Source organism: Ochotona princeps, chromosome 2 (genome assembly GCF_030435755.1).
Source record: "Ochotona princeps isolate mOchPri1 chromosome 2, mOchPri1.hap1, whole genome shotgun sequence".
NCBI lineage: Eukaryota > Metazoa > Chordata > Mammalia > Lagomorpha > Ochotonidae > Ochotona > Ochotona princeps.
In genome coordinates this window covers 20,881,553-20,952,242 of record NC_080833.1, presented here as the reverse complement: position 1 = coordinate 20,952,242, position 70,690 = coordinate 20,881,553, and the positions used below count along the sequence as shown (strand labels likewise).

General features: G+C 53.3%; 1 protein-coding gene across 1 annotated transcript; it reads right to left on the bottom strand.

Moving 5' to 3' along the window:
- Positions 1-12,506: 12,506 nt before the first annotated feature.
- Positions 12,507-42,513, bottom strand: OPRD1 (opioid receptor delta 1). Its single transcript, XM_004591661.2, has 3 exons — positions 42,066-42,513; positions 15,920-16,269; positions 12,507-13,371 (listed from the first exon to the last, which is right to left on the bottom strand). The coding sequence occupies exons 1-3, from the start codon at positions 42,290-42,292 to the stop codon at positions 12,830-12,832; spliced, it is 1,119 nt and encodes a 372-aa protein (XP_004591718.2). The 5' UTR covers positions 42,293-42,513; the 3' UTR covers positions 12,507-12,829.
- Between the last annotated feature and the right edge of the window lie 28,177 nt (positions 42,514-70,690).

Genomic DNA, 70,690 nt, shown 5'->3' with positions numbered 1-70,690 from the left:
TTGTGACAGAGTGGGCTAGACCATGGCTTGGGACTCCTGCATCTTATATCAGAGTTTGGTTCGAGTCGGGGCTTCTTGCTTCGAATCCAGCTCCTTCCTTGCCAATGTCCTTGGGAAGCAGCCTGTTGTGGCTCAAGTACTCGTGTCCCTGACACCTGTGTTGGAACCAGAGGTGGACTCCTGGCTCCTGCCTTCAGTCTGACCCAGCCCCATCTGTGTCAGTACTTGGACGTGAATCCAAAAGAGGATGGAAGATGTTTCTCTCTCTCTCTCGCTCTCGCTCTCTCTTTCCCACTTTTAAACAAGCAAATCTTTAAAGGGGAAAGGTGGAGAGAGCCAGTCCCCATGTGCTGGTTCACTGTCTACACGACCAAGGCGGAGCTTCAGCCAGAAGTTGCAAACTCAACCCAGGGCTCCTGGCCCCCGGCACCTGTCGCCTGCTGCCTCCCAGGTGCCCATTAGCAGGAAACTGGGAGTTCAGCGCCAGAGCAGAGTGTCAAGCACACCTAGGCACCCTAACGTGGGGTGCTGGCATCTCAGTTACTAGGCTTAACGCCCATTCCTTCTACCAGCTAGGCAGAGAGCCAATGTTGTGGCATAGTGGGTTAAGCCGCTGCTATCCCATATGGGCACTAGTTTGAGTCCTGGCTGCTCCGCTTCCCATCCACTGCTCCCCAGTGAAGGATGGCCCAAGTGTGGAGCCCCTGCACCCGTGTGGAAGACCAGGAAGAAGCTCCTAGATCCTGGCTTGGGTCTGACATAGCCTTAGTGGTTTTAGCCATTTGAGGAGTGAGCCAGCAGGTGGAAGATCTCTCTATCTCCCTCTCTCTTCTATAACTCTGCCTTTCACATAAAATAATATTAAGGAGGAGGAGGAGATGGACTACACAGAAATGGCACAGGGCACTCCAGCAGAAGAACAGCTTGCACAAAGCCTGGTGGCAGGACCCAGGAGGCATACTTGTGGCACACAGTGAGTCACACAAGGCCTTGAATGCCAGGTCAAGGCTGAGAGAGGTGGGTATCTGTAGATGGTCAGTGCGTCTTTACTAAGCAACACAGCCCAGTTCTAGAATAGGTGTAGCCATCGTTTTAGAGGAAGGGGAGGGACAAGTGAGAATTAGTGGACAGTGGGTCAGGACCCCACCCTTGAGGATTCATATGAAGCCTGGAGCAGGTCCCCAGGATGGGAGCAGGATGGACAGGAGGCTGCAGAGACTGCCAAGGCAGACATGGGGGAAAAAAGCCACAGCAAACACCCCAGGCCAAGGAGGGACCTGTTCTGAGCACACAATGGCCATCTAAGGCTCCGGAAACCCCACCACCCAGAGTTGCTGTAGGCTTGCTGCAGTGCTGAGGTCAGGGTAGGAGGAGGGGGCCATCCTGGCAGCCCTGGGCTGAAACCACAACGGTGGCTGTGATCATTGGCTAAAGACACCTGCCGGCTGCCTTTGCTGACCTGCTAGAAGCCTCTAATTGACAGAGGAGTAAAACGAGGCAGAAAGATAGTCACCTACTGCTGCCACCCAACCAGACTGTGCTGGAAGGCAGCGTTCCGCATCCGGTGGAGGCAGGACAGGAGAAAGTGCTATTGAAGTGTTGGACACTAGAGATCCTGGCCACTTGAGACCAGGGAACAGGGAAGGAGCAAGCGCTGAGACTTGGGAACGACGGTGTCTGCTGCCACCTGGTGGTCATAGAGCCACTAGCAGGGAGTCCTGGTTGCTAGAGAGGAGCGGCTCTCACGCTGCAACCTGGGTACCCGCGAGGCTTTGAGCACAATGTGTCAGCTTGGAAGCAGGGATTGTGATGAAAAGCGGGCTTTGGGGACTCGTGCAGTTTATTGGTGCCGGGTGTTAAACCGCTGCCCGCGACACCTCCATCTCCTATGAATGTGGCTTGAGTCCCTGCTGCTTCACTTCGGATCCAGCTCCCTGCTAACGCACCTGGGAAGGCAGGTGCAGGAGGACCTGAGTCCCTGGGTCCCTGCACCTGGGTGGGAGCGAGGCTCAGAATTCCAGGCGCCTGGCTTTCACCTGGCTCAGTCCTGCCTGTTGCATCCATTTGGGGAGTGCTTTCCTGGATGGCAGCCCCAGCTCACATGACTCACCGGAAGACCCTTCTCCTGTTCTTCAGCTCCTCGCTTAGTGCCTTTGAGTGGATTAAAAGAGATCACCAATACCAGATCAAATACCAGGTGCATGGCCGAGTGGCAAAGGCACCAGGTCAGCATGCCCTTTGGGCTCCACCCCTAGGTCCAACTTCCTGCTGATGTGCACTGTGGGAGGGAGCAGTTGATGGTTCAGTAAGCTGTGTTTGTGCCAGTCTCATGCAGACCTGGCTTGAATTCTCAGCTCCTCAACTTGGCTGAGTCCAGTCCCAGCCATTGCAAGCATTTGGGGAATGAGCTAACAGATGGGAGCTCCGTCTGATGCTGCCTCTCCAACGAGAGCTGTATCATAAGAAGTCACTTTACTCCTACGAGGTTCTTTATTCTCTCCTTGACATTGGGAACTATGGGGACGGCATCGCGGCTTGGCTGGGGTGAGAAAAGGAACGCAAAATGCCGGTAGCTGCGAGTAGCGTACAATGGAAGGAGGAGGAGAAGCTGGGGCTCTGGAGGCTGACCAGACCTTCTGAGGGCCTCTGTGAGTGGGAGGCTGCCCTTGGGCTGGGACAGTCAAGTTCAAGGTTCCACACCACATACACTCAGCCATGGAAGACTGCAGACGTCTGAGGCAAGAGCGAGGCGATGGGGGAGGGGTGCATCATGGTTTCCGGGCCTGTCTCAGGGGTTTCACCCAGAGCTTCTCATCTGGAATGAAATCCAGGCTTGTGGCATCTGCTGTGTGGCCCCTGCCTGAGGGTGGGGCTGCTCAGGGGTGCTGTGCCTAAGCTCAGAGTCCATGCAACGTTCCCCAGGCAGAACCAGCACGGCGGGTGCCTGTCAGTCTGTTTCAGGCACTTGTGGTTGGCACAGGTGGACACCTCCTGCACCCCACCCCGTAATCTTATGGGGTGGGGGGCAGGAGGTGGACCGGCAAGAGGACTCAGACCCAGTCCCAGCTCTCGCCCGCTCCTATCCCAGTAGTCAGGTAAGACACAAACTGAGTGCTAACCTCCTTAGAGCTGAAAAGAACTTCTAGATCAACTCGTCCAAGTAGTCGTTAAACCCTTGCCCATAGCAGCCCATCACGGACACCAGAGAGAGACAGGCAGCAGGGCTGGGCATGGGGACATCCATTGGCTTGGCATCGCCCTGTCCAACTTTGGCTGGGTTTCTCCCAGTCCCTCCCAGGACCTACAGCTAAAAGTGCTGCTCTCTGTAAGTTCTTAATTCAGTAGGTGAGCACACCCAGGGCTGGCTGGCCAGGGCAGCAGGCCTGAGCGAGGTCACAGTGGCCAAGGCTGTGTTCAGACCATGTCTACCTGACTCCGGGCTTGAAACTTTTTTGGTGCCAGGCAGTTGGCGGGGGGGGGGGAGGGCAAGCCAGCCTGGGCCTGCTTCTGCCACTCTGTTGGGTTGCAGCCTCCTTCCAAGCAGGCTCTGCAGAAAAGGAAAGAAACTCAAGGGGAGCAAGGGCCCCCAAGCCCACCAGCAAGGACCAGCTCCCGTTGGGAGCCCCAGAATGGAATGAGGACACAGCAGCCAGGGTGGGGCCAGGCGGGAGCCAGGAGTCTGGAGCTCCACCCAGGGCACCCAGGGCTCCCAGGGGATGGCTGGCTCTCAAGGACTTGAGCCATCACTGTCACCCCCCAGGGGGGCACATGAGCAGGAAGCTAAAGTGGGAAATGGGGTCCAGGACGCACAGCCAGGCCTCCTGAGGCAGCAGCCCAAGCTGTACCTGCAGCCTGTGCCCTTTGGCTGTTTTATTCACAGCCTCTCCTCAGCCTGCGCCCACAGCCTGGCACTCTGTGAACAGACATGTTAGCTGAGGCAATTGATTAAGGGGAGTACCACGGGATAGGAGTCCTTCCCGGCTGGGGAGAACATCTCTCCAGGTGCACCTCACCGCCGCTGGGAGTACCCTCGGTCCTCTGGGGTCTCTTGTAGATCTCAGTGACATTTTCACTACCGTGGTGTAGGGGGTAAAGCCACAACCTGTGGCATCAGTATCCCTTCTAGACACTGGTTCATGTCCCAGCTGCTCCACTTCTGATCCAGTTCACACTAATGTGCCTGGGAGAGCAGCAGACGGTGGCCCAGGCGGGTGAGCCCGTGCTACTCTCATGGGAGACCCTGATGGAGTTCCAGGCTCCTGGCGTCAGCCTGGCCCCACCCTGACTGCTGTGAGCCTCTGGGCAGTGAACCAACACTGAATGGGAGATCTTCTCTGTGTTTCCTCCTTTCCCTCTGTCACTCTGCCTTCTAGATAAACAAATAATTGTTTTAAAAGGTATTTTTTTGAAAGCTGCTTCTCAGAGACAAGGGGGTCTGCAGGGGGTTTTTATAGCAAGAATTTTGGGGGGTTCCATGTTGTGAAAAAGGTACATCAGGAGGTCCCCCCCGTATCTCAGGTTGTATACACACAGCCCTGGTTCATGTGGGTCTCTGGCAGCTTTCCCTAGCTGACTGGCAGCTGCCCCTCAAGTACCTTGTGGCAAGCTAAGCTTTTCTAGAACCACCTGTAAAAAGCAAGCCCAAGCCAATGAACTCATCCAGAGCCTCTGCCATTGTCCCCGGGTCCCCCGCCTGCCTAAACCCCACACTCCGGGTTACACCATGGATGTCTAAAATCCAAGGGTACTCATGTCCTTGGAGAAAGTGGTGCGACACTCTTGTATAACCACCTACAGAGACAGAGAGTGCCCAAGGCAGTGTAGTGCATGCCACGCAAATGGCTGTTCCCCTGTGTTCTTTACAGAACGATGCAAATCTAGACGTTTTCGGTACAGATGGTAGTTGTAGGTCAGCAATAACATAACATTGCAAAAAAATGTCTCCCAACAGCAGTTGTTGAACCCCTGAGGCTGCTGGCAACCTAGCCTCGCTTTCCTGCATTTTAAATTCATTCCATTAAAATGTTTGTTAGGACTGTTGGTGTGCCAGGCAGGGCATGAAGTCCGCAGGATTGAGAACGCCAACGCGGGAACAGCTAGAGACCACAGCCACACTAAGCACGCAGTGGACAGTCAGCCAGAGACAGGTCCCACCACTCCTCTCTGGCCTCCTCTCTTCCTGGAACCAGTTCCTGTGCCAGCTTTCCCAAGATGAGGAGGGGGCCAAGCAGGTAGGTGGATACACTCTGGGGAACAGAGGGCCTAGAAAATCAGTGAGAGCGCTGATGCAAAGCCTGACCGGTAGGTGGCAGCAGCATCTGTGAAATGAGCCTGAGAGTCTTCAGGAGACGCAGTTTGGCCGCTGTGTGAACACGGGCGGTCGGGGTATAGATGTGTGTGTGGGGCAGGAGAATGGATGGGCTACAAAGGATTTGTGAGTGATGCGAGTGGAATGCCAGTGAGTGCACGGGAGAGCAGAATGTACCCTCGGTGTGGAGTGGGGCGGGGAGGGGATGAGGTTAGCAGGGTCAGGCCTCTCTGGTCCTATGAGCAGGTGACTGTGGGGTGCCCATGGGTCCTCCGGTGCCTCAGGTGTTAATTATATCCACAGAGGGTTCATGAGCCTGCACAAAGGTTTGAAGACTGCACCCCATTTTAGAGGATTCCAAAACGATGCATAGACCCATCTCAGAGAGGGCTTCCTGGAGGCAGCAGGTGGTGAAGGTGGCACGGGTATCTGCTCTGCCTCTCCACTTCCCTGACAATCACCTGCCCCGAGCTGGGCTTCAGTTCTTCCCTGAGGAGGAGTCTGTGTGCCTCCCAGGGGCACAGGGTGCCAGTGAGCAGATGGGAGTGTAGGTTCCTGCATAGCCCTCTCAGGGGCCTGAGAGGTCATCTGGATTGTGTGGGCAGCTGGGAGCTCTTGAAGGTCAAGGTCGAGCGTACCTTCTCATCAGCAACGAAACCCCGGGCACAGCTGGGGTTGCTCCAGGTCCTCGGCAGAGTCCCAGGAAGTGAGTCATAATTGTCGTCTTATTTTACAAAGGAGCAACATGAGGACCCTGGCTGGCTCCAGGACTGTTGGCGTGCCAGGCAGGGCAGCGAGCTCACGGGAGTGACACCAAGGTAAATAAAAAAACCTCGACTTGGAGGCGGTGGCTGGCCCAGTGGTTAAGCCACCTGTCTGGACACCTGTGTCCTATGTGGAGTTCTGGATTTGCGCCTCAGCCCCAGCTCCTTCTAAGGAACACCTCGGGAGGTCATGGCTCATGAGGTTAGATCCCTGCCACCCAAATGGAGTCTCAGGCTTCCAAGCCCCTGCTGCTGTGGGCATCTGTGTGAGAATCAAGACACAGGAAATGTCTTCCTCTTTCTACCTTTCAAAATAATAATCGTCTCCACTCTCAAACACGCTGAACCACCAGATGTTCTTGCACAAGCTCACACACACACTCACCTTCAGTGTGCTCCTTCCAGGCCCTAGTGGGGGCTGACCCAGGACATGAGCCCCTTGGGCCAGCAGGAAAAAAACCAACCCCCTCACCACTCAGGGCAGCCTGGTGACCCCACTCCGCTCCCGGACTGCCCTGAGCAAGCTGTGTTGGCCTGGGGCGCAGCTGCTAGGCCACTGCAGAGGGACCCATGGACGTAGACTCTCCCTGATGTCCCTCACCTTGACCCACAAAGTCCAGTGGGGAGTGGGGAGGCACCCTCAGGCTGCAACCTCTGAGAAAGCTCCGGGTGAGGAGAGGGTTCAGGCCACATAACCTGGGTCAGGAAGAGATTCCGGGTTAACCATCAAAGCCAGCAACTGCTTGAGAACACCATGTGGGAGAAGACTGTCTCCCGGCCAGGGGTCCCTGCCTTCCCGCAGCTGGGCTACCCTGAATGCGTGCAGGGAAGGTGTGTGTTTCCACCATCAAAGACAGGGTCACTGAGGGGCAGGGCAGGGGAGAGGTATGGGCCGCGCAGGGCACTGCAAGGAAATGGAGTTGAGAATGAGTAGGCGGGACACGGGGTTAGGAAGGACGGATTTGGGGGTCAGGAGGGGAGCCAAGGCCCCAGGTTGCCTTGGGACTGGCCCTGGGACATGGATACAGCTGCCCATGGGCCAGTGTCTCCCACCAGACCAGGAGTGGTAGGGTAGGGGTAGACGAGGAGGACCCTAAGAACAGTGCCACGTCTCCTTCTGAGACAACGCTGAAGGTGGGGCTGCTACCCCCCAGTGGGAGCAGGCAGGCCTCCCCTTGCACGGGGGTGGGGGTGGGGGGAGGGGTGGGGAGGAGCCAGGGAAGGAACAGCGGGAGATGCAGAGACCTAGAGTGGCACACACTTTCTTGTGGAAAATCGAAGGTTGGGTCTTCAGTAGCAAGGGGAGACCTGGGAGAGGCGAAACGCCCCGTGCCAAGCTCTGCCTCTGACATGCTGACCTGCCACCCCCAAATCCAGGCAGCTCCCCGGGACATGTTGGTGTTTGTCTAGGCTGGAGGCACAGCAGGGCGCTGTCTCATTTCTCTTAAGGAACACGGAATCCATCAACTGTTATTTCTGAGTCCTCTTTTGGGATTTCTCTCCGAGAGAAGATTCTAGACCATGAGTGCCATCAAATGAATGTGACCTGCACCAACACCCACCAAGGGATTCCGTTCCCATGGCTCAAGGTCAAGCCAAACACCCAGGCCAGCACCACCTGGGACCTTTCTCCTCCAGACTCCCCCAGTGACGGTAGAAGAGGCCAGGCAAATACAAATAACTCTTGAAGACGGTTCCTCCAAGGCACACAGCCCCTCCTAAAATTCAAGGACATGACCCAAAGAGAAAGCTGGAGGGAATGCCTCTTGACTCTTTCCCAGCACTAAAAACATGGCTGGAAAAGGGGATCTGAACACCAGGCACTTGAGGTACACCTGGCACATTGTTCAGCCATGTGGCGGGGTGACTCCTGCGCACCTGCCTGCACCTGCTGCCAACGCCTGCAGGACCCAAACGGACAAGGACCTTCCTTGCCACGCTCCTTCCAAACTTGCCAGGGAAACACCACTGTCAGGATTGGAACACAGCTCAGAAAGTGGAATGACTCAGCCGAGGTCACACGACAAACAGGAAGGCCTTCTGGGGAGAGGAGTGTGATCCCGAGGTCTCAGCAGGTGGGCACCTGGCATCAGCCGTGACTGTGAGCAGGCCTGGTTATCCCTCTGCCAGTAGGGTGGTTATCGCTCTGCCAGTTGGGATACAGAGGCAGTGGATTTGGACCTGGCTGACCCAAGGGGAGCTCCTAGCTGAGCCAATTACTGCCAACCCCTGGAGTTTGGGATTGTTGCTCCTTTCTGGGAGCCCTTCCCATTTCCTCATCTGTGAAACCGACACAGTGGTGCCAAGGTCGCCATCAGTTGTGCTGGAAGGGTTTAAAAGAGCCGCACATAGGTCCCTACTCCCCACCTCTAGTGACCTCGGGGGCTCTGGCTTACACAGAGGGTAGGAAAGGCCCTGCCCTCTGCCAGTGGCTAGGCCCCAGGTGGGGCTCACCTCTGGTGACACCACTGGGGTTGGGATCTGAGCCATACTGCTTTGTATCTCCAGGCCCTCCCCAACCCTCTTTAAGCCCCCATGGGAACAGCCATGCTGTTTGCAGCCAGCTGCCCTGGGGTCTACCCCAGACACCTGCAAGCCCACTGCAGAGGAACGGGTGACTTGTGTGGGTGCAGGGGCGCTGGCGCCACGTGGCTCCATGCAGCAGAGGCAGCCAGGAACTGGGCTGTGACCTGGCAGGTGCTTTGCTTGCACCTGCTGCTCTGCCTGGTGCTCTCGGCCGACCAGCTGCACCCCATTGCATCTGGAGGAGCATCTGTGATTCCACACCAAGCAGGCCTCTATGGAGCAGCTGCCTCCAGTCCCTGTGCAACCCTCAGGGCTGACCCTGGTCTCAGGCCTGCTGGTCTCAGGGCTACTTGGCTTGTAAATGGTCGGGTCAGCAGTTGGGGGTGAGGTGATCCTGCAAGGTGAAGTGCTTTGCCTCAGGTTGCTGCTGGCAAGAGGCCGAGAGACCAGCAGCAAAAGACCCTTCTTGGAGACGTGCCATGCCCTTAGATGCAGGAGTATGCCCAAGCGCAGAGGGGGCTGTCCCTCGCCGGGGTCACTCAGCCCATTAGCATCAAAGCCAAGAGATCTAAACCCAGCTGGGATTGCCCTCCAGGCTATGGGAGCAGACTGAACTTGAAACTGGTTCACTCCCCTCACCCTTTTGCCCTCCCCACCCCCATCCTCTCTCTGACACTTGACATCACCCATCACTCCCTCCCCCTGGGAACGCCCCCCTCCTCCAGTTTCCATGGCAACGCGGTCTCCCCCACCTTCCTCCTGCTTTTCCTGCAGCTTTTTTCCTCCTTCTTCCAGGGTAGTTGCCGAGCCCAGCGAGCAGGGCCTCCTCAGGCCGGGTCCCTAGTCTCTCTCACTTTTAGGGCTGCCCCTGGAAGTTCCTCCCCCCCACCCTTGCAGGTTCGCAGCTGGGACCTTGTACTCCTGCTCTGCTCTGAGTGACAACTACTTACCACTTCCTGTGCACCTGCAGCGTATGGTCTCCCTCAGTCCTCACATCTACCCACTCTAGGGATGAGAAAACAGGCCGGGAGCAGGAAAGCAAGATCTGACTCCCGTCTTTTTTTTTTTTTTTAGATTTATTTTATTTTTATTGGAAAGTCAAGATATACAGAGGAGGAGACAGACATGTAGATTTTCCATCCACTGATTCACTCCCCAAGAAGCCGCAACAGCTGCGCCAATCCGAAGCCAGGAGCCCCAAAGCCTCTTTCGGGTCTCCCATTGCGGGTGCAGGGTCCCAAGGCTTTTGGCCGTCCCTGACTGCTTTCCCAGGCCACAAGCAGGGAGCTGGATGGGAGGCAGGGCCGAGGGGATTAAAATCGGCATCAATATGGGATCCCAGCACGTGCAAGGCGAGGACTTTAGCCACTAGGCTACCATGCTGGGTCCCTGACTCCAGTCTTCAGCACTGCTTCCATCATGCCAGGAAGAGCTATGTGCCTGTGGGACATTTTGAAGCTAGAGGTAGAAACCTCCCTCCCACCTCCTGGAGAGAGAGAGAAAGATATGGAAATTGGGGGGAAGCCGACTGCTCTGCACTTCTGAAAACCATGTAATGATCTAGAATTACGTTGTCATTTTGGAGCTTTCAGATGCATCATGTAAGGTACATTTTGAAATGTGAAAGTTTGGAGAACTCCAAGAGGAACAAAAGTTCATGGAAAATTGCCCCCTTTCCTTCAGACTTTTCCATTTTATATTTCTAATATTTTTGTGCCGGGATCCCAGTGACCAAGGCCTTTCTACTGGAGTAATGCCCAGAATTAACCAGAAATGTGGACTGAGTGGTTGTGCAGGGACTCCTGCCATCTGTAGGCTCCGTGACCCAGGGACAAATGGCCTGACCTCCGTGAGTCTCCCCTTTCTGGTAGGACATTGGGAAGCCACTCCTGTGCTGTGGATCTGCTGGGATGAAGGCTGCCAGGTGCCCAGGAGCGGGGCTCAGGTAAGCCGCTGGCTCCACCTGCACCCCTGCTCTGCTCCGCTCACCAAACACTCACACACGCCCCATCCGCTGCACACCACTCTCTTCTTGAGGGTTAACTCCCAAGCCTCCTCCAAGGCCCCGGCTTTGTTCCACCTGCTACAGAATCACATTTCTCCACCCATGTCTATGTGATCACTGGAAAAGCCTTTTCCCATGACACGCCTTTGGCTCCCTGTCACGGCACCAGCACCTCAGAGGCAGTTAGCTGTAATCTGTCCCTGAGTCGGCCCATGTCTGACCCATCTCCGCATCCTCGTACCTGGCGTTTGCCACCTGGCAGGAACTCAGCTTCAACACAAGTTGGCATTCCCTCAAACGCACGTGCTCTGGTCCCAGCCCCTGCTGTGTGGACACGGTGACACAGAATGGGGAGCAAGCTGCCAGCTCCACTCCAGCCCTGGGACAGGTCAGTGAGCGGGCTTGTGACAGCCCTGTCGCCTCCTTCAGAAGTTTCCCCTACTTCCTCCAAAGTCCCTTTTCTTGCAACTGCCCAGAGCTTCAGCAGCAGGAGTCCCAGGTAGGTGGGTGCCCCTGCTTTGCCAGAACTCTCTCATGGTCACAAGGTCCCTCTTGGTCACACTGGCTAGATGTGGGCACTGGCCACTGCTCCAGGCCTCCGGGAGCTGCGTCCTGCAGGCCTGAGACCCCTGGGGTTGTTGCCCGGAGCAGGGGGCTGTGCCTGCCCCACCAAGGGCATCCTTTCCCCAAATATAGCCTAATCCCCACCCTCCCAAGCCAGTTCCCCCAGAGTGACAGCCTCCCAGCTTTTGTTCCCAAGAAATGGCTGTCACAGGGAAGAGAGGTATATTGTTTCTTTCTTTTTTTGTTTGAGACAAAGACGTCAATTCCTTTCCATGTGTCCCAAAAAGGGAAGAAATTAAATTTGTTTTTACAAGGATGTCAGCACACTGCTTCCTTGGGGAGTGAGGCAGTGTCTGGGAGGGGAGGAGGGGGGCAGAGGGGATGGGGCAGAGTGGGGGGGTCAGAGGGCTAGGGTAGACTATGAAACTGGGGAAGCAGAGATCAGAGAGGGCTTGAATAAACGCTGACCCCACCAGGACCCCTATGCCTGGCTCTGGGTGACCACTGTCCTCGCAGTTTGAAGCGGGCAGCTGGGCTGGGCAGGGCGGGGAGGGGGCCAGGCTGGCTCTGCAGTTCTCAAAGCCCCCTCCCCACTTCCATCACAGTCAGCCTTCTGTACTCCTTCCCAGGGTAGTTCCAGTTCCTTGGAGACACAGGGGGTGCAGCCAGACCCAGGAAGGGGACGAAGAGAAGGAAGGGAGCTGCCTCAGTTTCTCATCAGGGCCCCAAAACTAAGCAGCCTGGGACACTGGCGATTCTGACATGTGTCTCCCTTCCTGGGTGCCATTGCCCACCCACGGGGCTCTCCCCAGGTGGTCCTGTGTTTTCCAGCATCTGGGCCCCAGAAACCAGGGCCCTGGGGACCCTCAGGCAGCCACCAGCTGGCTGAAGAAGCTGCCCTCACAGTGGAAGCTGGCCATTCCGTCGTACCCCTCCCACCCGCCAACACTTGGTGCAGAGGCCCCAGGTCTGCGTTGTTAGGGGACCCCCTTGATTTAGGTCCAGGTTAGAACTGGGATCTAAGAACCCTACTCCAACTACAAGCCTGTCCCACTGCCCTAGCCTGGAGGGACTGACCCTGTTCAGCTGTCTTGGCTCCCTACCTGCAGGTGTGAGGTGGCCCTGTCTGTTCAAAGGGACAGACACCCATCCAGGAGAGAAAGGGGTGATTCGTTCTCCCGTATCCTCTTGGGCACACGGATATCAAAGTTGGGCCTAGACCCAGAAGGCTCAGGCCCTGGCTGGAACTGGGGGCTGGGTCTCCCCCCAAGGCAGCAAAGCTGAGGCCGTATCTGTATGCATGGCCCCAATCTCGCCACCAACGCCTAAGCGCAGCCACCCTGACTGTTCTGTCCTGTTCACCCCCTCTCCCTACCAATCTTTTATCCAAATTCGTCAGGCCCAAGTTCGCAGCTCCATCAAGCCACCGCCCTCGAGACCACACCCCACGTCCCCTAAGCCCCGCTCCAGACTGGAGCTCGAGGCAGTCCAGCTCTGGAGGCACGGCTCCAGTGGAGAGGTCCTTTTGGGGAGGGGGATCCCGGCTCCAGAGTCCCGCCTTCACTCACCCCAAAGTCTCCATCAGCTCAGAGCCCCTCGCCCGCAACCCCTCCATCCCCACCCCTCGCCTCCCGACACCTGCCGGGCCTCGGGGCAGTGGGCTCAGGCGGCGGCGCCCCCACCGGGGCCTTCGGATGGGGTGCAGGCTGAGACGCGCTCGCGGGCGGTGGCTTCGCGCGCGCGGCTGAAGGTGCCGGGCTCCTGGCGGCCGCAGGGTGCACGGCAGAGCTGGCGGAAGCAGCGCTTGAAGTTCTCGTCTAGGAAGGCGTAGAGCACCGGGTTGAGGCTGCTGTTGGCGTAGCCGAGTGCGATGCACAGGTGCAGCGCGGCCACCACGAACGGGTCGCGCCTGTCAATGTCCACCAGCGTCCAGACGATGACGAAGATGTGGATGGGCGCCCAGCACACCACGAAGGCTCCCACCACCACCAGCACCATGCGTGTGATGCGCCGCAGCCCGCGGTCCTTCTCCTTGGAGCCCGAGAGCAGGCGCACGCTGCGCAGCCGCAGCAGCATGAGGCCGTAGCACACCGTGATGATGAGGATGGGCAGGACGAAGGCGAAGAGGAACACGCAGATCTTGGTCACCGTGTCCCAGTACCAGCTGGGGCTGGGGAACTGCAGCATACACACCACTGCCCCGTCTGGGCCAGGAAACAAGAGAAAACGGAGCCGGGATGAGGGGGTTGGGAACCCAGGTTTCCTGCCTGCCTGCTTCCAGCCCTGGGTGAACCCCTACTCATCCTTGAAGCCCCAGCTGCCCTGACCCTCTTTTCTGTGTCCCCTCACCCGCCATCTAGGAGCCTCTAGGTCCAGGGGTGACAGGGATGAAAGTTTAGCCCCGCTCACCACCTGTCAGTTGTCTGGATAGCTCAGAGCACACACCCCGCCCCCCCGCGTCACTAGCTCCAGCGTGTACATAGGCTAGGAAGGACCCAGAGAGCAGGTGCTGAGGGAAGGGGCAGTGAGTCAGCTTAGGACACCCCCCAGCAGTACCCCATTGGAATTCCAGCTTCTCCACTTCCCAGTGCACTTCCTGCCAGTGCCCATCCTGAGAGGCAGCAGGGGCTGTCTCAAGCACTTGAGGCCTTGTCGCCCAGGTGGGAGAGACCAGGACTGAGTTCTGGGCTCCTGACCCAGCCCTGGCTGTTGTGGGCAAATGAGGAATGAAACAGCAGATGGGAGATCTCAGGTCTCAGACCCTACTAACTGTGTGGAATGCCCTTGGAGCTCCTGGAGGACAGCAGGTGTTACCATGCATGTTGTGAAGCCCCCTCCACCGGCCAGACTTGCCCGGGATGGGGTGAGAGGTGAGCTGACTACTGCCACGTGGGGGCTTAGCCTACAGGAGCACCTCGGGGAATGCTGGGGAAATCCAACCCAGGCCTGAAGATGGCCCAGATGGGGGCTCTCCCCAAATGCGAGCAAGTGGAGGATCCACTCAGGACATGAGGCTGGGAGTTACCAGAAGTTGCGTGGGATGCCACAGAACAGCTTGCTCCACAGGGCATCCTCCTGGCAGGACCCCAGGGGGATAGCCGAATCCAAGCCCTTCATTGTAGCAATGGTAAAAGCAGACCCCAGAAGGAGGGGCACTTGTTTCCAGTCAGGCAGCCAGTGGCCACAGGGGGCACACGTGTGGGTGTGTGCGGGCTATGGAGGCCCATCTGCTCTAGTAAGGCAGCAGTTAATGACCTGTGAACAGAAGACTGACAGAGAGCAATGGGCCGTGCTGCCAGCTCAAGGCTAGTGGCTTAAGGGGTGTTGACAGGCACCAGGGCTGCGCCCTCATGAGAGTCAAGGGCAATCAGGAAGCCTCCCCTAAGGGCTGCCCTCGCCTTCCATCCACAACACCCACCCCCTGCATACCTGCATCCAAGGGGCCGGATCCAGGATTCCAGGCCAATGTACATCAACTACCTGGCTGAAAGACCCACAGGAGACCACCGGGCCCTTCCAATTCCCAATTTGTTAGCAACAGCTGGAGGCAGGGGTCCTGGCCCTGTCTGTCTCACAGGCTGAACCACTTGATGGCCTTGGCAATGAGCTTGACCTTGCTGGAGGTGTCTTGCACTCATGACCTCATTTAACCTTCTTCACACCCTGTGGCACAGTGCGGCTCAGGAGGCTGGTCAGTTATTGGAGCCAGGGGCACCCTTATAGACCACACTTCCCACTTGACCTCATCAGCATGGGGCCACAGGAAGGGGCAGGCCCGACTCTTCAGAAGGAGTCATGGACCCTCCCCACCCCGCCCTCTGCATACTCCTCGGCCCTCGGCCCTTGAGGCGCCAACAGAAGATTCCGAAACCTTTAGAGGAAGCCTGGGGCAGTGGAAGACCCTGCTCCTCCAATACTGGACTGGGATGCCGGGAAAAACAAACTGCTCCAGGGCTGAGCCCTTGAGCAGGGAGCCTGTTGGGACAGCTGCTGTTCGGTAGACCGTGAGCATTCCCTCCATGCCTTTCTCTAGGTATGACTTTGATCATCTGGCATGATGGTTTCCTTAACTTTTTGCAAGATGTATTTATTTATTTGAAAGCAAGAGTGACAGTGGAGGGGGGGATGGGAGAATCTTCCATCTGCTAGTTTACTTTTCAAACAGCCACAACAATCAGGGCTGGGCCAGGCCAAAATCAGGAGCCAGTTCCATCTGGGGCTCCCACAAGGCTGGCAGGGGTCCAAGGGCTTGGGCCATCATCTGCCGCTTTCCTGAGTGCATTAACAGCGGGCTGGATCAGATGTGGAGCGGTCAAGATTCAAACTGGCACCCTGATAGAGAATGCTGGTGTCACAAGCAGTGACTTAACCCATGGAGCCACCACACCAGCTTCTGGGGCAATAGAAATCAGGCTGAAAGGGCGGTTGCCATGGAACTGCATATCTCATGGCCTCCACTGGTCAGTGTCACTAACCCTCCTGGCCATACCTCCATCTCCTCACATTTCTGGCCTCACAGACCAGCCATTCCCAATCCCATTCATTAATTCCCCATGGCCACTCACCATTCATTCATCCTCACAGTCCTTAGCCGTTCACCTCTGGCTAACCATCTGCATCCTACTGGCTGACTTCCCACTCTGCCACTGATCAGCACCACACTTTCAGCACTCCGATCTGGCCCCGCAGACCCCAGCAGGTGCATGGGCAGCCTCCTGGGGTCAGTGTCTGTGCCACAGTTCCCACACTTACCCCGAGGACGGGTCACAGCCATGACCATGATGGGCACGCCCACACCGGAGGCCAGCACCCAGATGCAAATGTTGATCAGCTTGGCCTTGGCAGGTGTGCGGAAGTCCAGGGCCTTGACGGGGTGACAGACAGCGATGTAGCGGTCCACGCTCATCATGGTGAGGGTGAAGATGCTGGTGAACATGTTGTAGTAGTCAATGGAGAGCACGGCCTTGCAGAGCAGCTCGCCGAAGGGCCAAGTCTCCATCAGGTACTTGGCACTCTGGAAAGGCAGCGTGCTGGTGGCCAGCGCGTCGGCCAGGGCCAGGTTGAAGATGTAGATGTTGGTGGCTGTCTTCATCTTTGTGTACCTTAGAGGGAAGTGCATTGGTAATCGAGCTTATATGTTAGAGAATTCCGCTTCACCTAAAATTTAAGGAAGTGAGATGGAGCTCAAGGTCACGCAGAAGGTCAAGAGCAGAGGAAACTAGAACAAGGGTTCAACGTCACGGCTTCCCTGTATGAAATTGGTATTGTAGGGTTCTTCTGGCTGTGGATGACTTTGGCAGAAGGTATTTTAGGGAAAAGTCTTGCCTTCTGAGAGGCACTAATCAAACCCAATACCCCTGGCCCAGCTTCTTGCAATACCTGTAAAAATACAATGAGAGGACACAGCGTGTAGCCATGGGTCCATGCACAGTAAGCACCCAGGGCCGGCTAACTGCACTTTTCCTCATACTTGAAGAACAAGGCTGGGGGCTGGGCCCTCTGATTTCTCCCAGGACCTAGTCTAGGGGCATCTGCTTGGCTAGCTCTGAGGAGGAGATGCCGCCCTACACGCTGGCTGGGGAGACCAGGGCCCTCTCCAGACCTCCCCATTCTCCTGCAGCTGGACTCACATGTTGCGACCCACAACAGTATAGGGGGAGCAGGTGACAGCATCACACATCCTTAGGAGAGGTACCCAGATACCTGCAGCCAACCACCCCCACACCTCTCTGACTTCTATGTTGTGCTCCCAGCTACCCACAATCTGGCCAGCTCTGCAAGCTTACTACAGTGAAGCCTGGAGAAGATGACGTAGCCGGAAGTAGACGGCCCCTGGGATACTCATCTGCCCAGAGCCAGTCTGCGTGAGCCAGGCACTCCTCCTTGCCTTTCCCAGCAGGGAGAGCCCTGAGGACTCCTTCAGAATAACTGGAAGAGCCTTTAAGAGACGCAATTCCTGGAGACACCCCCACACTTGACCTGCTAAATCTTGGCTTTTTGCGTTTAATTATTGATTTTCATTTGGCTTGAAAAGCAGAGAGGGACAGAGAAGTAGATGGGAGAGATCTTCTATCCACTGACTCACTCCCCCTCAATACCCACCACAGCCAGCAATGGGTCAGGCTGAAGCCAGGGGCCAGGAACTCTACCTGGCTTGCCCATGGAAGTGGCAGGGAACTGTGCTGGGGCTGTCACCTGCTGTCTCCTGGATTGCGTACTCACAGAGCAGCCAGGGTTCACCACCGGTCAGGCTCTGGGATCCCCAAAGCGGGGCCTTCCAGAAGCCTCTTACCCATCACATGGCACAGTCTGAGCCTGGGAATCTTCACCTCCCGCCCCAAGGGATCCTTACACCCTTAATACTGGGAATATCTCTGAGTAGCCCAAAGCCCATACTGGGGGAGAGAAGAGAAAATGAAAGCCAGAGAGCTGGTTCAATCACTCCAGGTCACACAGCAACAGTGGCAGAGCTAAAGGGAGAACTGACACCTTCTGCCTCCCAGGGGCTTCTCTCAGCTCTGCTCCGGGTGCCCCGGGCACCTAGGACAATGGCAGGACAACGGTGCCCCAGAGTGTAGAACGGCAGTGCAGAGGCGTCCTCTAAGGCCAGGCCTTCATGACGTCATAGACTTTTTTGGTTTAAAACATGAATGTCTTCATTATCCGCCAGGGCCTGAATTTGTTCCGGGGCGGGGCCGTGCAGAAGTTTCGCTCAGAGACAGCGGCCCCGCGGGCTAGGGAAGTGCCGGAGGTGTTAAGTGCAGGGTGGCGGTGCGGGTGCAGGATCGCAGCTGTGTGGGAGGCGGGCCCAGCCCCGCAGCTGCCTCGGCTAATTTCTCCGCTCTTACGCAGAACAATCAGAAGCTGTTCTTCGGCTGCTATTTTGATGTGTGAAGACTCCTCCTATCCCCGCTCCCGGGTAGAGAGGCTGCTGTAGCTGGGTCAGGCGGGGCCCAGGGAGCCCACTCCTCAGCTTCCCAGCCTCACAGCCGAGCCCTGTCCCAAGGGTCTCCTCCCTTCCCTAGGAGCGCTCAGCCCCGCCCTGTGCTCCCCAAGCTGGCTCTGGCGCTTCTGGAGTTTCAGCTCCCAGCTGGTGAGCACCACACCCTCCCTCAATCCCACCCTCACCCCGCTACCCCTCGCTTGCTCCCACCCCAAGGCCACACCCCCGCACCCCGTACTGGCCTCCTTGCTGTTACTTGGCCAAATCAAGCCCACTCCCACCGCAGGGCCTCTGTACCTGTTGACCTCTCGGCCTGGAAACTCCTTATCCCCTCACTCAAATGCCATCTCCTCAGAGGAGGACCACCTCCCTGTCATCTCAGGGCAAAGTCTGGAGTGGCTTCATTTCTCCGCCTGACCTGCCCTCTGCTTCTCCCTATCCCTTGGCCCTGGCCCGCGGAAGCTTCCTGAAAACTAAAGAAACATCCCATCCTCTGTTCTCTGCTGCATCACCAGGCAATGTGCACACAGCAGATGCATGTCACATGCATGTCATCCCCAAGGCACCTTGGTTGTCCCTGGGACCACTGCAGCAGCCTCCTGCCACTTCCCGGCTCCCCCACACACCCTGGTAAGTTAGGGCGTGTGCAGCCAAAAGCAGCCTTGCTCGAGGAAGCTGCTTCCTGCTGCCATGGGGCTGGATTCTATGGGGTGCCTCCCACCCCCATGGAGGCCCAGGTCTGGAAACACCTGTAGCTCCCCAAACATTCTGTCCAGTGTCTCCGGCCCCCGCCCCGAGAGACAACCATTGGGAAGAAGGGTTGGAGTCTTCCAAGCCACATCTATGGACATTGCTTCTTACAAAATGTTGTTTCTGTCAATACAATATAGCAGCAGAGTGCAAAACCATGTAGCATTTTTATTTTTAAGTTTATTTATTTGAAAGGCAGGGGAAAAGAGCAAGAGAGAGACCTTCTATCCACTGGTTAACTCCCTAAACTGTTACAATGGCTGGAGATGGTAGAGGCCAAAGCCAGGAGTTAGGATCTAGTGTGGTTCTCCCACATGGGTGGCAGGAGCCCAAGTACTTGGCCCGTCATCAGCTGCCTCCCAGGGAATGCATTAGGAGGTAAGACCGGAAGCAGAGTAGCCAGGCACTATCACACCGGATGCAGGTATCTCGAGCAACAGCTTAACTTGCTGTATCTTAACATGCACCGCCATGCAGCGCCTTAGTGAAAACAGTTACACCTCTGCCCACTCCTCCTCTTCTACCCTGCTCCCCAGAGGAAACCACTTTTATGTATTTAATATTTTATTGGCTTACTCCCCAAATAGTCACAATGGTTATGGCTAAGCCCGGACAAAGCCAAGAGCCCAGAGCTTCTTCCAGATCTCAAATGTGTGTAAGAGGCCTAGAAACTTGGGCCATCTTCTGCCGCTTAGCTAGGCCACTAGCATGGGAGCTGGATCAGAAGTGGAGCAGACAGGACTTGAACTAGTGCACATATGGAAAATCAGCACTGCAGGCGGTGGCCCTACCTGTGGTGCCACAATGTCATCCCTAGAGGCAACCACCTCTATTCATTAATTAGTTCCATAATTCTAACTAACGTTTAAGTGACTCTTCCTCACTTATCAGTTTTATTCAATATTTGTTGAAGTTAGCATTAAAGACATTTCTTTAACATTTTTACTTATTTGAAACATAAAGAACACCTCCACCCACTGGGCCACTTCTCAAATGCCTGTAACACTTGGGACTGGGCCAGGCTGGATCCAGGAGCTGGGAATGCAATCCCTGTCTCCCACTAGGTGTAGGTGCTCGAGCCCTTGAGCCATCACCGTCACTGTCGCCATCACCTCCCAAGGTCAGTCTTGGCAGGAAGCTGGAGTCCAGAGCTGGAGCTAGGATTTGAACTACAATACTCCAACATGGATGCAAAGATATTGACCACTATGCTAAACAGTTACCTCTGAAGTTTGCAAGTGGCTAAGCCAAAGCAGCAGCAGTAACAAACCCCAAGGCCCCAGTGGTTTAATATATTAAGGGTTATTTATTCTCACGAAGTTCTTCGTCTCCAGGAAAACCAGGTCCCATGAAGCAATTCCAGGTTGCTCCGCTTCCATTCTGCCATCTCAATGTGAGGCCTTCTTGGTCACTCAGCCCCCAGATTCTACAACATCTAGGACTGGTCCAGACTGAAGCCAGAATCCCAGAATCCCAGATAGGTCTCCTTCATGGGTGCAGGGGCCCAAGAACTTGGGTCATCACCCACTGCTTTCCCAGCTACATTAGCAGGGAACTGAATGGGAAGTGGGGCAGCTGGGACTTGAATTGGCACTTCAGTATGGCAGGCTAGTGTTGTAAATGATAGCTTAACCTACCTGCAGCACAACAACAACCCTGAACTTTATTCCTTAAAATTCTTGTTTTCAATAAAATGTATTTTTTATTGGAAAGTAAGATTTACAGAGAAAAAGATCTTCCATCTGCTGGTTCACTATTCAAGTGACCGCAATGGTCGGAGCTAAGCAATCTGAGGCCAGGAGCCAGGAGCTTCTTCCTGGTCTCCCGTGCAGGTAGATGGTCCTAAGGCTTTGGGCCATCCTCCACTGTCCTCCCAGGCCACAAGCAAGGAGCTGGGTGGGAGGTGGAGCAGCTGGGACACAAACCGGTGCCTATATAGGATCCTGATATATGCAAGGCGAGGACTTCAGCCACTAGGCTACTACACTGGGCTCTATTTCTCAAAATTCTTTACATATTTATTTGAAAGTCAGAGTGACAGAAGGAAAAAGAGAAAGAAGGAGAGACCACAGATCTTTCATCTATTGGTTCACTTCCTGGCTGTCTGCAGTAACTGGGACTGGGCCAGGCTGATGCCAACAGCCAGGAGCTCCATCTGGGTTCCCTGTGTGAATGGCAGAAACCCAAGGACAACCAGGGTCCACGAAGTAGTCTTGTGCTCACGTGTGCCCAGAGGCAGAAAGAACCTGCTGCTCATGACCACCAGCAATGTCCCTCAATTCTTGCTCCCCTCAGGCTGCCCAGCCCAGCTGCACACCGCTCCTCCTCCTCCTCCATCAGAGCACCTGCTCCCCGGCTGCACATCATCCTCACATTGAGCAGGAATGGACTTCTCTGGTCACTTCCTGAGAAGGGCATAGGGAAGGTGTCATGTGTACCACTTTCGCCTGCCTGAAAATCTCCCTCGTTTTCAGCCTCGTTTCTGATCGCTTTGACTGCATATGAACTAGCAGCTTGGAAACTGCTCTTGGTCAGAAGGTTGACAGGTTCAGGTGGGCATTTGGTAGATGTTCATATTGCATCCCAGAGCGCCTGAGTGTGAGTCTCAGCTCCGCTTGGATCCCAGTTCCCTGCTAACGCACCCTGGGCAGCAGCATGTAATGGCTCAGGAACCTGGTTTCCTACCATCCACGGAGCAGATTCGGTTTTGTTTGTTTTTTTTTTGTCTTTTTTTAATTGCATTTCATTTTTTTAAAATTAATTACATTGCATTATGTGATACATTTTTTATGCACTGGGATTCCCCCCACTCCTCCTCACACCCTCCCCACACCCTCCCCCCATGGCGGATTGCTCCACCTTATTGCATTTCCATAGTTCAAATTCAGTTGACATTCTTTCACTGGAGGTATTTACTAAGCATACAGTCCAGCATCTTATTGTCCTGGAAAGTTCAATGGTTTCTTGGTGAGACCATCTCTGGTCTGAAGGTAGAGCCGGCTGAGTATCATCCCAATCAATTAAAAGCCCCAACATAATATTTCCAACCATTTACAACATTGTGGCATTAATTGACATGGTATTGATTAACCAATATGTTACTAGGAAAATGCAGGTTCTCAACCACAACCTGTGACTTCTTCATAGACATTTCAATTTTGGTTTATATTCAACTGTGTTCTATACACCTTAAAATGGCTTAGATTGCTATTCAGCTGTCTCATGCCTATTTTAATTTTAGTATTTAGCAGTTTATAGCATTGAAGCATGTTTTCGCTGAACCTGGCTGTTTTTCGGGTGGTCTAACTCTATAATTCTGACAGGATATATGTCAACAGTTTAGGTGAGCATGTGTAGGAGGGATGTGCAGAGAAATCTTCCATACCCCAGTGAGGAGTAACTAATCTTTGTGTCCCACCCAGTGAGGTATAAGTGCATCCCCACTGACTGTTTCCTGTCTGTTTCTAAGCTTTCCTTATTGTTCTGTCTATCTATTCTAGTTTTGTTTGTTTGTTTGTTTTGAGGGGTTTCTGGAACGATCCTGATGGTTATTACAAGAGGGGGTGGGGAACCAAAGTTGGAAGCAGGCAAGGACCAGAGAAAGCTCCTCTCCCTAGTCCCGAAGGAAGTTCACTGTTCTGTTTCTGCGGACCGCTCAGGGATCCTGGTTGTTGTTCCGATGACCTTGGATCCTGCAAGGCAGGATTTGGGCTTCTTCCATCCCATGTGGTAGATCCAAATGGAGGTGGGTGACCTCAGAGTTCTTGGTCTCCGAAGGCACTCCATTTCCCCGTGGTCTCCTTGGCAGTAGGGATGTGGTCCTCGGTGCTCGTACTGATAGACCTTGGTGAGGATCTAGGCGTCTTCAGGGTTGGGATAAAAGCCTCCTCCTGTCCGCCCCACGGAGCAGATTTGGATTGAGATCCAGATTCCGGATTTCAACCCAGCCCAGCCCCAACCACTGTGGGTAACTGAAGAGAGCAGCAGTGAATGGGAGCTCTCTACTTCTGTGTCTTTCAAACAAAATGAAAATAAGTAAGTACTGAAACATCTGGAAGGCTTAGGTCAGTCCTCTCCCAGCTTCCGGCTGTGCCACTCGGGTGCGCGGACCATCTGGTCATGAGACCATGTACATGTTGTTGGCCCCGCAGCATCTCCTGGCGGTCTGGCATCTGGGGACCCTGAGTTCTTTTCCTTGGAATTGGGCCTCCCCAGCCTTTCCTGTCTTTCATATGAAATGTTCTCCCATCATTGATCTGCTGTCTGCTACCCCCTCCATGGGCCAGGCCACCAGACATGGGGCCTCCTGAATTGATCCTTGGAGTTTCTCACTATGTCTTTTGATTGCGCCCTCTGGGAAGTTTGCTTTTCATTACCCTTGATCCTTCAGTCGACATGTTTTCTAATTTTGACTGGTTTATTTTCCCAACGGCCTCTCTCTCTCCTCTCGGTTCCCTTTCATGCACAGTATTTATCCAGCGCTCACATGTACACAGTAACTCCCGGTGACTCAGAGGGTACTAAACATCCTGGTTTTGCCTTTTGCTATTTGTTGTTGTTGGCTGGCTTGCTTTGCCATCTCTCTTTTATCCTGGAGACTTGGTTCAAGTCTCTGAAGATGTGTGACTCCAGGTTAATGCGGGCATGAAGACCACGTGCTGAACAGACAGCTGTGGGTGCAGCGGGCATGAAGCCCCTGCTGCCAGCCACACCTCACTGTGGGACATCTCTGAGGTGATCTGGCTTTCCATAGGAACATCTGGCTGTTTGTAGAGGACACCCATTTCTGGCTGTCTGGTTCGGGCAGCAGAGCCGGAGGCTCCCATCTGCCACTCGATCTCTCACCACAAGCCCAGGTCCCTCCAGAGTCACTTCAAGAACAAAGCCCGCTCTTTTGCAGGGGGAAGGGCTGTCACCTAGCTGAGCAAGGGACAAGGGCAGCAGTCTCGGGACCCACTGTCCCCTCTGGCGACAGTCCACTGCTCCTGCTCCCAGCCCATACCGCACCCTCACGCAGCCTGGTATGCCCTTCCCTGTGGCTTCTCCCTGTCCAGATATGTGTTGCCAGCTCTCAGAGAGGAAAACCCAGGATACAAGTGGCGGAGCCCTGCAGCGAGGAAGCGGTTAAGTAGGGATTCCCTTGGTGGCCCAGTGCCAGCACCTGGTAACCACAGCACTCCACCAGCCCTTGGTACCTGTTACCGTCCCTCCCCCACCTCTCATGGGGGAAACGCCACAGGATGTGAACTTGAGATAAACTGGGGTCTCTGGCTCAGCCAACAGGGATGACCCGAGCTCCTGGTCTGTGCCAGGCCCTGAGGGAGGGATCCCAGTGCTGGTGACTAAGGCATGAAACCGGCTCCCTGCGATGAGCCACAAGGGAGCTGTGGGACATAGTTGCAGGGAGGACATGGGGGATGAGCAGGGGGACTATGTGCTTGCTTCATAAGGGGCTCCAGAGGAACAGGAAACCCCAGGGGAGCACATGGCAAGGGGGCAGCCACCTGCAAGCCGGCAAGAAACTGGCCCCATTAGCATGCCTGAGCTGGGTCTTCCAGCCCCCTGAAGGGTGAGAAAATAACAGTTCTGCTGTGTAGGTTCCTCACCCTGTCTCACTGTAGGTATTGGAACCAACCGAGACAGGTGACCCTGCAGCCTGATGGGTCAGAATGAGGACTCAGCCGTGTGAAGACAGAAGGAACAGCATAGACAAAGGCACTAGGGCAGGAAAGAGCCACAGAAATGTGGCAGAATGAGCCAAGGAGCAGTCAACATCAAGTGCCACAGAAGAACAGCAAGCCAGAAAGGCAGCCCAGGGAGAGGCAGCTGGGGCCAAGTCAGGTAGGGCCTGTGGGTCCCGGCGAGGAGTTTGGAGCTCATTTCAAGTGTGACAGGAAGCCATGGGTGATTTTAACAAGGGACTGATGTGGTCTGAGTTCTTAAACGATCATTCTGGGGCCACCGCTGTGGCTTAGTGGGTAAAGCTACTGTCTGTAGTGCTTGCATCCCATAGGGCCGCCAGTTTGTCCCCCAGCTGCTTCACTTCCCATCCAGCTCCCTGCTGACATGCCTTGGAAAATAACAGAGGATGGCCCAAGTACTTGAGCCCCTGCACCCATGTGGGAGATCTGGAAGAACCTCCTGCTTCCTGTCTTCTGATCCACCCAGCTCAGCCACTGGCCATTTGGGGAATGAACCAGTGGGTGGAAGAGCTCATTGTCTCTCCTCCTCTCTTCAACTCTGAATAAATCTTTTTTTTTTTAATATTTATTTATTTGTTATTGTAAAAGCAGATTTATAAAGAGAAGAGACAGAGAAAGATCTTCTCTCTGCTGGTTCACTCCCCAAGTGGCAGCAATGGCCAGAGCTGAACCGATCCGAAGCCAGGAGCCAGGAGCTTCTTCAGGGTCCCCACATGGGTACAAGGTCCCAAGGCTTTGAGCCATCCTTGACTGCTTTCCCAGGCGACAAGCAGGGAGCTGGATGGGAAGTGGAACAGCTGGGTCATGAACCAGAGCCCATATGGGATCCCTGCACATATAAGACTAGGTGGGACTTTAGCCACTAGGCTATCACACCAGGCCCAACTCTGAATAAATCTCTCTCTATATATGTATGTGTGTGTATATATATATAAAGTATTTCACACTGACTGCCATGTGGAGGCTGGATAATGAGCAAAGCAAGGGTAGAGAGAGGGGTGAGCTTTGTAGCACAACTAGGCAAGCCACTGCTTGCAACACCCACATCTCATATCAGAGTGCCTGGGTTCAAGTTCCTATTCCTGTGCTTCCAATTCTGCTTCCTGCTATGCATCATAAGAGACAGCAGGTGATGGCTCAAGTGTTTGGGCCCCTGCCACCCCCGTGGGAGACCCCAACAGCGTTCCTGGCTCTTGGCTTCAGCTTGGCTTAGCTTTGCCTATTATGAGCATCTGGGGAGTGAGCCAGCTAATGGACACTCTTGTCAGTCAACCTTGAAAATAAAGTACTTTTTAAAAAAGAATAAGTTATACACACAGCTAACAAGCACATGAAAAGATGTCCCATCTCACTAACTATTAGGGAAATGCAAATGAAAACCACAGTCAGAGGGGCCAGTGTTGTGGCACAGCCAGTTAGGTTGCTAGTCCAACACAGAACACAGGCGTGAGTCCCAGCAGCTCTGCTTCCGGTCTAGCTCCCTCTAATGCTCCTGGGAAAGCAGCAGGAGGTGGCCCAAGGGCGTAGGCCCGTATCTCCCACGTGGAGACTTGGGTGGAATGGTAAGCTTCATCCTAACTAACTCAGTTTGTTGCAGCCATTTGGGAAGTGAACCAGTAGATGGACAATCTCTGTCTCCATCCACCCCTTCTCTCTGTAGTTCTTCCAAATTAATAAAATATTTAAAACAAAAACAAGACATCACTTGGGATTCCTGCACCCCATGTAGAAGTGCCTGGGTTTGATCCCAGCTCTGCTCTGGTCCAGTTTCCTGCGAGCATTCACCCTGCGAGGCAGCAGGTGATGGCCCAAGCACTGGAGTCCCTGGGAGACTCTGTCTGAGTGTCTGGTGCCTGGCTTCTGCCTGGCCCAGCCCTGGCTTCTGCAGGAACTGAGGCTTGAACCAGTATGTAGAAGATCTCTGCTTGTTTCTCTGTCTGCCTTCAGATACAGATGTTTTTTCTAAACTGTTATTTTAAAAAATTATTTTGCTTATTTGAAAGCCAGAGTTAGAGAAAGAAGGACTGACATGGGGAGAGATCTTCCATCTGCTCATTCACATCCCAAGGGCTGGGCTGGGCCGAAGCTGGGAGCCCAGAACTGCAGCCAGGTCTCCTCTGTGGGTGCAGGGGCCCAAGTTCTTGGGCCATCTTGTGCTACTTTCCCAGACGCATTAGCAGGAAGCTGGATCAGAAGTGGAGCAGCCTGAACCTGAACCTGTGCCCATATGGGATAGTAGCTCGACCTGCTTAACCTGCTGTGCCACACCAAGGGCGCCAGTGTGGTATCTTCATTGTTGTGCGTATTTTACCTACAGGTGATAGATGAGGATCAAATTGCCGGGAGGAAGACACGGAAAGAACAGCAAAGTCAGAAAACAAAGAGAAAATGTTGGTTTGGAGAATCTATAGAATTCAGCAAAAACAAGCCTTTCAAGAAGCAATACTGCCTTCAATCCCACCCCCATCTCCACCCCCTGTGGCAGTCAGGGCTGCCGCCTGTGGCTTTCTGGGGACCTGAGAAGTGACCCAGAGCTGTCCCTGTGTTCATTTCCTAAGCTCCAGAGGATCCTTTAAACCACTCAGCTCTTGGCTTCCCAGTACACATGACCTTGAGCAAGTCACTCAGCCCTCTGGGCTCGTTTCCTGGGTGACTTCTGCATAAGGATGCTTCCGGAGCCTCCATATGTGAGCCCTGACTGGTGGGCTGGCCTGTCAACAGGAGGCTGGCAGACCTTGGGAAGCTTTTCTGCTTCTTTTTCTGCCTCTTGCTCGGCAGGTTGGATCATCATCCATTGGACCCGAGCCAGGGGGTGGGGATGGGAAAGACTCCGGTGACGCCAGCATTGATTCTGAGAGGCCCTGGGGACACCCTGGCCTTGTGCCCTGTGGCAGAGTCCCCTGCAGTGCATCTGGCACCGCGTGGCTGCTGGGAAGCCCGGTCCTGGCCACTGCTCCTGGTTCTCTGCAAGGCTTCCTTCGCAAAGCCAAGGCAGCCGGTGGCTGGGCCTGTTGGTTTAGACCCTGAGTCACGATCCTCTTTGTGGGACCAGCCCTGCTATAGGAGGCCCATCACTGCTTATTTCCCTTTCGTTTGCTGGAGCCTGTGATCGAAGGGCCTGTCATGACAGGGCCCTCACACACCTGGCCCTGAGCCCCTCACATACCTGGCCCTGAGCCCCTCCAGTGCCGGGCTTTTCCTTGAATGACCGACTGGTCAGCTCCTACTGAGAAATCTTTTTCCCAGGCAAAGCTGGAGCATTTGGTCATTACGGCCCTGGATGTCTTCAGGCCCAAGGGTCAGACAAAGGTGAACATCTTCCCTCTTGGGCACCAGCATCCGTGGGGCCTTATTTTCTTGAAACAGCATTTCCAGTTGTTCTTTTATTTCATGAGCCAGACACTGCACCCCAGCAATGACCTGTGATTTAACATCACTCTGCCCGTGGCCTGGGCTGTTTGCTGCATCCTTCCAGTGAGGCTGGGTGGAGCCATGTGCACAACACATGCAGCCAGGAAGTGCACATAGTAGGGCCCAACCCCAGCTGGATCTCTGGGTCTGGGCTTGGCTATCTGTCTTCCCCACACTCTTTGCCACCTGCACTTGATTTCAACTCAGTGAGGAGTGATGGGACATGGCGAAGGGTCCTGGCCAGAACCCAACTGGTGCACCAGGAGCCTACTGCACAGTATTCAACTGTTTTTTGCACATCCTAGAACCCACTGGAGTCTCAGGGAAAGCAGTTTTAAAACTTCATACCAAGAGCAGCGTTGTGGTGTACTGGGGAACACCGCCACCTGTGTGGCCAACATCCCATGGGATACCAATCAAGTCCCAGCTGCTCCACTTCCTATCCAGCTCCCTGCTAATGTGCCTGGGAAAGCAGAGGAGGATGGCCCAAGTGCTTGGGCCTCTGTATCTATGTGGGAGACTCAGATAAAGCTCCTGGCTCCTGGTTTCAGCCTGGCTCAGCCCAGGCCATTGCAGCCACTTGGGAAATGAGCCAGTAGAGGGAAAAATTCTTTCTCACTCTCTCTCGGTGTCTCTCCCTCTTTCTCAGTAACTCTGACTTCCAAATAAATAAATCTTTCAAAACCAAGCCAAACCCATCTTCAGTGCAAAGTGGCAGACAGAAGGACAGTGTGCCATGTGACACAGAGGAGAGGTCAGTTCAGGGTGCAACACTCCCTCTGGTGACCAGTGGGTGGCAGCCGTGTAAAGGGACAGCAGTGCAGCCGGGTCTGCAGATATGACTCATGTCTTCCTGACTCCTGGGCTGTGCTTGGCTTTTTTTTTTTTTTAAGACTTATTTATTTTGGGCCCAGTACGGTAGCCTAGCAGCCAAAGACCTCGCCTTGAAGACACCAGGATCCCATGTGGGTGCTGGTTCTAATCCCGGCAGCCCCGCTTCCATGCCAGCTTCCTACTTGTGGCCTGGGAAAGCAGTCAAGGACAGCCCAAAGCCTTGGGACCCTGCACCTGCATAAGAGACCCAGAAGAGCTCCTGACTTAGGATGGGCTCAGCTTTGGCCATTGCGCTCACTTGGGGAGTGAATCATTGGATGTAAGATCTTCCTCTCTGTCTCTCCTCCTCTCTGTATATCCGACTTTGCAGTAGGCTTTCGAGCCATTCTCGACTGCTCTCCCAGGGAACAAGCAGGGAGCTGGATGGGAAGTGGGGCCACCAGCATTAGAACTGGTGCCTATATGGGATGCCGGCACGTGCAAGGTGAGGACTTTAGCTGCTAAACTACCGCGCCAGGTCCAGTGCTTGGCTTTTTTATAGCTGATAAGTACCCACTGGACACTATTATGACATGAACAAGCTCAGGTTTCCCAACTCATGCAGACGTGTAAGCCCGAAAGTCTCAGGTTAACAGTTATAGGATTCCTGGTGATGGTTATTGGATTCGTGTAGGAAGAGGCCACTGTGACATGCAAAGGTGGGGTCTGTGGAGAGGGACCAGATTGACAGGGCTGCCATGTGCGGCTCAGGATGGCTGACCAGAAGCACAGGTGTGGGAGACAGTGGACTCTGGCTTTCAGCTTTCTGTCTCGCCATCAGATCATCACCCTGAACATGCTCCATCATCCAGTGCCTTCACCAGACCCCAGACCAATGGAGCTACTCAGCTTTGCCCTGTGACCTCCCAAAACCTTGAGCCAGACTAGGCCTTCTTCCTTCCTGACTCACTCTTGTCAGGTGTGCCAGTTGTAGTCTCAAGTGGATGACTAATACAGCCACTTACCATGCGGCAGATGCTGGAACAGGCATCTCCTATCACGCACCCCTCTCAGGGAGGTGGTATCTATTACCCACAATTTGCAGACAATAAACTTCTATTCTCTCTGATAGAAGCATTCACTCGGGGCTGCAGAGCAGGGAAGAGCCCCAGTGGCTCTCCTTGAACCTCAGGGCCTTCCTTCTGGGTGTTTGCTTCTGTCCTGTGGCCTCTGTGTGCCCTTCACATACCCTCCTTGACAATAAGCTCCTCCAGGACCAGACAGTGTCACCTTGGTCATCACCAGGAGCACAGAACCCACAGCAGTACTTGACACAGAGCAGATGCTCAGAACACATATGGCTGAATCCATGTTACCATTTATGTCCTTCTGTTGTACCCGCTGGTTCACATGAGAGCCAGATCTGGAGTGGACCAGGCTGGGCTAGGATGTAGTCCATTAGCGAGTGCCAGGATGGATGCAGGCTGGTTAGGCTAAGCCACAGTACTCACCAGTAAGTGCCAGGACTGGAGCAGGCCATGACAGGCTGAGTCACAACACCCACTGGCACACACAATGTCCAGGGCTGGGAGCCTGTATGGTAGGGGAGCTGGAGGACTCTCCTCTAGGCTTCAGCTTCCATTGATGAGCCCAAGATCTGGGGTTGGGAGGAAGACCAGCTCAGCCTGGCTGCAGCATGCACATGGTCTTGATTGGGTGTGGGCCAGGCTGAGCCAGTTTACAGTACACGCTGGTATGAGTGAGAGCCAAGATGGGGTGTAGACTGGGCAGGGTTGGGCTGTAACAGCTGCCAGTTCACAGAAGGGCCAAGGCCGGGGCTGGGCTAAGCTGGGCTAGGCTGCTTCACTCACTGGTGAGAGCTGGAATTGTGCGGCCGGAAATGCCAGACTGGGCAATAACACCTCCTGGCATGTGCAAGACCCAGGGCTGGAAACAGACCTGAAAGGGGAGCTTCAGGGACCCCCTTGCTAGACTGCTGCTTCCACTGCTGAGCATGAGAGCTGGGACTGGGGGTGAGCTGATCCAGGCAGGGCTGTAGCACCCATTGACTAACAAATGGGTTAGGTCTGGGGGCAGGCCAAGATGGGCTAACCTGCCACAACCACTGGCACGTGGGAAAGTCAGAATAGGTACAGGCCACAGCATCTGCTGGCAAGTTCTGGGATTGGGTACAAGTTATGTTAGCCTGTACCACAGAACCTAGCCTAGTAAGGGGGTCCCTGAAGCTCCCCTTTCAGTGGCAAACTGGAGGCCCCAGAGTTTGAACCAGAGCGAGAGCCCCCACTTCCCAGGTGAACTGGCCAATGCCCTGGGGCCCTGCACCCCACCACCTGGCCCTGCTCTGGTTGAAGGACGGCTGGACTGGTTGAAGGCCATCAGAACACAGGTTCCAAAAGCAGGGTGTCCCAAGTGTGGCATGTCACTGCTGGGTCTCTGCAACAGGCTATGCCCTTCCCACAAACACCTGCTGGCCTGCTGCCCATGCGAGGGACCCCTGGCGGGGACGTTGGCTCTACACAGGGACACTTCCTCCTCCTTACACTGCTGCAGCAGCGTGGGGGAGCATTGCTGAGGCATCAGGTGTCTCAGGTCAACCAGGACCCTCAGGACACTGTGGGAACACACAGGATTTTCTCTCTTGGAGTGGGGACAGAGCAGGTGGATGAGAGAAGGCCCCTGGCCGGGGTGGGGGGAGTCTATTTGGGTGAACAGGAAGTGGAGCAGACAGCAGCCTGAGTTTTTGGCATTTCTCAATTTTGTCTTGCCTCGAGGCTATTAGTTGTGTTATAAAGCCTGACAAATCCACAGAGGCAGTGTCACTAATAAAGTGCCAATCAGATATAAAGAAATATCCAGTGATGCCTCCTTAGAGCCGGAAAAAAAGTAATTAAAAACAAACAAAAATTTTTAGAGACGGCAAACTGAGAAACAAGCCAAGTTACACAGTTAGGAGACACTGGTCCGTGATGCTCCAGCTTCCTGCATCCTCTGTTTCAAGGTGCCAGGCACCAGTTACACCATTGCATGCAATGCTGCTGAAAAAAAAAAAAAAAAAAAGATTTACTGATTTATTTGAAAGGCAAAGCTACTGAGACACAGAGAAAACAAGATCTTCATCCAATGACCATAACGGCCAGAGCTAGGTTCGTTTGAAGCCAGAACCCATAGGTCTCCCACGGGGGTGCCCAAGCGCATGGGCCATCCGCCACTTTTCCAGGCCATTAACAGGAAGCTGGATATGAAGTGGAGCATATGGAATTCTGGTGTCGCAGGTGGTGGCTTAATCCGATAAGCCACATGTCTGCCCCCGCACTGCATTGAATCTTGACAACTGACTGTGGTCAGCGTTGCCACAACACTTCGGAGAGGAGAGGATCAAGGCTCAGAGAGATGGAGGAAGGTCCCCTAGGTCACACAGCCCACAGGTTTTAGTTCCCAGACTCATGTTGTGTCTGGGCCCGTGATGGTTCATGGAAAATGGAAGTTAGGTCCAGGAGCTGGCCCTCAGGAATCAGGGATGGCCTCATCCGCTCAGCTGGGAAACCTTCAGAACCAAAGGGAGGTTTCCCAGAGTAAGAAGCAACTCCGCTGTGGACTGCAGCTTCACACTCTTGCCTGAGGCTTTTCATCCTGCCTGCCTGCCCATCCTACCAACCTCAGACTCGTGTTGGCTGGACCCTGCAGTGGCATAGACCAATTCCTTGAAATGCCAGGGGACACCAAAGCACTCACGGATGGGGCCCAGGTTGTGTGTCACAGCAAGTTAGCCAGCTGCTTGTGATGCCAGCATTCCATGACAAAGTGCTGGTTGGAGTCCTAGCTTCCCATCAAAGCTCCTTGCTCCCGCGCCGGGGAAAGCAGCCGCAGACAGCCCAAGTAGTCAGGCTCCAGCCAGCCATGTGGGAGGCCTGGATGGAACTCCTGGCTTCAGCCTGGCCATTGCAGCCATTTAGAAAATGAACCAGCTAATGGAAGCTGCTCAGTCTGTTTCCTCCCCACCCTTTCTGTAACTCTAGCTTTCAAATAAATAATTCTTTTTCAAGGCAGTGACAATCAGCAGGCTGGGTTGTTGCATGGGTTGACGGTGGTGAGGGAAATGGAGAGAGGGCAGCCTGACACGTCCTAACCAGGTGTCCTTGGGCAAAAGTCTTCAACGCTGAATTTTGGCAGTTTCACCTGCAGCCCAGCACCCTGGGAGGATGAGCTTGTGTAACCCAGGGAAACACTCTGCATGAGTCCAGCAGGGGCATCTGGCCTCTGTCCCTTGCTCAGTCCCTATCCCTGGGGTCCCCAAGGCCAGGCACTCAGCCAGAAGGCATCATTACCACCAGCAGCTTCCTGCTATGGGTCACACAGACATCTCCTCCTCGCTTGTGCTTTGCCCTGGCTGTACCCTCTGTCTCAAAGGCGCTTCACCCTGCCCAAGCAGCCTACCTCCTGCCCTTCTTTCCCCAACCCAGCTAAGTACAGCCACTGCCCGCCCCCCCAGGCTGCTTTGCCTACAGCCATGTGGGAATTGCTGCTATACCTGTGCCTGGTGTTTGCCACTCTTCCACTCGGTACCACAGCCCAGCAGGATGGCACGTGAGCCAAAGGGGCCAAAAAAGCTACAGAGCAAGAGACGTTGAGAAGAAAAAAAAATCAGCCTACTCAAGCCTTGTAGTAATCCTGAAACGAAGTTGGGGGTGGGGCAGGGGTGGAGAGGGGGAGAAACAGCTGTGCCTGAGGCAACCTAGAGAGGCTGAGCAATGTGTGTGGACCACCCTCTTGGGGTGAGAAACAGAGGAAAAGCCTATCCCACTCACTGCAGATCCTTTATCTGTCTGCTTCTCAGGAGAGCAGCTGATGTTGTGGCACAACAAGTTAAGCCCCTGCATGCAGCCCCAGCATCCTTATATGGGTGCTGATTTGTGTCCTGGCTGCTCCACGTCCCATCCAGCTCCAGGCTTATGACCTTGGAAAGCAAAGGGGGATGGTTCAAGGTCTTAGGACCCTGCACCCATGTGAGAGACCCAGAAGAAGCTCCTGGCTTTGGCCTGACCCAGCCCTAGCCCACTGCAATTATTTGGGGAGTGAAACAGCGGATGGGAAATCTCACACTCTCTGTATTTCTCCCTCACTCTCTCTGTAACTCTTTCAAATAAAAAACATAAATTTTTTTTAAAGATTTTTTTTTGGGGGGTTGGGGAAGGTATATCAGATTTATGGAGAAAAGGAGAGACAGAAAGATCCTCTGTCCGCTGGTTCACTCCACAGTGGCCACAATGGCCGGAGCTGAGCTGATCTGAAGCCAAGAGGGACTTTAAACATTCACAGAAAATGTAAATCATGAAGTTATTATGTACAAATTTCAAAATCTTGTGCACCAACACACATTTTTAGTCTCATTTCCCACGAGCCTTCCAAAGGCCCCGCACACGTCTCTCCACAGGCAGACCACTCGGCACACAGTCTGTGATCAGGAGAGAGAACTGTCACCCACCATGGAGACTTCTGGGCCTGGAAGACATGGTCATCTCTGCAGGACAGGGACATTTGGTCCCACATTGCAGTGCGGCATTCAATGGCAGCCTTCGTGGACTCACGGGACTTGCAAGCTGGAGTTCCTTCCACTTCCCAAGAGAGACCAGGGAAGTTTCAGAAGGCAGGACTCTTCCCGTACAGCTCCTCCACACCCCACACCCCACACCCTTCCTGGCCAGAGACAAAGCGGCTGATTCGTGCAGCTGCTCCGGGAGCCATCAATCAAGAGAACACAGCCCAGGCGACCCAACCCAGCCCACAGCCTGGGCGACGACAAATTGCTAATTTAAGCCAGGCCCTCTGTTCCACCCCACAATGATCCCTCTTCCTGTGCGTGTTGTGATGTCCGGGCAGGCAATTTGATTTTGAAGTCCCAGGATTCTGGGTTAATGAAGTCAGGCCTGGGCCTGGCACAGCCCCTGGCTCTCAGCGTCCAGGCATCTGCTGGGGAGGGGTGGCATCAGCCCAGATGGCAGCCGCTGAGAACTGCTCTCCTTTGAACATAGGGGCCTGGCATCGCGCTTGTCCTATCTGGCCTCCACCTGACTCTCGGGTGCCAACCCTCCAGCCCTTGGTTTTCTAGCACCAGTTTGTCTTCCTTCAGTGGCCTGGCATCCTGTGTCTTCCTGAAAAGTGACTGTGGGAAAATTCCTTATAGAAAGAATTCAACGGGCAGAAGGGCTGTGCTGTGGCATAGCAAGTTAAACCTCCACCTGCCGTGCCAGCATCCCATACGGGTACTGGTTCGAGTCCTGGCCGCTCAGTTTCTGATCCAACTACCTCCTAATGTACCTGGGAAAGATGGCCCAAGTCTTTAGGTTCCTGCATCCATGTGGGAGACCCAGAGAAGCTGGTGGCTTTGGACCCACCCAACTCTGTGACTATAGCAACCATTTGGGGAATGAAACAGCAGATGGAAAAATTCTATCTTTCCTTCTCTCACTATAAATCTGCCTTTCCAAGAAAAATATATGAATTAACAAAGAAAAAAAAAAAAGAAAGAATACAAGGGGCTGGTGTTATGGTACAGTGGGTTCAGCCACTGCGTATGACACCGGCATCTCATGTCGAAGTGCTATTTTACATCCCGGCTGCTCCATTTCCGAACCAGCTCCCTGCTAATGCACCTGGGAATGCGGCGAGCAGAAGACGGTTCAAGCCTTTGAGTCCCTGCCACGCCTCTAGGAAACCTGAGTGGAGTTCCAGTCTCCTGCCTTAGCCCCGGCTGTTGTGGCCTCTTGAGGGCATGACCCAGCAAACGGAAGAGCTTTTCTGTCTCTTCTCTATGACTCTGCCTTTCAAATAAATAAATCTCTTTCTCAGAGAAACGAACATCTGACAGCTTGAGAGCATGCTCACGACAAAATGCTTCTTATAAAATGTTATTTATACTGTGGCTCATGATTTCAACTCACGATCCTGATTTTATTAAAACAAACATATGCTTTTAGAGGGAGGACAAGAGGCAGACCAAGCACTGGACAGGAAGGGCACCAAAATGACTAAATCTCTCTGGGTAACATCAGTCTTCGCTTATGCTGCTCCTGTTCTCTGAGAGAACTCTTTTGTCAGCTTTATTATAGAGGAAATTGTGTAAGCCCGGGCTGCCAAAGCTCACCTCCAGCATTCACCCAGGAAGCTGAGTCCCTCCAGGGACTGACCCCTGTTGACTGAATGAATGAGAACTTCTGCTTCACCTTCTAAACAGTCATGACGGGGAGCAGGGACTGCGGCCTGCCAGACACCTACGTGCCTGCAGGCCGAGGCCCTCCACAACGCTGCGTCAACTCCTTGGGATCCCCCATCCCAGGCTCGCAGGCTCCTCCTGTTTTACAAGATCAAGGTTCAGAGAGGTTGTGCATGCACTGGTCCTGCTCACTCAGAGGCAGTGACAGCTGGGCTGTGTCTACCCGGCCAGCTCCCACTCCAGCCCCACAGGTCTCCCAGCAGCAGAGGCACACTGGATGTGCTTTGCTTTGGGAGTCAAGAAGACCAGGCATTGTGTCTGGACTACTGAAGGCACTTGCTCCTGCTGAGCCTCACACGCTCACCTTAGTAAATAAAGCCCTGGTCCCCTCCCCACTGCAGGGCCCACTAATGGCTCAGAAAGAGGTTCCTCAGAGTCCTTAAGACTCCTCTGTGAGTCACACATGAACCCCCCAGGAGACAAGCCTGGGGCTTGGAAGTGGCGGGCTATGCAGGCAAGGCTGGGAGGGTGGCAGGAGCCTGGCTGGGGCTGTACTTAAGTTCCATGTTCGGCTTGCTGGCAGCCATTAGGCCCAGCCTGTCACCTTCAGCTTCACTCCTGTTACATCCCATTTCAGAAGCAAGACCACCACTAGGCCTGGCGCAATGGCTCTGTGGCTAAATCCTCGCCTTGCATGTAACTGGGATCGCACATGGGTGCTGGTTCATATCCCTCTGCTCCACTTCCCATCCAGCTCCCTGCTTGTAGAGGATGACCCAAAGCCTTGAGATCCTGCACCTGCGTAGGACACCTGGAAGAAGTCCCTGGCCCCTGGCTTCATGAGCAACTCAGCTCCAACCATTGTAGCCATTTGGAGAGTGAACCAGAGGCCGTAAGATCTTTCTGTCTCTCCTCTGTGTAAATATGCCTTCCCAATAAAAATAAATAAATCTTTAAAAAAAAAAAACGCAGCAGGACCACCAAGGCCAAGATGTCCATGACCCCTCCAGCACCCTTTGGCTGTCTTTTCGCTTCCCTGAGCCTCAGCGAACCCCTCCCCTCTGTCTGCCTCACCCACACTCACACCAGGTCTGTCCTGTACAAATTGTTCCTGTGACCTGTCACCTAGAGCTCTCCTGTGGGTCCAGGGACTTGTCCAGCCTCAGCTCCTGCGCCTGGCCTGACAGCCAGAGCCTGAGCAACCTCACATAGCCATGCCCGCCTGTCTCCAGCCTTTGTCTGGCTTCCTCCAAGGATGACTCCCTGCAGTTACCTGAGACTGGTCAATGAACTCCCTCGGGCACCTACACCTCCCCAAGAAGCCTGAAAAGCAGGGATACTGCAGACAGACTTATCAGTGCTTCCAGCCACAATGAGGACCCGCCCTCCCTGCCCTTATCCCTACAACTTCTCCATCCAACAGCTACCCTGGTCCCTCCTGGTCCTTTCAGCTCAGGCAGACTGAAGCTCCCTCCCCTCCATGCAGAATATTTAAACCATCACTCCTGCCAGTGTCTTCAGCCTGAAATGTCCCACCCCCTTCTCTCCACGGAGCCAATGGCTGCTCCCTTTCCCAAGTCTGCACAAGCATGGCCTCCTCTGAACCACCATGGCCCCAGGAAGCTACCCTTGTTCCTGGAGCTGCAACAGACCAGGGGCCCCCAGGCCTGGCTGTGTCAGATGCCAAAGGATGTGCAGAGCTTTCCTCTGAGAGCCTGGGCCGTGGGATCCAAGGCTGGGCAGACTGGCAGGGACGAATGTCAGCAAATCCTTGCTGGGTAAGAAAATCTACAATGCACGACGGGCATGGGACAGATCCCGAGGTGGCAAACACAGACAACCAGAGACTGGCAGCCACCTGGTTCATCACAGCACCTGACACACGAGGCCCTGTCATGGCACAGACACACATGATCTCATCCACTGTTCGCAGTAACCTATCAGGATCAGTCCACGCTTTCAGACAAGGTAATGAGGCTCGAAGAAGGAAAGCTGGCTAGGAAATGGTTGAGCTGGACCTGACAAGGAGTCCCAGTTGACCGCTAGCTGCCACCTTTGCCATGGTACCATGTCACCACACTGGAATTTCTCCTGGCCACGAGGCTATGGGCCCAGACCTCAACCTAGGTAAAAAAAAAAAAAGGTTGGGGGATGGACGGAGACAAGCAGGCAAGGAGTACATGCTGGGCCTCATCCCAAACAAGATGGTGGCAGGTCAGGGTTTGGCTCCTTGGCTAAGCTACCACTTGGCATAGCATCACCCCATCTCGGAGTGTCTGGCCTCCTCTGCTTCTGGCCCAGTGGTTTTCTAATGCTCACTCTGGGAAGAAACAGTTAATGCTGGCTAATGTATTTGGATTCCTGCCACCTACAGGGGAGACCCAGACAGGGCCTCAGGTTCCTGGCTTGGACCTGATTGTTGTGGGCATTTGGGGAGTGAACCAATGGATGGACGATCTCTCTGCTTCTCCATCTTTCTCTGCTTCTCCATCTTTCACGATAAGTGAAAAATCCACTTTAATTAAAAAAGAAAAGCAGGGACATAGTGTTCCCAGACACTTAGGGATGTTCCCCACACCTGGGCAGTAGGCAGAGGGACAACCAGACCCTCCGTTCACCTGCTGGGAGCCCATCCCAGCCCCAGCTGCCTGGCCCCATCCTCCCAGCCTGCTGTGTGTGGAAGACACCCCTGCAGGGAGGGAAAACTTGATGCCTCACCCACTCAAGGCACCTCTCAGCTGGGTGCTGCTCGCCACATCAGAGGGAGGGAACCTCAGGTGCTAAGAGGTAAATGGAAAAACTAAAGATCGCATCCAGCTCTGGGGTCAGGAGAGCAGTCAGAAGAGAGGCGGGCTCAGGTGAAACCAGAACAGCACAGGGAAGCCAGCTGAAGCTGCAGAGAGGCGGGCTTCACACCTGCCAAACCAGGACCAGGGAGGGGCGGGAGCAGACGGCTGCAGGACAGACCAAAGGCTGTTGGAGAAGGGCCATCTCCGTGCACCTGTGTGGCTGCTGGAACACACAAAGCAGGTGTTCTGGACCACATGGAGGGAAGAGAGGATCAACTATAAGAGGAGGGGGTTAGCTAAGCCCTTCACACTCCCCTCTTACCCACAGAGCACTCTGAGACACCAGCTGAAGGCACCGGCTCTGTCCAAGGGGAAGGGGGTGATCCAGTACCTATTCCCAGGCCCAGGACATCCAAGGCCAGCAGCATGTTACCACACTGGCCAAACACACATGCAGAGAGCTGGGGGGTGGGGAGGCTGCGCTTTTCAGGGTACCAGATGCCCCGAGACACCCTGCTCACCTACGCAGCAGCCTCGTTCCCAGGTACCATGGACTGCTAGCTGAGGGTACAACTCCCAGGGGATGCTGGGTTTCCGGACCCCGCAGAGATCAGGGCTTTTCTCCACACTCTACCCAAGGCAGAAGCCCAGCCCCAGGAGCTGCCCCATCCTAGCCTCATCTCAGTGGGGAAGGACAGACACATGCCAGCCTCCATGACTCCCTGACCTCACCAGGCCAACGGCTACAAATACAAGGGCTGAATAGTAGGACAGTCAGTCCTTAGATCTGCATCCTCTCTCACAAGCCCGGGACCAAAAGAGAGAAAGGTTTACGCCTTCATCCATGCAGCGCTCCAGTTGTCCCCTACCCTGGCCAGCGCCACACAACATCCTGAACTTGGAGCCCGCAGTGCAGGGTTCTAGGCCTGGGTCTAACACTGCTGCGGTTCCTTAGCAGAACAAGTTACCGTGCCTCTCTCTAAGCTGCAGACACCTCACTCGGTCTATAAACCAAGGAGGGTTGATGGGGACAATTCCAACGCCCAGCCCACAGGGCTGTAGAGGTGAGGTGCAAATCATTCAGACGGAGGCACAGCCATCAGCAGATGGCAGGCCGGGGGCCTCTGGAGGTCAGCAATGCTGTCTGCCTGCATCCGACAATGAGATTCCTGGAAGGGCAGCTGGGAACGCACTGAGCAGTCTGAGCCCAGCGCCTCCCCAGGGTGGATGGGAGGAAGTGGAGAGGAGGGGCCTTGTGCAGTGTGAGTGAGAAGACTCTGCCCAGCAGCCCAGCAGCCCAGCAGCCAGAAGGTTCTGGACAGTGGGAAAACATGAAGCTCAGCATTTCCCAGGCTCGTGCACCTGGAGCTCCCCTGGGGAGACACCGTGTGCCAGCAACCCGGAATTCATGGTAATTCTCAGACTCACAGCCCATCTTAGGCCAAGCACTACCTGTACGCTGCCCCCTCTAGTCAGCACTGGATTGTGCAGGATCAGGAAGACCACTCCTCCTCACTACATGAACAGCTTCCATTTGTGGGGGACCTGGGGTACAAGGCCAGCTGCATCACATGTGTGCTCTGGCTGACACCCCACAACAACCCTGTTGAAGAAGGCTCTAGGACCACTTTCCCACCACTTGCTAGAGAAAGACACTGAGGTTCCAAGATGACAACTGATTTGCCTGAAGCGTGGAGTCAGTCACGGCAGAGCGGGGATGAACATTCAGGCGGCCCTCTTCAAAGCCACATGTGGGGAAGGATCATGGACAAAAATACAAAGCCAAGATCAATGCTGCCTGGACTAGGGGTGGAGGGGGAGGGGGTCTCCTACAGCAGCCGGCGATGAGTCACCGAAAGCACAGGATATTCTTGCACCCTGCACCCTTTCCGGAGAAGCAAGATCCCCTAGAGATCATCAATGCCAAAGCCACCTGACACCCACACATCCCATCCGGGGCTCCAGCCCACCATATTCTAATTCCTGCTGGTCAATAGAGATTGGTTCTCTATTGTTCACATGGGGAAACCGAGGCAGAGGGGAAGGTAGGGGGCCAGGGAATGGATCCCAGCAATAGCACCCGCTCTATTGTTCACATGGGGAAACCGAGGCAGAGGGGAAGGTAGGGGGCCAGGGAATGGATCCCAGCAATAGCACCCGGGCTGCAACCACAGCCTCTCCAAATGCTAAATCCAGGTTCTGTCCTCAGCTCTGCCTGCTGATACCACAGCAGCCCAGAGAGGTTCAGGACAAAGTCCTGGGTCAACCAGCACCAAGGACATTTCCAAGTAACAGTAAAGACCAGGGCATCTTCATTGTTTTAAGGATGGAAGCTTCCTTTCTACCCTATTTGCTCAAGCTGTCAGGGCTGTCAGCAGAGCTCGTTGGGGAGTGTTACTGCTGTCTTAAACTAACAGCGCAGCACTGTCCATAGACACCAACCTCACTTCCAGGGGGAGGGGAGCGGGGGAAGTTCAAACCAGCTCTTGCCCAAACACCCAGCGGCTGCCTGTAGCAGGCACACAGACCCCTCTTGCTCCCGGAGGGAAAGAGAACCCCAGAGGGAGTAGCTGGGAAAAGGGTGGAGGCCTCCCAGCACCAGACCCAGAGTTCTAACCTCCTGACCCTGGTCTTTCTACCCACAAGCCCCGGCTATGTTAGCATACACATCTGGCTGCACAAAACACAGAGATCTGATGTCACTCTGGGCACCAATCGTGGGACTTCGAGGGGCAGGGGTTCGGGGTGGGGGGCTGATCAGAAGCAACAGTCACATGGTCACTTTCCCATACAGAATCAAACAGTTCAGGACAAGCACACAGCCACCGTGGGATGTTTAGTACCACCTGGTGAGTGTCCCCACAGCCCGGTGCAGATACTCAACCCTCTCCTATTCCTCCACCTGCATCGTGCTCTCCATCTAAGAACATCTCCGCCCAACACGCACCTGTACTGGCACAATCTCTCCCCCGCACACACCATGCCAGACACACAAAACTGCCGCCAAACTGTCCCACAGCCCTCATGCGGCAACAAGAGAATACCCATAGATGACTACACAGCATTCGGCTAAGCGCGGGCAGGCGGGCGGCGTGCACACATGCGGACAAAGAGACCTGCGGCCCAGCCTCAACCGAAGTGGCCTCCGCGCGGCGCCCCCTGCAGGAGGTGCCGAGGACAGGGGAGTCCAGGGTCCCTGGACTCGGGACCCCAAGTCAGTGGACCCCAGCCCCGCTGCGTCGGCCTGCAGCTGACTTACCTCACTATGCCAAACATGACGAGCACGTTGCCCAGCAGCCCCACGGCGCACACGGCCGAGTAGAGTGCGGTGATGGCGATGGCCAGGGCGAGAGACGAGGCACTCCGTGCGCTCGGCGGCCCCGATGCATTGGCGCCCGCGCTGGGCAAAACGCTAGGGTAGGCGTCCGAGGCGTTGGCGAGGAGTGCCTGCTGCAGCTCGGCGCCAGCCGAAGGGACCGGCTCCATGGCGGCCGGGTGGCGCGCACCGCGTCCCTCTCCACCGTGCGCCCTGGGCGCAGGGATCTGGTCCGGGGATGCGCGAACCGCCGAGGCCGCTGCCCCGACGCCGCTGGCTGCAATGCCCCGATCGCTCTGCTTCTTCTGCGCCTCCTCCACCTGTCTTACTGCCCGCACCGGCCCTGCTCCCGGCGTCCGCCTGCTCTCCTCGCCGGGAGCGCTGTGAGCCGGGAGCGCTGTGAGCCGGGAGCCGCTGCGGGTTCCTCGGACGCGCCCGCCGTTTGCACCACGTGGCCCAGAGGCAGCCGCCAGTCTGCGCCCCGCGACCGTGGGCGGGCGCTGCAACACTGGCTGGGAGAGGGGCTGCAGAGGTCTTCCTCCCCCGCTCCAGTTATGCTCCACTGGGGTGTGTACACCCTGAACCACCACCTCCTTCCCAACCCTAGGACAAGGAATCAGAAGGACCTGGATATGAATCCCGCCTCCCGCTTCTGCGCTACCTGATGGGTACAGTGACCTTGAGTAAGTCCCTTAACCTCTGAATATCATGGTCCATGTCTATGAAGCATGAGAAATTGTGCATTCCCCTTATGGAGTTGCGGGACAGACCAAGAGGAGGGGGGAAAGGGAGCGAAGCTCACGGCCAGACACAGCAGGGACTCTATGAGTGACCTTGATTCTCCAGGATATTCTCGAAGGGCGCCTAACAACAGAGCCGGGTGCTGTTGGGCACCTGCTGGGCCCGCACAGCCTCTGCTTCCCGGAGCTCATAGCCCAATGGGTGTAGAGACAGCAGCCCTAACACCACACACTCAAAGACCCTGATACCTGCCCGGAGGAGTGGCAGTTGAGGTAAGGGGCCCGGGTAAGAACTAACGTAGGGAACAGCATGGCAGAATGGAGAATGGGTGAGGTTGTGGGTGGTGGGTGATGGGCAGGGTCTTGAAGACCATTTGCAGGCTGCGCCAGGCCACTGTGGAAGCAGATGGTAGAGAGGTACCTGGTTAACTTGCCTTGCTGCACTCCTTCCCCAACCTGTGCCTTCCGGATCCATGCCACTGGATGCTGTTCTAGAACATTCTCTCTGCCAAACTTTAGTCGGCTCCAGGCACTGGGATGAGCACTTCATTCCTGCACCCATGCTTTGCAGCAGATCCCCATCTCTGGGCTCTGAGGTGGCTGGGTAAGGTCCTCTCACTGACATCACCCTCTGGCTTGAGTCAGCCACCTGTGGGGAAGCATTTGCTCTTTCCTGGGTAGTACAAGGGGGAATTTCCACGCCCCTTCCATCTCTCCCTCTACTGCTATCCAAGCTTTCTGCCCACCAGAGTAAACACTACCACCCCCCCCCCCACCCCACTGCAAGGCTTCCTCATCCAACACCCGAGGGCTCAGGAGATGCAAGCTTTTGTTGTGGCCACCTATGCTATGAAACTTGTCCCTGCGGCAAAAGGTCTGGTCCTAAGACCAGAACTTCTCCAGTGCCAGGGGAGAGAAGCTGGGACAGGAAGGAGAAGAACTACGGAACCTCCAACAAACCAAGTTTTCCTTCCTCTGGACATTTGTACCTGCCATGCCTTCCACTAGGAAGACATAGGCTATTTCTTCTTCAAATTTCTACTCAAATATCACTTCCTCCATGAAACTTCTTGTTAAGAAGATATATTTTGGGGCCCAGCGGCATGGCCTAGCGGCTAAAGTCCTCGCCTTGAACGACCCGGGATCCCATATGGGCGCAGGTTCTTATCCCGGCAGCTCCACTTCCCATCCAGCTCCCTGCTTGTGGCCTGGGAGAGCAGTCGAGGATGGCCCAATGCTTTGGGACCCTGCACCCGCGTGGGAGACCTGGAAGAGGTTCCTGGTTCCCGGCTTCGGATTGGCGCGCACCGGCCCGTTGCGGCTCACTTGGGGAGTGAATCATCGGACGGAATATCTTCCTCTCTGTCTCTCTTCCTCTGTATATCTGACTTTGTAATGAAATAAATAAATCTTTTTAAAAAAAAGAAGATATATTTTGGGGCTGGTGCCATGGCCTAGTAGGCTACAACCTCTGCCTACAGCACCAGCATTCCATGTGGATGCTGGTTCATGTCCTAGTTCCACTTCTGATCTAGCTTCCTGCTTGTGGCCTGGGAAAACAGAAGAGGATGGTCCAAATCCTTGGGCTTCTGTACCCACATGGGAGCCCTGGAAGAAGCTCCTGGCTCCAGATCAGACCAGCTTTGGCCATTGTGATCATTTGGGGAGTGAACCAGTGGATGAAAGATTTCTCAATCTCTCTCTGTCTCTCTTTCTCTGTTTCTCCTTCTCCCTGTAACATTGACCTTCAAATAAAACTACAGTTTTAAAAAGGTTTATTTTTATTTGTAAGGCAAAAAAAGATGGAGAGTCAGGAGGAAAAGGAGAGAGAGAGAGAATGAGAGAGAGAATCCATCCCCAAATGGCCATGACAGCTGAGGCTGGGCCAGGCCCAAAGCCAAAAGCCTGAGACCCACTGGGGTCCCCAGTGTGGACGGCAGAGATTCAAGTGATGCGGGACGAGGTAGCTGACTGAGCTGGAAGTCACAAACCACAAGACCGTGTGCCATGTTCTATCCCATTTGTCAGACACTCTCGCAAGATTCTTTCTCATCTAGGATCTAGCAGAAGGGTCTCTGTGTAAATTAGAGCATTAAATGCCATGTGGAATTTGATGGAGGTGTCATAAATCTCCCAGATGGCTGCATTCCCTCACTTTCTAAATAAATTAATCACTTGGTGCACTGTATATTCTGCCTGTGCTTACAGTGCTTTTTTCTGTTGTTGTTTTTTTTTTTTAAGATTCATTTATTTTTATTGGAAAAAAAAAATTTCCAGGCAGAAGGAGAGACAGAGAGAAAGGTCTTCCGTCCGCTGGTTTACTCCCCAAGCAGCCACAATGGCTGAAACTGAGTCGATCTGAAGCCAGGAACCAGGAACTTCTTCTGGGTCTCCCATGTGGGTGCAGGGTCTCAAGGCTTTGGGCCATCCTCTACTGCTTTCCCAGGCCACAAACAGGGAGCTGGAAGGGAAGTGGAGCAACCAGCACCTGCACCTATGTGGGATCCTGGTGCATGCTAGGTGAGGATTTAACCACTGGGTTACCGTGCCAGGCCCTTGCAGTGCTTTTAAGGAAAAGGTAAGAACCTAGATAAAACTTAGATGCTGCTTCTCCCATGACATTAGTACTCAAGCCATCTTCTATTGCCTTCCCAGGCACTCTAGCAGGGAACTGGATTGCAAGCAGAGCAGCTGCTTGGATGAGAATTGGTGCTCCTGTTTGGGATGCCAGAGTCACAAGCTGTAGTTTAACCCACTGTGCCACAAGGCCAGTCCTAAAAAGCATGTCTTTGATATAAGGGGCTTGAGTATCTGTGGATTGCGGTATGTGAGGTGGTCCTGAAACCATAAGTTGAGGAGCAACTGTGTTTGAAGTGATTAACTAACAAGGAAGTGAACATTCTAGTCTTCTTTCTTCTTCTTCTTCTTCTTCTTCTTCTTCTTCTTCTTCTTCTTCTCTTTCCTTCTTGTTTGTTTTGGTAAGGCAATGTTACAGAGAGAAAGAGGGACAGAGATTCTCCATCTGCCGATCTCCTCCTCCAAAAAGCCGCAATGGCTGGAGCTGAGCCAGTACAAAGCCAGGAGCTTCTTCCAGGTCTCCCATGTGAGTGCAGGAGCCCAAGCACTTGGGCCATTCTCTGCTGCTTTCCCAGGCCACGAGCAGCAAGCTGGAAGCAAGGTAGAGTAGCCAGGACATGAACCAGTACCTCTAGGGGATGCTAGCACTGTAATGAGCAGCTTAGCTTGCTTCACCACACTCCTTTAAGAGGCAGTGTCGTGTGTGCAGTGGCAGGTTCATCCATGACCCTGCTGACTGCCAGTTACAGGGATTTCACAGTGGGCCAGGCACACTCTGGGGATCATCTCAGATCAACCTCGAGCAGTCCCCTAGGCATGTGCAATTGCCATGATCAACATCCTATGTTACAGGGTTTTGGTTGTCAGCCCTCAGTCAGAGAGGAGGGGCCAAGCCAGGCCTGTGTGTGACTCCAAACACCATCTCCTGACTCTTCTGCTAGGCTGTCTCCAAGAACAAAGGCTAGAAAGTCACCTCTACACACACACACACACGCACACACACACCCTGGCTCTGTTTAACAGTTGTTTTCCACTGGGGAGGGCAAGGAGTCGCTTGGAGCTAGAGATTTCTAGTTGGTGCGCTGTGCGTGGTGGGGTACAGGGGAGACCCAGTGCTTCCTGCCTGGATTCTGCTTGGGGTGGCCCCCATCCCTGACTACAGGAGGGGGCGGTGGGCAGCGTGGGGTATGGGGGACAAAACCCAGAGTGGATGAGAAATCCTGGGCCAACCTCTAGCATCAGCAACATCAGCAGCCAGCGACAGGAATCACCGTGGAGTCAGAGCTCAGAGGAACTCCCCGGGGAAGCTATTAACAATTTAGTACGTGGGAATGTGGCTCCCACCTGCCAAAGAGACAGATCTGCGTGATGAAAAAGACACGGGGCTGCCTGCCTCCCAACAAGGAGCTCCCCCGGGGCTGTCTGGCTCCATCTGCAAGCCCCAGGGCGGGGGTGGACAGCAAGGTAGCCATAAAATGACACCACTTGCGTTTGCCAAGTCTTTGGGCCTCTCCGCAGCATTTCCAGATGGGTGATTTCATCTTCTCTTGACACCATCCATCCGCATACATGGAGAGGTCAGGTTTCATTGTCTTCATTTTACAGCGAGCAAGACAGACATCCAAAAAGCCCCAGGAGGGCCCATAGCCAGCCAGTGCAAGAAATAAAATGAGAAACATCATCCATCGAGCTTCCAGAGCTAGAAACCTGAGGGTCGTCCTCTCTCCATCTCTCTCATTCTCGATCTTTCTTCACCACCAAGTTGTCAGATCCTGGCCACTCTTCCTTTAGTACTCACCAGTCCAGTCCTGCCGCTATTCCTTATTCTGACCACCATTGCCACGGCCTGACACCATATCAATCACAGTTGAAGGCACGGAGAGGACCCCCTGGATTAAGGCTTGTTGCCTCAGAGCGCTGACCCCACACAGTCACCTCTCTGCCCCCAGCTCGGCCTCTCCTTCCCACAGTGTACCCCTTGTAGGCTCCAAGTCACTCACTTCTCCTGCCCACAGGCTTAGCTGAACGGCGAGGAGAAAGGCTTTGGCCTCACACCACTGAGTGGGAAATCCCAGCTGAGCCACTTCCTGGTTGCCTGACCTTGGCGGGTAACTGGACTGTGATACATTTCACACACATTTCTGTTGCCAAGATGGGCTCGACTTTCGTGATCCTGGTGCTGTCGCTGCGATGCTGGATCCTCAGCTTGGGGGACACCCTGCTGCACCCCCAGCCTTCGCCCCTGCCTCCCTGACCCACTCCATCACAAGTCAGCTAAGGTCATTTCCACCCCGTGTCCTCAGGTCAGCTTATGTCTCACATCACTCCGGGCAGCAGAAAGAAGGCCGAGGTTCCTGGAAGATCACTTCCCACCCTGGGAAGGCCAGACAGATGGGCTTCCTGACAAGGGGAGGACAGAGTCACCACAAGTCTGGGTACAGAGGCAGTTTCCCGTTTTTAAGCGGACCCTAGTACTTGGACCAGATATCAAGGTTCTTTGCCTCATATTTCCTGGACTATGTTAACCTCAAGTGAGCAGAGGCCTGGACTCCCCTCCCCACGGGCCCCATACAACAGACACCGATGCCCTCCCGGAGTGAGCATCGGGCAGGGGCAGAAGTCATATGTTTTGGTTTTTTTTAAGTTTATTTATTCATTTATTATTTGAAAGTCAGATTTACAGAGAAAAGGAAAGACAGAGAGAAAGATCTTCCCTGCAATGGTACATCTTCCCTGCAATGGATCTGCAATGGCCAGAGTTGAATCATTCTAAAGTCAGGAGCCAGAGGCTTCTCCTGGGTTTCCCATGTGGATTCAGGGGCCAAAGCACCCAGGCTATCTTTTGCTTCTTTCCCAGGCCACAAACAGGGAACTGAATCAGAAATGGAATAGCTGGAACACAAACTGGCATCTGTATGGCATGCTGGTGCCACGGGCAGAGGATTAGCCCACCATGTCAGAGTGATGGCCCCAACTTAGGTTTTTTTGTTTCAATTCTTTTTTTTTTTCATTTGAAAGGGAGAGTTAGAAATAAGGATAGGCATAGAGAGAAGGAGAGCTCCTCCATTCACCAGTTTACTTCCTAGTCACAATAACCAGAACCAGGCTAGTCCAAAGCCAGGAGCCAGAATCTAGGACCCTCCCCTGTGTCTCCCACACAGGTGCAGGATCCCAAGGCCATGGACCACCCTCTGCTGCTTTCCCAGGCCAGAGAGCTGGATTGGACGTGGAGCAGCTGGGGTACGAACCAGTGCTCATATGGGATGCCAGAGCCTCAAGTAGAGGCTTATCATGCTATGTCATGGAACCATCCCCCTTACTTGGTTTTCTTAATTCAGTTTCACATCTGAGTGTCATGGAAGAAATACATACACCTGCTAGCGGACCCATCCTAGGGTCTAGCTAGCCGTCAGCAAAAGGCAGATGGCAAGTGAGAGACAGTGACTCAGGGAGACGGCAGCTGTGCAATCTCCCTGCAGCTCCTGGTGCCTGAGCTCGGCCCCTCTCCACACAGAAGGGTCCTCCCCTCCCACTCGCTACAGCTTTCCCGCTCCCCCAATCAGGGTAGAGGGGCGTTCCCTTGATTCTGGAGAATGCCCCCCCCCAGTCCCAGGGAATGAATTGATCTAAATCAACCTCAGTAATTTGTGTGTATTACAAAATGGTACCCATCCCTCACGCCACTTTGCAAAGAGACCCGGAAGTCCCGCTCACAAAACAACAGGGTCTCTTACCCCACCCCCGATATCTGTGACAAACCATACCTGGCCTTGCCCTGTAGAACAGGATGGAAATGACATTGGCCTGGGTCCCAAGAAGCCTCGCAATCCTAAACCCAAATTTTTGGAACTCTGTTGCTGCCATGGAAACAAGCCTGAGCCAAGCTGATGGATGAGAGGCCCAATCACCCCTACATCTCAATTAATAGCCAGCCAACACCAGATAGGTGGTCCGGTCAGCCTCCAGCTTCCCCCAACAGCTGACCACAAACACCTGAAGAGTAAGCCCAGCCAAAAAAAGTCAGGCCTGCCTTAGGGCAAACAACCCAACTTACCCACAGACCCAGAACAAAAACAAATGGTGGCTGTTTCAAGCCACTGGGTTTGGCATCACTTGTTAAGCAGGAGCCGTCCTAATGCATATTTTCTACAGCTGTGACTGGCACAGGAGCCAATGTGTGGCCATTGATGTAAAACAAAAAACCTGCCGACAGGTTGCTTGCATTTCCCCCTCCCCCCAGGGTAAGTATCAAAGCTGCATCAGGAGAAAACTGTAGAAGTGGGAAAACAGAAGCCTTCTGGGTCTTTGGTGAGGTTGTTAAATTCTGGGACAGCACTTGTGGTGGTCCTGCTTCAAGACCTCTCATCGCGGTCATTCTTGCTCATGCCTTTGACACCTGCAGCTCAAAGCATCCCTACAGGATGCACCAGCGTGTGGATTATAGCCCAAGAAAGGCAACTCCAGGGTGAATGGATGTGGTCTATGGTCACAAATACATCTTTGGTGCCTGAGAGGTAGACTTCAATGATGAAGCATGTGAACTTGGATCCACCAAGAGACCGCTGAAGCCCACGGGCCACAGAAGGACGAGGAGGTCATTCTGTCTGGATTTGCCAAGGTAACTGTGGGCAGAACTCAAAATTCAATATATCTATAGAGGGATTTCTTTGAAACTGATGATTTTGTATGGTTTGTGAATGATGTTATAAATGCCCAAATGGCCCTTGGCAGAAAAAAAAATCCCCACCCCTGGATGGGGAAGCACTAGATACGCTACATGCAAAGTATGTGACTTTCTTAAGACTCAGTTTCCCCACCTGTTAAGAGATGGCAAAGGCAATGGCTATTTTGTCAGATTATGAAAGAAGATAATGCCAATATACAATATACTTGTTACAGGTCCTGGCACATAGGAAGCAGTTACTAAGATCTTATCTTAGCTAGTACTATTACTACCAATATCCACATCTAATATTCATGATAAGAATCATGTTGATACCAACCCTCTCCTCAATCCACAGCTTGTGGATCAAAGGGAACCAAGTGTTTGACCACTGTGCCCCCAGGATTTACCCACGCTGGGGACACATGCCACGTGGTGTGTTGGGTCCTGGCATGAGTCCAGTCATGGGATTTGTTTATTCACATGGTGTGGACAGTAATCAGTGTTCAATTAGAAGGGACTTAAAGGATGAGTTGGCAGCAGGCAAGCAGTAGACAGTGGGCGGGAGGAGAGTGGAGGCGCTCAGAGCTCCTCAGTGCCAACTTGGGGGTTACAGGTGGAGGGCCCTCTGAGGCATGGGCCCAGCAGCACAGGCCACCACATGTGCCCCCCCCATGGGACAGCCCTCCCCAGACTCTCTGAGAACAGTGTGGGGCCGATGCCTCCCCTTGTCCTCCCAGGGGCAGAAGGCCAGCTTCCCAGGGAGAGTATGCCCATTCCACCTTCAGGGCTGTGATTTGTCTTCAGTAAAAATAGGTCCTTCTGGGCCCAGTGTGGTGGCCTAGTGGTTAAAGTCCTCGCCTTGCATGCACCGGGATCCCATGTGGGCACTGGTTCTAATCCCAGCAGCCCTGCTTCCCATCCAGCTCCCTGCTTGTGGCCTGGGAAAACAGTCGAGGACGGCACAATGTTTTGGGATCTTGCACCCATGTGGGAGACCTGGAGGAAGTTCCTGACTCCTGGTTTCGGATCGGCACAGCACTGGAAGTTCCTGGCTCCTGGCTTCAGATCGGTGTAGCTTTGGCTGTTGTGGCCGCTTGGGAAGTGAATCATCAGATGGAAGATTTTCCTTTCTGTCTCTCCTCTTCTTGATATATCTGACTTTCTTTTTTTAAATTTTTCTTAAATATTTATTTTATTTTTATTGGAAAGTCAGATATACAGAGAGGAGGAGAGACAGAGAGGAAGATCTTCCGTCCCATGATTCACTTCCCAAGTGAGCCGCAACGTCCAGTGCTGTGCCGATCCGAAACCAGGAGTCAGGAACTTCCTCCAGGTCTCCCACATGGGTGCAAGATCCCAAAACATTGTGCCGTCCTCGACTGTTTTCCCAGGCCACAAGCAGGGAGCTGGATGGAAAGTGGAGTAGCCGAGATTAAAACCGGCACCCATATGGGATTCTGGCGTGTTCAAGGCAGGACTTTAGCCCCCTTGGCCAAGCCACCGGGCCCATGACTTTCTACTAAAAATAAATGATAAAAAAAGAGGAAGAAAGAAAATAGGTCCTTACTTTTCTGCTGGTCCCCTTCAGCTGTCTTCCCACCCCAGCGTCTCCACTGCTCCCCACAACCCACCTCCCTCCTGCTTCTTCACCACCAGCAACCACCCCAGCAATGGATCCGCTCACCCCTCACCCTGCACCCATGCTAAGTTTGAGAGTTCTAAAAGCAACATTCAGGGCCCAGCGCAATGACTCAACTAGCTAATCCTCTCCGTTCTAGCACCAGGATCCCATATGGGCACCGGTTTGTATCCTGACTACTCCACTTTCTATCCAGCTCCCTGCTTATGGCCTGGGAAGCAGTAGAGGATGGCCCAAAGCCTTGGGACCCTGCACCCATGTGGGAGACCTGAAAAAGTTTCTGGCTTCTGGTTTTGGTTTGTCTCAACTCCAGTCATGGTGGATACTTGGGGAGTGAACCAGAGAATGAAAGATCTCTCTGTCTCTAACTCTGCTTTTCAAATAAGTAAAATGATGTTGAGCCAACACGGTGGCTCAACAGACTAAACCTTCACCTACTACCCCACATGGGCATCAGTATCTGTGTTACTGTCCTGGCTACTTCACTTCCAATACAGCTCCCTACTTCCAGGGTGGGAAAAGAGGGAAAACAACAGATGACCCAAGTCCTTGGGTCCCTGCACCCAGGTGGGAGCCCCAGAGGAAGCTCCTGGCTTCTGGCTTCAGGTTGAGTCAGCTCTGGCCTTTGCAGCCATCTCTCTCTAAACTAAATTTTATTTTATTTTATTTCATTTTATTTTTAATGTTGTTGACATAGTTGAGAGGGATGCACACACATTTGAGCCTCCATTAAGGTAGGGAAGTTCCATGTATGAAGGAAAGTGAGTAGGCAAATGTTTCCTTTCCCCTCCCCCGCTTCCTGAGTCTGCAGAGAAGGAAGAGGAAAGGGCCACTCATTTTTGTCAAGCTACATTAGCATCCTGGGATGGGGGACAACCATTTGATGATGCCTTAGAGACCCCAACGTAGGGAAGAGTATTCTAAGTGTGTACCTGAGTAGTTTTGATAGTTTTGTAACATCAGCTTCGTTGCACCAGGGTTGAGGAAATCTTTCCAAGGTCTGTTGGCTGAATAGGTCCACCTTAGTGCATCCCCAGGCCCAGGAACATGCTGCAAAGCTTGGCCAGGAGAGTGGTCCAACCTGTTCTGCTTTCCATCCTTTGACAAGGCAGTCCACGTCCTCTGCTGGCCTAGATGAGCTGGCTGTCATGTCCCCTGTGTGTATCTGGGCATGCTGACCATTGCACAGACATCAGTAACTGAGAAGGCCCAGTCCTGATACATGCACTCCAAGGTTGGACCACATATCCTATGATTTTCCCTATGGCCTGAACATGAGTGCAGTTGTCTTTTGAGGAGCCCCCCAACAAACATCACCTGGAGTCAGACTTGACTTATGTGCACCAGCCAGTGCAGGGTCAGGTTTGGTCTCTCACCTGAACCAGCCAATACACATACTGGTGGATGCAGCTGCCTGGTCATTTCCACTGAAACCCCATGTTTTATACAAACTGATGGGTTCTGCAGGTTAGCACAGCAGGCCTGGTCTTCATAAACACCAGCAGGTGCCACAGACTAGTTGGGACAACTCCCAAAAACCCACACTGGGCACATACCTCCACATTGGCTTTTGTACCTGCTGGCATGTGCTCTGGCCTAGCCCAGTCAGTCCCGCATCCTATCAGCTGTCATGCACTCCCATGGGTGCTGTGGCTTAGCTCTACCTGTCCCCACCCCGAGACCTAGCCCACACGTATACCAACAAGTGTTGCTACCTTGACCAGCTTGGCCTGCCCCAGTCCTGGCTCTCATGCCCACCAGTGGGAACTACAGCTCAGCAGGGGTGCCCATAGTTCCGCTACCAGGCCCACCCCCAGTCCCAGGTCTGGAATGTTCCAATGTGTGCTGTGACCCAATTTGAGATGCGTTCGCCAGGTGCTGCAGCGTGGCTCAACCTGGCCTGCCTCCAGTCCCAATTCTCACCAGTAGGTGACTCAGACTAGCCCAGCCTGGCCTAACCCCAGCCTTCATGTGAAATGGTGAATATTGTAGTCCAACCTGGCCCAGCCTACACCCAGCCAAGTCCATCCTGGCTTTCGCTCATGCCAGTGTGTGCTGTGAATTGGTCCAGCATGGCCTACCTCCAGAACCAACTCACACATGTACAAACAGGTGTTTCAGCCCAGCCTAGTCTCACCTGCCCTCAGCTGCAACCAACACTTACACTTACCAGTGGGAGCTGTGCCCTAGCAGGAGAATTCCCAAAGTTCCCCTACCAGGCCCATTCCCAGCCCCAGATCTTGAGCATGCTGGCAGGTGCTTCAAACCAACTAAGTATGGCCTACTCACAGTATCAGTTCTATGGTGTGTTGCAGCTCAGCTCCGCCAGGGGCAGCCCACACCCTATTTCATGCATACCAATGGGTGCTGTGGCCTGGCCCAGCCCAGCCAGCCCACACAAATATTGACAAGCACTGCAACCTGGCCTGGCCTGGCCTACCCCCAGTCCTGGATCTCACGCATGCCAGTGGGTATTGTGGCCCTGCTTGGCATGGTCTGCCCTTAGTTCTACAGTGCCAACGAGTGCCACAGCCTGGTCCCATGCAGCCCCCTCCCAGCTCTGGCTCCTTTGAGTGTCAGGTGATTTCCTTGGTCCATTACCATCCCCAGCTCTCCACATAGATTAGTGGGTGCTGCAGTCCCATGGAGGCCAGCTCAGGTCTCCCATGTGGGCAAGTGCCTTGGCCTGACCCAGACATGCCCTCTGGTTTCCTCTCTTCTAAACCACCTCATCTCAGCTCCTTCACCTACCTGTGATTGCAGTGGCCTGGTCCATGGAAGACTTTAGAAATTATTCCTCTCCTGTCAAACATGCCCTTGGCCACTCCCACTCCAGTATGACACCGGACCCTTTTCCCCAAACAGTCTACAGCCCCCTACTCTGGGGATGACCTGTCCCAGCCTAGTGCTCCCCACCTTACCCACATATCTTTTAAAAAAATAGAATAGGTAACTATGTTGGCACACTGGTATAATTAACATAACTTAGGCATCAACCAGACCCAGAACACCTGCCAGCTACTGGCTGCTTTTCTTCTAGCAGTATAATACTTGCCTAGGAACAAGACAACCTAGGCAGTCACCTATAGATGGGGCAAAAAGTAAATAAAATCTTTTAAAAAAATAAATAAAAAGATGCTGAGGGTTGGGCATTTGGCACAGCAGTTAAAACACCACTCGGGATGCCTGAATCCCAGACTGGAGTGCACAAGTTCAAATCTCAGTTCTTCTTCCAACTCCAGCTTCCTCCCAACGTGTACCCTGGGAAGCAGCAGGTGATGGCTCAAAGACAAGGGTCCCTGACACCCGTGTGGGAGACCTGGATTGGGGTCTGGATTTCTGGCTAGCTCCTGATCAAGCCTCAGTTGTTAACACATATTTGGGAAACAAACCAGCAGGTGGAAGATCTCTGTCTCTTTGCCTTCTAAATAAATGGAAAAGAAAAACAAACAAAAAAATTTAAATAAAACAAAAGATGTTGAAATCAGAGTGGTGAAGAGACTTACCTCTGGCCCTCAGCAAGTTAGTGTAACAGTCAAGGCCAGAACTGGCATCTTGGAACTTCTATAGCACTTTCCCTGATGCTGGGCGGGGTGATCTCAGACGATTACGCCTCCTTCATCCCAGGCACTGGGGACGCACTTTCTGTAGCGACCCCCAGTTTACGGAGCAATGAGCAGTCCCAGGCTCAGGACCATTAGGAACCTGTCCCATGTCACTCAATGCACGCAGGTCTCTTTGACCCCCAACACCATCCTGGCCGAGGCATACCATCTCTGTGCAACTCTAAGCACCCTGGCCTTCTGCATGCTCACCTGTGAAATGCTGGGATCAGACCCCACAAGACAGTGAAAGGAGTTGGGAGGCAAGCCCAGCTGTTTGCCAGATGCCCTCACCAAGTGGGAAATTTTTCCTGTTTTCCCCCACTGTTTGCTTCCAAACAGCTCGCCCCCAGGTTTCCACTAAGAGACCAGGGAAGGTGCCATGGCAACCACAGCCGCTCTGGGAGCCAAATTTGCATGACTTGGCCAGATGGGCAAAGTGAGTGACCAGAGCCCAGCTCTCCCCAAGGACATCAGAGCAATACCAGGACCAGCCCAGGGGATATTAAGCAGTCCCCTAGGGACATGAGGGAGCAAACCGCAGCCGCCTGGCCCCGTGCCCTGCAATCCTGCCAGGGCAGAAAGGACACCGATTTGCAGCTCCACGGCCAGTTCTGTGACATGTAAGTTCAAGTCGGGGATCTCGGGCAAATCACTTTGAGCCTCAAGGATCCCTCCCGCCTCCCCAGGCACATAGCATCTAACAGAATAAAGAGCAGCTACTATTCCATCCAAATTCTGAGTTGGATGTCCTGTAATGATCATGAACTTGACAACTCTTGCCAGGGAGCAGCACCACACCACGGTCAGGCCTTCTTACCCAGTGAGAATATTCACACTCCCCTGGGTACATCAGGCCCTGGCCTGCATTGTCCCAAGCAAAGGACATCTTACACATTATGAGATGACCCTTCACAGGCTAGCTGGGCAGATAGACGGGAAGAAGTAGTGCGTGTTAAGAGGGAACCATTGTGAATGCTGTCGGGATTTGGGAGGCAGAGAGATCAGCCTGGCTCAGACAGACGAGGAAGGCGGTACTGGGGCATAGCCAGGCGTGCAGGCTACTTCCATACCACAGCTGGAACCCGGCTACAGACGCCTCCGGGAGACAGCGCTGCCTGGGTTGCAATTATTTTTGGACACTGTCAGTTAGGACTCTAGTTGTAACTAACAGAAACCCACTGCTGCTGGGCCAGTATTGTGAGTAGCAGGTTGAGCCATTGCCTATGACCCTGACATTCCATCTCAGAGTCCCAGCCACCCTGCTTCCCATCCAGCTCCCTGTGACTGTGCACCTGAGGAGGCAACAGGTGACAGCCCAAGTACTTGGACTTCTGCCACCCATCCAGAGTTCCAAATGAGCTTCATGCCTCCTGGTGTCAGCCTGGCCCAGCCCTGGTTACTGAGGCCATTAGGGAGTGAAGCATATGGAAGATCTCTCTCTCTGTCTTTCACAGAAAGAAATGTTTACAATAATAATACTAATAAAAGCACCCATTTTAGGTAAAAAGAAGAAGTCAGTCTTCACTGTGAGGGAGCAAGGATGTCTGAGAATCTATGCCAGGGTGTAGACTGCCCCTGAGAAGGCTCTGGAGGCAGGGAACGCAGGTGCTGTGGCACAGCACGCTGAGCTACCATGGGGACCACCTGCATCCCATATCACAGTGTCAACTCAGGTCCTGACTCCTCCAATTCAGGCCCAACTTCCTGCTAATGCATCCTTGGTGGCAGCAGGTAATGGCCCATATAATTAGGCCCCTGCCATCCAGAAGGAGTTCTGGGATTCTGACTTCAGCTTGGTCCTGCCTTGGTTGATGCTCTGGTTCATTTGAAGAAAGAACCAGTGAGTACGTCTGTTTTTATTGCTCTTCCAAGCAGATGAAAATAAATGGTTAAATAAATAAATATTTTTTAAATACTTTTAGGGGCCCGGCACGATGGCCTAGCAGCTAAAGTCCTCACCTTGAACATGCTGGGATCCCATATGGGCGCCGGTTCTAATCCCGGCTGCTCCACTTCCCATCCAGCTCCCTGCTTGTGGCCTGGGAAGGCAGTCAAGGACAGCCCAAAGCCTTGGGACCCTGCACCCACGTGGGAGACCTGGAAGAGTTCCTGGCTCCTGGCTTCGGATCTGTGCAGCTCCGGCCATTGTGGTCATTGGGGAGTGAATCATCAGATGGGAGATCTTCCTCTCTGTCTCTCCTCCTCTCTGTATATCTAACTTTTGAATAAAAATAAAGAAATCTTTCAGAAAAAAATACTTTTAGGGTCCAACACAATGGCTCAAAGAGTAAATCCTCATCTTGCAAGTGCCAGGATCCCATATGGACACTGGTTCGTGTCCCAGGTGCCTCACTTTCCATCCAGCTCCCTGCTTATGGCCTGGGAAAGCAATCAAGGACAGCCGAATGTCCTGGGACCCTGCACCCCATGAGGGAGACCTATAAGAATCTCCTGGCTCTGGATCAGCTCAACAAATGGATTTTTTTGGTCTTCTGTTTCTGTCCACAGATATGCCTTTCCAATAAAATAAAATGTATATATTTTAAAATACCTTTAAAACAAAGTTTCTGGGACCAGGACTAGCATGTGGGGGACTCACTCTGTGCTCCGCGCTGTGCCTCTGTTCCTGCTCTGCAGCCCAGCTTGCTATGCTGCCACAGTCACAATGACAGGCCTGACTACCCAACAGCTCCTAAAGTCTCAGGACTTGTTCTTGGTCCAACACATACATCCAGTGTCGTACTGCACCACAGAAACCTGGAAAAGCAGACAACCGGTCACTCCCTCAGTGGAGAAAGGCTCTAGTGCAGGCAGAGGTACTGTTCATCTTGTTCCCTTACTGGCTTGAGCTCTCTCAACACCAGGGTGTGGGCTGCAGAGGGCTGGCTGGGACTTCACCTCTCAGTGCCCTTCCCTGACAGCACCTGCCCGTCCACAGGTGCTTGAGAGACATGCATTGAATAGATAAGTTACCCAGTGAAATACAGAAGAGGAAGACAGGGGCATTCCAGGAGCAGGGACAGAACCAGGTAGAATGCAGAAGCGGGGAACTCATGGCCGGGCCAGAGCAGGCACAGGGAGCTGAGCTGGAGGGCAGAGGGGGTGAGATTTGGTGACGGGGTTGGTGGATTTTCTGGCCAGGTCTCCACACTGGTGCCACAACCTGGCTCCCTAATTCCTTGTACCTGCAAGAGACAGTGGGCAGGGAGGCCTTCCTTCCTGGAAAAGAATCCATTCTCAGCTCTCCACTCCTGGTCACCCTGGGAGTGAACACTTCTCTCAGCGTTCCTCCTCTATTGTAGCAAAGAGGGTTAAGCAGTCCTTTGCCATGCCAGCATCCCAAAACCAGTATCAGGAGCACCGTTTTGAATTCTAGCTGCTCCCCTTCAGATCCAGATCCCTGCTGATGAGCTTGGGAAGGCAGTAGGAGATGGTCCGAGTGCTTGATTCCTGTCACTCATGTAGGAGACCTGGATGGAGTTTCAGGATCCTGGCTTCAGCCTGACCCAGCCCTGTCCTTTGCAGCCATTTGGGGAATAAACCAACAAATGGAAGATATCTCTCTCTCCTCTCTCTCTCTCTCTCTGTGCCTTTCAAATAAGTCAATATGTAGAAGGACCTACTCTTTGACAATGACAGGTGTGAGTAGAGACCTTAGTGGGATGTGAAATGCTCATAGGAGAATGTCTTCCAGGCTCTGACCAGGCCTGTACACATGAGAGGCTGGCTCTGGTCACTCTCCAAGAAGGCCATAGCATAGCAAACAGGACCACTGCCTGCATGAACGCCAGGAGACCCAGGGTTTCTCTGTGTCACCTGTGTGATCCACATGACACCCTCCCCCTCTACAAGTTCATTCACTCAGCCACTCACCGAAGATCCAGCACACATCCATGTGGGTGGGGCAGACTCTATGTATTGATTCTGTTGAGCCACAATGCCCAGATATTTGGTCAAGCATGATTCTGGATGCTTCCAGGAGGTTTTGGAGAGATGAACACTTTCAATCAGTGCACTTGGAGTCCAGCACCTGGCTGTCCTGAGTGTAGGTGTGCCTCATCCCATCAGCTGAGGCGACAGAGAGAAGACTGACTTTCCTGGAGCAAGAAGAACTTCCACCAGCAGAGGCCTTGAAGTTGAACTGCCACCTTAGCCCACCGTTGGGCCACTAGCCTGCCGGTCTGCCCTACAGTTGTTGGACTTTTCTCTCCATAATCAGATGGAGTAGCGCCTTAAAGCAAATCTTTTATCAAGCACGTGTCCTGCTCTGTTTCTCTAGAGAACCCACTATGAGCTGGATTCTGCAGACCGCAGACATGCTCAACAGCCTCACTGAGTTCCCATGCCAGCCGGAGGGGAAGGGACAGCAGGCAAAAAACAGCATTCAGGGTGGGGGCTGGGGGCTGGGGCAGCATCAAGACACTACTTGGGGAACTCAGTGCTGTGGTGTAGTAGGCTAAGCCTCCACCTGCAACACAAGCATCCCATATGAGTGCCTGTTTATGTCTTGGCTGCTCCATTTCCAATCCAGCTGCCTGGGAAGACAGTAAAAGATGCCTCAAGTCCTTGAGTCCCTTCATCCACGTGGGAGACCTAGAAGAAGCTCCTGGCTCCTGACTTCAGATTAGCTCAGCTCTGCCTGATGTGTTCATTTGAGCAGTGAACCTGCACATGGAAGATTTCTCTGTCTCTGTCTGTCTGTCTGTCTGTCTCTCTCTTTCTTTCTTCCATTCTCTCTGTAATTTTGACTTTCAAATAAAAATAAAATAAATTAAAGAAAAAAAACAACACTTCTAGGGCTACCTGCATGCCTTACCAGATTGCCTGGTTGTGATGTGGGAGAAGCAGAGTCCAATTTCATTCATCCAGGTCCTTGCTTTTTACTTAGAAAACTTTAAGCACAGGTACATACGTGGGACACACAGTGACAATGTGCATGTAGGAGGTAAGAACGCAAGCACACAGTTCATGGAATTGTGTCTTAATTTTAAAATAACAGAAAAAATCAAATATATAAAAAAGAAAGTAAACATACACACACATACACAAACACATGACCGCATAAACATATCAACACACACATATACACACACAGACATGAAGTGGGCCCGAGAGAAGAGGGGCTGGAGGGTAGGGAAATAGAGCGAGGACACCACGCTCAGCCCCTCCTCCCGCCCTTGTGGCCGACAGAAGAGAGCAAGCACCTGCTAGCACCTCTTATGGGGGATGGGGACACCTCAACACAATTCCATAGATTTTGTGGTGACCCTCCCCCCCCACCCCAATGAAAATAAGACATGGGAAAGAATGTCTGACAAACAGGAGAGATGCCAAGGGGCAGAGCCTGGCCCCCGGCTCAGCAGCTACCCCATCTCGGATCAGCTGCATCTCAGCTCCTTCCCAGGCTCAGCTTCCTGTCAACGCACCGGGGAACGAACCAATCCTGGAGTCGTTGGTCCCCACAGGAGACCTCTCTTGATTTCTTGGCTCCAACCGGACCCAGGCCTGGCTGGGAATTAAGAGAAAGAAATAGTGGATAGAGGGCCTGGCGGCGTGGCCTAGTGGCTAAGGTCCTCGCCTTGAACGCCCCAGGATCCCATATGGGCGCCGGTTCTAATCCTGGCAGCTCCACTTCCTATCCAGCTCCCTGCTTGTGGCCTGGGAAAGCAGTCAACGACGGCCCAAAGCTTTGGGACCCTGCACCCGCGTGGGAGACCTGGAAGAAGTTCCTCATTCCCGGCTTCAGATCAGTGCAGCACCGGCCATTGCAGTCACTTGAGGAGTGAATCATCGGATGGAAGATCTTCCCCTCTCTCTCCTCCTCTCTGTATATCTGACTTTGTAATAAAAAATAAATAAATCTTTAAAAACAAAAAAAGAAATAGTGGATAAAAATTCTCTGTTGTGTGTTTCTGTCTCTCTGTCTTTCAAGAAAATGAAAATCGATAAGACAAAACAGACTGCACTGGCACTGGTGTAGCAAGTCAAGCATCAGCCTGCGGCACCAGAAGCCCAAATGGGCGCCAGTTCAACTCCAACAGCTCCACTTCCAGTCAGCTCCCTACAAATGTGCGTGGGAAAGCAGCAGAGGATGGCCCAAGTACTTGAACCCTTGCACTTGCTGTGGGAGATCTAAAAGAAGCTCCTGGTTCCTGGCTTTGGACCAACCTAGCTCTGACTGCTGCAACCATTTGGGAAGTGAAACAGCAATAGAAGATCTCTCTCTGCCTCTTTCCCTCTCTGTCTCTGTAACTCTGCTTACAAATAAATAAAATAAAATCTTAAAAACAAGACAAAACAAAACAACAACAAAACAGACCACATGCCAAGGGTACCTGGAGGCAGCACTGTGGGAGAGACGGAGCAGGGCTCCAATTCTCGCCCAGAAGGCCAGGCGGGAAGAGAGGGGAGCAGCGAGCCCAACCAGCTTCCTCTGCTGCGTTTTGGAAACATGACTCATCCTGCTCTCCAGGCTGCTGCGGGGTGACGAAGAGAACACTCGCCACTGCCCGCCCTGTCTGCAGCCAGAGTGCTGAGCCCCAAGTGTCCTGCTTGCCCTCTTAGAGAAAGCTCCATCCTGCCAGACTCCCTGCTGCCTCAAGGCCAGGAAGGTTAACTAGGCAGGCTCTATTCCTCCTAGCTGCATACCCGGACCTGGCTCCGATCTCTGAGGCATGCAGCCACCACAGGGTGCCCTCCAGCCTGTGCTGCCCGTGTGCCCATGTGCCCCTGTGCCTGCTGTCACGGAGCAGTGGAGGGCTCCTCTCTCCTTGCTGAGACCCCCACCCTGACCCCGTTCTCACCAGGCTCCTCTCTCCTCCTCCCCAGAGCATGGTACAGGCGACATTTGGTGACATGTGTCAGGCAGGGGCTGGCATTTGGTGCAGTAGATAAGACACTGCTTGGGATTCCTGCATCCCATTGCAGGGCGCCAGGAGTGAAGCCTTGGTTCTGCTCCTGACCCCAGCTTCCGGTGAGTGCGCTGGGAGGCAGCAAGGGATGATGGCTCAGGCAAGTGGGTCCCTGCTGCTCACAGCAGATGCCGGGATGGAGTTCCAAGGCTCCTGATTTTGGCCTGGCCCAGCCCTAGAGGCTATGGGGAACGATACAGCAGATGGGCAGATATCTCTCTGTCTTGCTGCCTTTCAAATAAACTAACTCCATAAAAAATGTCCAGGACAGTTCAGAAGGGCTACAAAGGGAAACGAAGGTCAGAAGAACCCAAAGACGTCATTGCTAGTGAGCACTTTGCAAGGAGTCCGTGTGAGAGAAATCAAGGTCAGGATGCCTGCAATGGTCACGTGAGTCCCGGACTGCCCAGCGCCAGCTTCCCCTGACACAGCACAGGTGCTCACCCTCCCGCGCTCAGCGCCTCAGTGCACTCAGGAGCTCACTCCCGCTCCTGTGTCCCAAACGTCTTAGAGATCATTACATTAGAGATCTTCAATACATTCATGACAGATTGTGTTATGAAAAATTGATGCACAGATTTAGAAAAAATCTGCACCCAAACGAACTTATTCTTCGATTTCATTTTCCATGAACTTTTTGAAGGTTTAAAATAAAAACGTTTACTTGAATGATAGTGTAATAGAAAGAAAGGAAGAGATGGAGAAATCTACTGGTTCATTCCCCCAAATGACCACAAAAACTAGGGCTGAGCTAAAACCAGGAGCGTGGGACATCACCTGGGTCTCTCGTGTGGGTGGAAGAGCCCCAGGCACTTAGGCCATCATTGGGAGCTGAGTGGAAGTGGAGCAGCTGAGACTTAAACAAATGCTCAGGTATGGAATGTGGCATCACAGACAGATATACTGGAGCTTAACTAACTGTGTCATAAAGCCAGCATTGGTGGGTTTTGTCTGTTTTCCATATACTTGAAAAGCAGAATGACAGAGTCAGAGAGAAACAGAATACAGTATCTTCCATCCTGTGGTTCGCTCATCAAATGCCCACAACAATTGGAGTTGAGTAGGGTCAAACTCAGAAGCCAGGAACTCCATCTGAAGTGACAGGGACTCAAGTACTTGGGCCCATTAGAAGAAATTGGATCAAAAGCAGAGGTGCCAGGACTCAAATTAGCACTATGGTTTAGGGCATGGGCATCCAAGCAAAGGCTTGACCCGTCGCACCACAGCACCTGCCCCTCCTTGAACATGCTCGTTAGGTCCTTATGAAGTTGCTTCTCGTCAACCATCTTTGACCCACGGAAGACAGAGTTCACGAGAGTGAACTGAATTCTGTGCGACAGCCACTGTACCAAGCGATACAGAAACACACTGCGCCTGGTGCGATTCCCCACACGTTCTTCTAAGACTCGGCCTGAGAAGGTTCACAAAACCAGGACTGAAACTGAGGACCGGGATGTTAATGAACTTGCCCAGGGCCACACTTCTGGTAAAGTAACCCAGGGATTGGGGCCTGGCGCGATAGCGCAGTGGTTAAGGTCCTCACCTTGAACGCGCTGGGATCCCATATGGGCGACGGTTCTAATCCTGGCGGCCCTGCTCCCCAAACACCTCCCTGCTTGTGGCCTGGGAAAGCAGTCCAGAACGGCCCAAGGCCTTGGGACCCTGTACCCACATGGGAGGCCCGGAGGAGTCTCCTGGCTTCGGATTGTCTCAGCTCCAACCATTGCGGCCGCTTGGGGAGTGAATCATCAGACGGAAGTTCTTCACCTCTGTCTCTCCTCCTCTCTGTATACCTGCCTTTCCAATAAAAATAAATAATAAATCTTAAAAAAAAAAAAAAAAAAAAAAGTAACCCAGGGATCAAAATAGAACAGTCTGGGAACACTATCATGGCGCAACGGGTTAAGCTGCCACTTGATACACTCACATCCCAGATGGGAGGGCTGATCGATGTCCCAGATGCTTAGCTTCTGATCCTGCTCCCTGATAATGTGACTGGGAAGCAGCTGATGGCTCAGGATGGAGTTCCTGGCTCCTGGCTTTGGCCTGTGTGGGTATTTTGGGGAGTGAATCAACAGCACATGGAAGATCCTTCTCTCTCTCTCTCTCTCCTCTGTGTGTGTGTGTGTGTGTGTGTGTGTGTGTAAAACTCTGCCTTTCAGATAAATAAAATAGCTCTTTTAAACAAAAATTAATAAGGGCTTGACATAAACCTGATTGGCTTATGTCATTGCCTAGCATGTGCTGGGATCCCATATGGGCACCAGTTCTTTTTTTTTTTTTAAGAGTTATTTATTTTTATTACAAAGTCAGATATACACAGAGGAGGAGAGACAGAAAGGAAGATCTTCCACCCGATGATTCACTCCCCAAGTGACCGCAACGGCCGATGCGCGCCGATCCGAAGCCAGGAACCAGGAACCTCTTCCGGGTCTCCCACGTGGGTGCAGTGTCCCAATGCTTTGGGCTGTCCTCGACTGCTTTCCCAGGCCACAAGCAGGGAGCTGGATGGGAAGTGGAGCAGCCAGGATTAGAACCTGCACCCATGTGGGATCCTGGTGTTTTCAAGGCAAGGACTTTAGCCACTAGGCCACGCCGCCAGGCCCGGGCGCCGGTTCTAATCACAGCGGCCCCGCTTCCCATCTAGCTCCCTGCTTGTGGCCTGGGAAAACAGTTGAGGATGGCCAAAAGCCCTTAGGACCCTGCACCCACATAGGAGACCCAGAAGAGGCTCCAGGATCCTAGCTTCGGATCGGCACAGCTCCAGCCGTTGCGGCCGCTTAGGGAGTGAATCATCGGACAGAAGCTCTTCCGTTCTGTCTCTCCTCCTGTCTGTATATCTGACCTTGTAATAAAAAAAAATAATAAAATAACTCTTTTTAAATAAATAAATAAAATATCTGGCTTGGAAGCTCACAGTCTGACCACTATGCAAGGTCCTATGTCTTGCGGGTGCACGGTCTGAACGGGTGTTCTGCTTTCTTGCAGGTGCTTTCTGCTTGTGTTGCAGTCATGGTTTCAGACTGCTGGGCTTCCAGTCACCTCCACCCAGTGACAGCACCACTGTTCCTTCTGTCTCTCCCCAGGACAGCCTGGGTCACAAGCTAGTTCAGACATGCCAGTGCACAAGCCTTGCTGACAGCTTGGGTAAGTCAGGAGCGAATGTCCCACAGGAGAAAGGCCTGCTCAGACTCCCGCCTCCGCTCTTGTGCCTGCCCTTGCATCCCTGTGTCCCAACCAGCTCCACCCCCATTTCCCAGTCCTGCCAGAGAAAGAACACCAGAACAAGGTCCAAACCAATAAAAGAAACTTGCTAATCCCCGACGACATATCTCCCTCCCCCGCAGAGAAGACACCCTTCTTCTGATGCAGGAGAATTCAGTAATCTGGTCTCAACTCCTCCCACGACATTCATTCTGGGTCGTGCTTTGTATAACCACAAGGCCTAGTAAGCGTGTTGTTCACCACAGGACAGCCTGCCCCTGGGGCGAAGCTGGCCTAGTATAGAAAATGCACCAGGCAGCACTTTTTTTTCTTTAGCTAAATATACATCATATAAAATTTACTATTTTAGCAGCTTTATAAAAATGGCATCTTCAGGGCAGGTGCCTGGGACACCCACTTGCCATATGGGAGTACCTGGGTCATCCTTGGCTTCTGATCTGGTTTCCTGCTAATGCACACCATCAGTTAGCAGGTGATGGCTCCAGCGCCTGGTCCCGTCACTCATGTAGGAGACCTGGATGGAGTTCTTGGCTCCTGGCTTTGCCTTGGCTGTTGTGGACACTTGGAGAGTGAACCAGGGGATGGAAATTCTGTGTGTGTGTGTGTGTGTGTGTGTGTGTGTGTGTGTACGCGCACATGCACCCACTACTCCTGATGCATTATAAATAAGATACACACTACTCCTGATGCATTATAAATAAGAAGGAGAAATGAAGGTCAGTGAGGACGGGGGTAGCAGGGAATGAGGAGATCGCATTTTGCCAGGCAGGTGATCCCAAGTACCCAGGATGCTGTCGATTTCACTGATCCAAGGGCGAGGCAAGCCTCCCAATGTCCACTGGCTGACATAGTCGACTCAAGTCTCATTCACCCAGATTTTTGCTGTCATCGTTTGCTGGAGTAGTTGTTCACTTTGCTCTGTTCTCCTTCCTCTGCTACGGTACCAAATGGGCTGCCATATTCTCCATCTGCAGCAGGGTCTGCAACTATTTATCCGTCGTTTTTACTCGCAGGCAGGTCCAAGGACCAGGGCCAAGCGACCCAAGTCCTGCCGGTTTCCCTGCCCTGGGGGCTCACAAACCAGGCACCTACTTCATAGGTGGGCCCCAGGACCCCAGCCAGGGGATCCGAGTCCCACAAGATCCCCCATCCCCGGGGCTCATGAACCCAGGACCCACCTCACGGGAGGGCCTCAGACCCAGCCTAGGGGACCAGAGCCACCCCCCCCCCCACCGGATTCCCTGCCCCTGGGCTCATGAACCTACAGCTCAGGCAGGCCAAGAGACCAGGGCCAGGTGCCTCAAGCCCTGCCAGATTCTCCGGCCTGGAGCTCAAGGACCAATCACCCAAGTCCTGCTGGATCCCTTGCCCCTGGGGCTGAAAAACTCAGCACTCACCTCGCAGGCGGGCCCCAGGACCTGGGCCAGACGACTCAACCCTAGCCAGATTGCAGGGACTACTTCTTCTTCTTTTTAAGATTTGTTTATTTATTTATTTAATTTATTGGAAAGTCAGATATACAGAGAGCAGGAGAGACAGAAAGAAAGATCTTCCATCCACTGATTTACTCCCTAAGTGGCCACAACAGCTGGAGTTGCGTCAATCCAAAACCAGGAGCCAGGAACCTCCTCCATGTCTCCCATGCAGGCACAGGGTCCCAAGAACTTTAGGTCATTCTCTACTGCTTTCCCAGGCCACAAGCAGGGAGCTGGATGGGAAGCGGGGCCGCTGGGATTAGAACCGGCATCCATATGGGATCCTGACGCATGCAAGGCGAGGACTTTAACCGCTAGGCAATCGTACCAGGCTGGTGGGGTGTGCTTCTTAATCAACAATGCTGTACATTTCCAATCCATGGGTAGCCCTCAACAGGGCCTGAGCGTGACCTGAGCTGTACTTTCCTAAGAGCCATCTGCTGGAGGGACATTGCCAAGGCATAGAGACACACTGGACAGCAAGAGGGGAGCCAGGGTGAGGAGGCAGAACTGAGACCCGCAAAACATTACTCAGTGAAAGAGGAGATCAGGGAAAACCTCTCCTCAGGCATAGGAAGCCAGAAAATTTGTACAGCTCAGCCTGGGTTGGAGTCAAGGGTGTGCGGGGTGGGTATTTCCCCAGGAATGCATAATCCAAGCTGAGTTTGCAGTTTGATCTTAAACTACAACAGCCCTCTCTTACCCAGCTTTCACGTCCCAGGATCTCCATTACCTATTGTCACGAGGGTCCAAAAAATATTAAGTGAAAAAACTTCTAGGAGAAAGAGACTGCCTTCAAGTAATTTTTATTAGCTTATGATTCTTCTATTTTTTATTTTAGAAATTTGTTTTAGGACTCGGTGGGCTAGTAGTAGCTGGAAAAGAATGCAGAGGACATGGGTTAGACTGTTTTATTTATTTATTTATTTATTTATTTATTTATTTATTTATTTTGGAAAGCCAGGGATGGGATTCCCTGGGATGCTGGGTCCCTTTACACTCTGTGAGCTGAGATGGTAAAGGAGCCAGCATGCTTAAGGCTTGCGTCCTGCACAGCTTTCTGCTGATGCAGACCCAGGCAAGCAAGTGGTGACGGCTTCAAGGTGTGTCCCTGTCACCACATGCAGGTCTGTGTTGGGTTCCCAGCTGCCAGCTTCAGTCTGGCTAGCCTAGCCACTGTAGGCATTTAGGGAGTGATTCTGAGGAGAGGAATTCTCCATCTCTCTCTTGCCAGCTCTCAGATTTAAATAAATAAATAAGAAGATTTATTTATTTTTATTGGAAAGTTAGAGAGAAGGAGAGAGAAAGATTTTCCATCTGCTGCTTCACTCCCCAAATGGCCACAATGATCAGAGCTAAGTCAATCCAAAGCCAGGAGTTTCTTCTGGGTCTCCCACATGGGTGCAGGGTCCCAAGGCTTGGGGCTATCCCCTGCTGCTTACCCAGACCACAAGCAGGGAGCTGGATGGGGAGTGAAACAGCCAGAACACAAACCAGTGCCGATATGAGACCCCAGAGCTTGCAAGGAAAAGATTAGGCAATTGAGCCACTGCACTGGGCCCTTTAAAAAAGTTTAAGTATCTGATGAACTAAAACGTGTCCTGGACCCATTCCCCTGTTCTGGAGAAACACTTTCAAGTCCTGCATGAAGAGGGGCGGAGTCAGAATTCTTAAGAAACAGGGTCACCCAGGCCCAGTGCGCTGGCTCAAGGGTAGGCATTTGAGGAGTCTCTGTGTGTGGGGGGGTATACCTCAAAATCAAATTAAAAAATTATAAGAACTCCCATGGATGCTCACTGCCCACAGGTTTAAATACAACCTCATCACCTAGGCAGAAAAACTCTCCACAGCATCGCTCAGCCAAGCCTCCTACTTCATCTCCACTGCGCCACCGTGCACCCACATCTCACCCTCTTTGCCACCTTCCTCCCTCAGTCCCTGCAGCCATTTGCTCCTCAAATCTCTTTCCTCATGTCATCTCTTCCTTAAAAAAAAATCTGTCTTGATCAGTCTCCAATTCCACTGGGAAATAGGCAAGCTACTGAAATAAAGATGCTAAAATGCCCAGGCTTCAAGAAGCCTCCTTTGATTGCTGCTTCTTTTGTCAGTCCAGTGTGTCCCCTCCCGACACACCCGCTCTCGGCCTGAGCTCCTCAAAATCAGTTTCCAGGGCTTGCTGCTAATTGATCAGCAGGCCTGAGACCCCGCAGGGTTGCTGCCGGGTGAGCGACTTTGTGTGCAGGTGCTCCGCGAATAGTGGAGCCCAGCAGACAAAGGGTCCATTTCCACACTTTGCATCCCCCATGTGCTGCCTCCCTTTGTCCACCAGCCTCCTGCAGAAGAGAACCAGCAAAACAACTCACAATTGCATGAGCTCAAGGGAATGAAGGGCCAGGAGAGCCAGCGAGGAAGCCCCCAAAGTAGAAGACTCATGTTACACTTGATAATTGCATCCTGACCATGACTTTTGCAATTATGTAATCCCCCCACGCAAAAATACATTTCTTTGCATTGTAAACAGAAAAAAATCTCTTAACCATTTATCGATGATTCCTGACTCCATTAAAGGAAAAAAAAAAAGTCCTGTTTGGCTTATCTGTTAGTGAGCTGCCAAGAGAAAGTGGCCATTTCCCCCAGGCAGGTCCTTCTTTGGCCACGTAGCCTGCCCTGTCCCTTTAGAAGAAAACTAAAATCCTCTGGCAATGCTCCTGCTGCCAGAATTTTATTTATATATTTGAAAGGAAGAGTTACGAGCCCAGTGCACTAGCCTCGTGGCTCAAATTCTCGCCTTGCATGCACCGGGATCCCATGCGGATGCTGGTTTGTACCCCGGCTGTTCTGCTTCCCTTCCAGCTTCTTACTTATGCCCTGAGAAAGCAGTGGAGGACAGCCCAAAGCCTTGGGATCCAGAAAGAGCTCCTGGCTCCTGGCTTTGGGTCAGCTCAGCTCCAGACATTGCAGCCACCTGGGGAGTGAAGCAGATCTTTCTGTCTCTCCTTCTCTCTGTAAATCTGACTTTCTCATAAAAATAAATAAATCTAAAAAGAAGAAAGAGAGAGAGGGAGGAAGGGAGAAAAGGAGGGAGGGAGAGACAAATGAAGAATGGAAGGAAGGAAAGAAGGAAGGAAGGAAGGAAGGAAGGAAGGAAGGAAGGAAGGAAGGGAGGGAGGGAGGGAGGGAGGAAGGGAGGAAGGGAGGGGTGCAGAGAGAAGGTGGGGAGAGACAGAGAGCTCTTCTATTCACTGTCTTGCTCCCTAAAAGGCTGCAACAGATAGGGCTGGGCAAGGAATCTAGATCTCTAAATCTTCCAGAACATACCTGGTGGAGGCCCAGACACTTGGGCCATTATCTGAGAGCTAATTGGCAGTGGAGCAGCTGGGACTTGAACCAGCATTCACATGGGATCCTGGCATCACAAGCAGTGGCTTAATGCACTACCTCGCAACACCCTCCCTCCCCTGGATGAATTGCTACATCTTTCTCCTACGCTTCGCCTATGTATCCTGAGCGGATAGTACTACTCAGATAACACAACATTCCCAACACCCTGGAACGTCCCCTCCTCCTTGTGCCACCCTTCTGACTTGTGTGACTACAGATTTTTAGGCCAGGTCCAGAACTCCATAAACACGGAATGGCGTCCTGTGTTCTCCTTGGCCCTTGGTGTCTGGCTTCTCTGACCCACTAAGTTTTTGTGTCCTCAGGCTGTTTATCGTTGCTGTTGTTGAGT

Bases quoted from the DNA above. Each gene is read 5' to 3' on its own strand.
- OPRD1 (XM_004591661.2), bottom strand. From the start codon at position 42,292: ATGGAGCCGGTCCCTTCGGCTGGCGCCGAGCTGCAGCAGGCACTCCTC. The intron at 16,270-42,065 runs GTAAGTCAGCTG...CTTCCCTCTAAG, and splicing joins GTCATGTTTGGCATAGTGAG to GTACACAAAGATGAAGACAG. The intron at 13,372-15,919 runs GTAAGTGTGGGA...TTCCTGGCCCAG, and splicing joins GGCTGTGACCCGTCCTCGGG to ACGGGGCAGTGGTGTGTATG.